We start from the raw sequence: 63,427 nt of genomic DNA, 5'->3' as shown, positions 1-63,427 counted from the left end.
GACATATGGGAAATGTGATCTAGTAACTATTTTGGGTGGTATAACTGTCTGTTTTACAAGCAGATGCATTGAAATTCTGAAAAATGCTATTTTTTCAAAATGTTCTCTAAATTTTGCAATTTTTCACCAATAAACACTGAATATATTGACCAAATTTTACCACGAACATGAAGCCCAATGTGTCACGAGAAAACAATCTCAGAATTGCTTGGATAGGTTTAAGCATTCCGACGTTATTACCACATAAAGTGAAATATGTCAGATTTGAAAAATGGGTTCTGAGCCTTAAGGCCAAAACTAGGCTGCGTCCTTAAGGGGTTAAAAAAACAAGCTTTGCTTCAGCTATTTCACACATCATAATTATAAAGTATTTAGGACACGTACAAAAAGGGAGGACTTGTGGATTCCACACCGAGATTTTGCAACAAATTTTCCAAAACCTCATTCACTTGTGGCAGAATAAATTATCCGCAGCATGACCTGTATGCGATAGATCTGATGGATTTCCACAGTGGACATGCCGCCTGTAAAACTGCACCACAATTTGGTGCGGTTTTTCGGGCAGAATTCCCTGTGACTTCCAGGACAGATACGCTGTGTACTTTTACGCAGCGTTTCTGTCCTGTGTGTTCGTATCCTGTAGGGGTTTTCCTTTCGTAGATATTTATGATATATCCTTTCCCATAGAAATGGCTGACAGGTAGGTCTCCCACCTCTGGGCCCCCCTCGCCACATCCAGGTAGAATTTGAATCTGGAGGTGGATACGCATATGTTCGGTTCTCTTCATTCAAGTCTGTAGGAGCTATAGAACAGCTGAGCTGAGCTTCTAATATACTTGACTGGCCTAAGTTGAGTCATGTGCTATTTTACCTTTTATTCCCCTTTTCCACCCATCCACCAAATAAGGACACGTGACAACCGAGGTTGGATGTGAAATGGCCACAGCAGCCATTTATTAACTTACATTATTTTTGAAATGCAATTTAATCCGAAACATTCGGATAACTACTTTAGGAATTCGACCAGAGAATTCCTCCTATAATTCACATGACCCAACATGGGTCAGAATCATAAATAACAATCAACATTTTTAACACTAAACAGACCAGGGGAAGTCCTGGAAGCCATTTTTTACCGATTTTCCTTTTCCTTTCCTTTTCTTCAAACCACCACCAACTATTTACCTCCAGCCGTAAACCAGATCGGAGGCACCACTCCCCTCTGCAGATGGCTCCAACCACCAGGAGACCACTTCAAAGGGATAACACCCTATGAAGTCTTCAAATTATATACCTTTTTGTGGGACGCATACCCCCGATGCGACCACCCCACCATTTTGTACTGACCAACCTCAAGGACTCCCCCCGCCACAGCGAAACAGGTCTTGACCACCTTAAGCCTGTGAGTCCCGCCAAACCACCACCGCCCTCTCAATTCCTTCTGCTAAGGCCAGGCTCCACAGATAAATTCCAACCTTGGCCAAATGTACTCCATCACTCCGCCAATAATTTCCGACTCCAGACTCCAAATCCGTGTGTCGAACACAAATGCCCCCGTTCTTGGCAACGAAACGTGACACTGCCCGGTTTACTTTGATGCGGGCTTTATTAACCCTCTCCACTGATCTTGCCAAGCGCCAAAACTTCCTTGGAACTATGTCCGACCAAACGATAACTAAGCGTGGATAAGACGCCCATAAACATAACAAATCGTGTTTTATATCCCGCACTAACTCGCGAAAAGGGCGCACCCCCAGATCGTCCCCCCCCACATGTAACACCAAAACCTCCGGAACCCTATCTAACTGAGAGTATGTTTGAAACTCGGTTACTACCCAGCTCCATAACATACCTCGGAATCCCAGCCAATGTAAAACCGCATCTTGCCGCGGAATGCGAAGCTGACGGCCATCTGGGCAAACATGCGCCCGCAGTGCCCCCCAGTGCACGTAAGGGTGTCCTAAAAGCCAAACTAAGCAGGGGCGATGATCTGAAATGAAAGGACAAGCAAACGCACATGTAAGCCATCAAAGCACAAGTTACAAACTCACAACAAATGAGGGCGCACGTAAGTCCTAAACCTATTGGACTCCCAACGGCCAATGCGACGCACACCCTCGTCATCCAACCCCCAACGCCCAGCTTCAGTAGCAGCGCCGATCCTAAACGAGTGAGACGAGTAAGATCCATACCCAACTCCGACCTCAGCCAAGCATTTTTTAAATACAGCACCAAACTGATACCTGGACAAAAACAAGCCATTCTCATGACGGAGCAATGGCGACTCAGGTACCCTACCCCGTGGCTTGAAAGCAACCATACAAGCAACCGGACACATCGCCGACCCCGGGAAGGCAAACAACACTATCCGCTTACCCCGTCCCACTTGATCAGTCTTGGACAGCCGCAAAAACAACTCGAGTCTATCCCCACATAGACACACATCCGCCTGTCGCAATACCCCAGCCCTCACCGCACTAGGAGAAACCAACTCACCAATTCTGAGTGCTCCAAAAAACGCTAGGGAAAATTAGCCAAACGAAAAAACTCTACCTCATAAGGCGAATTACAAACAGCCCCCAGCGATGCGCCCAACGAACCAAGAAGGGTAAACGACACGGGTCGCCTCTGATCTGCTTCAGCCCAGCCGTGACGCAAACTCTTCAAAGCTTGCATTACCAAAAAATTCTTGGACACATCCTGAAAACCCCGTAATTTAAATCCAAACGCCAACCCAGCAACAAAACGATTCACCTTAGCCAGAGAAAACCCTGCTTCCCAAGCATCCCCCAACCAGTATAACAATGCCACCAACCTGTCTTGATCCGTGCTGACGTTAACACTCTTACCCACTCCTCCCACTGCTGCCAACAAGCCGAATAAGCGCTCCAAGTCGCACTAGCCAACGAACGTTCGATCAACTGTTCCACGGGACCGAAACCAGATCCCAGAGATGTTCCGGGCAAGCCAAACCGGACAGCTCTGCTCCCCGGAGCCAATTGACGAAAACGATCTCACTGCGAGCGAGAAAGAGCATCAGCGACACAATTGTAATCTTTTGGTACATGCACCGCAACCATAAGGACAAGCACACCAAGACTAAGTGACGCAACAACTGAACCACAGGCGGAGAAGATGCCGATACGTTATTAATCGCTAACACCACTCCCATGTTATCGCAGTGGAAACTAACTTTTATCCCTGAGCCTGTCCCCCCAAATGGTCACCGCAACCACGATGGGGAACAGCTCGAGCAGGGCCAGATTACCCGTAAGACCACTGCTCACCCATCTGTCCGGCCAGTCCCCCGCACACCATTGACCTCCTGCATACGCGCCAAAACCCCGCCGCGTCAGTAAACAGCTCCAACTCGCTCATATCCTGTACCGGCGACATCCACAACAATCTACCATTATATTGCCCGAGAAACCCATCCCAGACCTGCAGATCCGCCCTGTGTTCCACCCCAATCCTCACGAAATGATGGGATGCCCGGATACCCGCCGTCGCTGCCACCAATCGCCTACTAAAACTCTACCCATTGGCATAATCCGACAGGCAAAGTTCAACTTCCCCAGCAGAGACTGGAGATCGCGCAAAGTGATCTTCTTCAATCGACAGGCACGCCTCACCTCCTGACGCAATGGCAGTAATTTATCTACAGGAAGCATGCACTCCATTGCAACCGAATCAATTTAGATCCCTAAAAAACAGATGGTAGAGACAGGGCCCTCAGTTTTACCAGGCGCCAGAGAAATTCCAAAATCCGTCGCAACCTTCTGCAAGGAATACAATAAGTTTCCGCAAACAGGGGAACCGCTAGGGCCGACGCACAAAAAATCGTCAAGATAATGTATTAACGAATCCACCCCAGCTACGCCCTTCGTCACCCATTCCACAAAGCTACTAAATGCCTCGAAGTATGCGCAAGAAAGGGAACACCCCATTGGAAGACACCTATCGACATAAAACCCCCCCCCCCCGTTGGCTCTCCGGATGTACCGGCAGCAAGCAAAAAGCCGCCTCAATGTCAGTTTTTGCCAACAGCGCCCCAGGCCCCGCTTCACGCACTAACACCACCGCTTTGTCAAATGACGTGTAAACAACCGAGCATAAATCGTGATCTATCCCATCATTTACAGACGACCCCCTGGGAAAAGACAAATGCTGAATCAAATGGAATTTATGGGGCTCCCGCTTCGGCACAATTCCCAAGGGGGATACCACTAGATTCGCTATCGGCGGCTCGACAAAAGGTCCGGCCATGCGACCCAACAAAACTTCCTTCAAAAGTTTTTCCGACCTCCAAGTGCAAATAAGCCAACTTAAGATTGCGCCGTGTAACCGGAACCTCATACGGAGGAGGAGGAATAACAAAACCAAACAAAAACCGCTCATAAATTAACTTGGCTGCAACCCTATTCGGATATTCATTTAGATACGGGGCCATCCTCACCGGCGACAGCCCCTTGACCAACGGAGGAGGACTGAGTGCCTGACCGCTTCCTCTTTCGCATACATTTTGCAGCCCCATGCGAGGAGCCGTTGCACTCCGAACAGACAAGCTTAAATTTACAAGTGGCCCCGAACTTACACTGGCCATCATTGAATTGCCAGCAGAACCCGAGTTTTGACCCAGAGCCCTGTCCGGACTGACTAGTCTGACCTCCTTGGCCAATGCTCCTGGGAAAGGACTGCTTAACCGGGGCCGTCACCCGCAACCAAAGCGCAATAACCTTTCTGATCCCACCGGTTCCCACCTTCCGCTGGCGAAACTGCTCATCGTAACGCAACCACGCCTGACCCCAGTACGCCCAATGAGCCTCCCCGATGGCATCGAAATAACAAAACAATGCCGAGCAATTTTCAGGCGCCTTTTCCCCAATCACACTCGCCAAAATATCAAAAGCTTGTGACCAATTGACGAACGTCTGCGGAATAAACCTATACCGCCGACGCTCCTCTTCCTCCTTCTTACTCTCATCCCGCTTGCCCTTAACCAAGTTGAACTTCGCAAGCGGCAGAAGAGAAAAAATTTCCACGTATTCGTCCTTCCAAATCCGCTCACGAACCTCCTGTTTAAGCTGGGCCCCTAAAGTACCCTCAAAACAGACGTAAACTTCGCCCAGAGCACGATCATAAAGCCGAATTCTATCCCTGTCCTTCTGCGCCTCGGTTTGAACAGACACTGCCATAGCTTCCTTGGATGCCCCCGAAACCTCCCCAACCAGGGACCGCGACTGTACATCACGAGGACCTTCCCAGACCACCGCCGGGGACCCCGCCGGAACTACAGGCGCCGTAGCCCTATCTAAGCGCACGACTAACTCGCGCAAACAACCCACTAAATCCGATAAGCCATCGCGCCTGGCAACGCCACTACTGACAGCCGATACTTCTGCGTTCGCTGCCCCACCTCCAACACCCGACATGAAAATTGCTGTATACAGCAAAGTAGGAGTTACACACTCACCAGGCTGCCCAGGCGCTGTGTTCCCGCCAGCCGGAAAATTCTGACCGCGCTGCGACTCGTCCAGCTCTCCATCTTCCAGATCCTCTCTTGCTGACGACTGGCACTCGCACCGACATCTCCGACACGGGGACCCCGGCATGCTCACAGAGGGGCCCAGATTTCCAACCGGACCTGTTGCCTCGTCGTCGTCGCTGATCTTGGCGTCCTCACCGAAGATCTCGAGGAAGCCTGCCCCCTGGCCGGCACATCACCATGTGGGGCGGCCATGGACTGCACCCTGGACACTGCATCTGAAGGCAGTGGGTAACAGGGAGCCCGGCCTGCGACTCCCTGTGAACCGCAGAGCCCTGTCACGGCTGGGGATTCCTGCCAGGAAGCAGGCACTGGGAGGAGGCGGCCGTCCCAGCAGCCTGGCCTGCAGCGCCCTTAGAAGGGCTCCCCCTGCGATGCCGCATCCGGACTCAACCGTCCTGGCGGGGTGACCGAGCCTGAGCAACCGGCACTCCCGACGGCGCCCTCTGCTTTATTTCAGCAGGGGCAGCAACTAGCAACTCTCCCCCCACCGCCATGTCACCATCTCCAGAGAGAGGGGCGGGGAGGGGAGCGCATCCGGGCTAGCAGCCGACACAGAGCGCCGGGCTCGACGCAAAGACGGGCCCGCCTGAGGGATCCTGGCCAGCGTTGCCACCGTCTCCTCCAGCCACCCCGGACCGTGGAACTCAGCTGTCGCGCGCAGCTGATCAAGCATGATGACAGACGCCATACTCACAGGTAAGCAGGGCAGTGGGAGCTAACTTTTTTACCTGTTATTCCTCCCGCTGCTTCCGGCTCAATGCCGAAAACAGCGGGAGGAACAGATACCGCACCCCAATTCCTCCACTCTCCATCTCCTCCCACTCCCTGCCTCCACTAAACCTTTCCCTCCTGATTGGCTAAACTTCCCTCCTATGGCAGTCATGGATGCTTTCCCTTAAGCCCTCCGTGCTGCCGTCCAGCCTCATCTGGAGTGGAGAGACACATGTGCCCCCACCTCTCCACTCAAGCTATGTCTGAGTGTGTGGGCCAGCACCCGCTTAAACAGTGGGATGGGATTAGGGGACTTCCATTCTCACGATATGTGTGGGTCACAAGCCTATTAGACATCCACAGGATATGCCATAAACGTCTGTGGTTGGAGAACTCCTTTATTATAATAGAGTATATAACAATAACAACAATACAATAACTAAACTTCTAAAAAAGGGACCTAAAGTAATGACATTACGGCGGTGATGTTATAATATTTATTAGAGCTATAAATATAAGGTGGTAATGTACAGCTCCTTCTAGTCATGTAGACCAGTTAGAATTCGTGAGTCCAGCAGTCCTGTCCTGTTTTTATTTTCTGGACGGCTATTTGGAAAACAGTTTGACCACCCAGTCAGTGATCTACACAATGTTGGTGGGATGATAGTTTTCAGACCACGCAGGACATACAAAGCTGAAGTCTTCAAACAGCTTCTGAGACTTTATGCTGTACGGCTCTTCCTTGTAGCGCAGAGTGGAAGTAACATTTAGGTACTCAGGAACTGACACGAGTATCTGAGGGGGAACTGCTGTCCGGTTTTCCACATCATTCCAGTTCACAGCTGAGAAAAATTTATGTTTTCTGATGTTTTCTTTGACTCCCAGCCGTCTGTGGTTGTTTTTGTTTAGAAGCCCTTTTAAGATCTGCACTGTCTCAGGGGTTAAGAAGTCTGGGTAGCAAGGCGTTTTGGTTTTGACGGCATAATTAATCAATTCCTTTGTTGCGCCGTAGAAAGGGTGCCTACCCGAGGACATTTTGTACAAAGTCACTCCCAGAGCAAAGAAGTCAACCTCTCGTCCATGTTCCAGGCACTTGACCATTTCTGGGGCAGCGTATCCTGGTGTTCCTCTGAAACGCTCTGCAGTGCGCTCATACATATTCATGATAGAAATACCAAAATCGGCTAATTTGATGTGGCCCTCTCTGGTCAGTAGGATGTTTTTGGGCTTCAGGTCTCGGTGTATGATGCCTTTTTTATGCAGGAACTGCAGACCGCAAACCACTTCTGCTGTTATGAATCTTGACGTGGGAAAATCCAGACGAAGGTTCATCTCAATAAAATCATTTAGGTCCCCCCTGGTGGCCAGTTCCATCACATAATAGACGTAGCTTTTAGTCTGGAAGGCAGCAAGGCCATGAACTAGGTAGTGGTTCTCGTGTGATAGATGGAGAATCTCACGTTCTGCCAGGTTGTACCCATACTCTGTGTGTATCTTCTTGTTGACCACTTTAATGGCAACATGTTCTTTCCGGATGACATCTGTTGCCACCAAAACTTTTCCAAAACCTCCTTTTGCTAATAGAGTGTGGAAAGTAAAGGTTTCCAGAGTTAGGGTTACTGTGGCAGTCTTCTTCTTATAAGTAGATGTGGCCACCGGCTCTTCCAGACAGGCATTGTCAATTTTTTCTTCACGACAACTGCTGCAACTTTGTGATGTCTTTGGTGTCGCGCTGCCTTTCCTGTCCTCTGTCTCCTCTCCAGCATGTTTCTCACTATCCTGACCACTATAATACTGTATGTATAGGGTCTCATGGATGTGGATTTGGTCTTCGATCTCATAGTAATGCTGGAGAATTTTCTGTTCCACATATTTGGTTGTCAGCTTTTCTTTGGCCTGTTCACCAGTCTCCAGGCTCTTATCTCCAGCAAGTTTCTCACTATCCAGACCACTGTAATACTGTATGTATAGGGTCTCATGGATGTGGATTTGGTCTTCGATCTCATGGTAATGTTGGAGAATTTGCTGTTCCACATTGCTGGGTGTCAGCTTATCTTTGGCCTGTTCACCAGACTTCAGGCTCTTATCTCCAGCATGTTTCTCACTATCCAGACCACTATAATACTGTATGTATAGGGTCTCATGGATGTGGATTTGGTCTTCAATCTCATGGTAATGTTGGAGAATTTTCTGTTCCACATAGCTGGTTGTCAGCTTGTCTTTGCCCTGTCCATCGGTCTTCAGGCTCTTATCTCCAGCATGTTTCTCACCATCCTGACCACTATAGTACTGTATGTATAGGATCTCATGGATGTGGATTTGGTCTTCGATCTCACAGTAATGTTGGAAAATGAGCCGTTCCACATAATTGCTTGTCAGCTTGTCTTTCTCCTGTCTATCTGCCTTCAGGCTCTTATCTTCAGCATGTTTCTCACTATCCTGACCACTATAATATTGTATGTATAGGGTCTCATGGATGTGGATTTGATCTTGGATCTGATGGTAATGTTGGAGAATTTGTTGTTCTACATAGCTGGTTGTCAGCTTATCTTTCTCCTGTCCATCTGCCTTCAGGCTTTGATCATCTTTACAATCCTTAGGTTTTTCCTTAGGCTCAGATTTCACATTAACTTTGGAAAAATTAGAAAGAGATTTTAGTGTTGTTATTATCATGGAAGAATTAATAATTTGTTGTCACATTATGAACATAAAACTTCAGTAATAAACAATGACATGAAAAACTTAATGGATCTCATGTATAAACTGGGTCGGTGAAATGTTCTTATTCAGTCTTTCGTAACGGTGCAGATATTATATGGAGAAAGTGACGTTCAGAAGACATTTATTATAAGGCTATGTTCAGATCTGCGTTGGAGCCTCAGTTGATAGAGTTGATGGTAAGAGTAATGCTGGAAGCAGCTCTTTTTCTCCCATCAAAACAATGGACACCACATCAGACCCCAATGGATGCCATTGTAAGTCAATTGGGTACATGTGGTATTAGTCGCACGAAGAATCTGGCACTGCGTTGCGTTTTCGGTTATAAGCTGAAACTTTAACGCAGTTGCCAACAGGGCCTAATTGATTATTATTTCTTTTTTTTTTTTTTTCTATGATCGCATTTGTCACATTTTCTCCTCTTTGGTGTTTGGGAATATTATAGTGTTCTAACCAGCCATTCATTACTATTACTTTAATATCATAGGATAATACCATGCTTAGGAGGATTTAGTGGCAACGGTGACGCGTCCCTCTCTTCACATCCAGCCCGACCTCCCTGGATGACGCGGCAGTCCATGTGACCGCTGCAGCCTGGGATTGGCCTGTGATTGGCTGCAGCCTGTGATTGGCCTGTGATTGGCTGCAGCTGTCACTTGGACTGAATCGTCATCCCGGGAGGTCGGACTGGATGTCGAGAGAGACGCGTCACCAAGGCAACGGCCGGGAGGCCGGACTGTAAGGAAGAAGCAGGAAGTTCTCGGTAAGTACGAACGTCTTTTGTTTTTTACATGTTGCTCTATATTGTGATCGGAATTCACTGTCCAGGGTGCTGAAAGAGTTACTGCCGATCAGTTAACTCTTTCAGCACCCTGGACAGTGACATTTACTGACGTCGCCTAGCAACGCTGCCATAATGCCGGGTGCACACATGTAGCCACCCGTCATTACGGGAGCTCCAATTACAGGTTCGGTCAGAACTAGTTCGGTCCGAATCGATCTTTTCCATGAAATTCGGCGAACCAGCCGAACCGAACTTTTCATAAGTTCGCTCATCTCTAGTGATGACCATGGGTTCCAGACTTCAGGCAGACATTGCCTGCAAAGGATTCTCTACAAAGTATTTTTTTTAAAAAACATTTTAGTTATGGTAAGGTTAATTTGTCCAATTGCTTTTGAGACCCTGAAATGAGGGAAGTCTGTGTAGAAAAATGGTTGCAATTCCTAAACGTTTCACAGGATTTTTTTGTTCAATTCCTTGAATTAAATCTGAAAGTCTCCACTTCAATTGCTTCTCAGTTGTTTCAGTTCAAATCCAATGTGGTGGCAGCAGAGCAAAAATCATGAAGATTGTGTCACTGTCCAAATAATTCTGGACCTAACTGTATATTATATAGGAGCACTGTTTATGGATGTTGAGTTCCTTTACACTTAGAATCTAGATTATCCACCCTGATTTATCAAAACTGTCTAACAAAGAAAAATTCCCTTTTGCCCAAAGCAACAAATCACAATGCAGCTTTTATTTTCCCAGGGATGATTAACCCCTTAGTGACCACCAATACGCCTTTTCACGTGAGCCTAGTCTAAGTCCTTCACGGGTCTCTCGTGCAGGCTGGAGCCGGGGCTCAGCTGTCTGATGACGGCTGAGCTCCTGCTCCAATGCCCGCGATCAAAGTTTACTTCGATCGCGGCCGTTTAACCCGTTAAATGCCGCCGTCAATAGCGACCGCGACATTTAACTTTGTTTACAGATGGAGTGAGCTCCCTCTGTCACCCATCGGCGGCCCGCAAATGCAATCGCGGGTCTCCGATGGGGTGTCATGGCAGCCGGGGTCTTGATAAAAGCCCCCAGGTCTGCCCTGGACATATGCCTGTTAGGACGCGCCGGAGGCACGTCCTAATAGATTGCCTGTCAGATTTACACTGACAGGCAATAATGCTCTGGTATACGAAGTATACCAAAGCATTATAGCAGCGATCTGAAGATCGCACAGTAAAGTCCACTAGTGGGACTAATGAAATAAATAATAAATGTGAAATAAAGATTAATAATAAAAATGACAGTAAAAAAATAAATAAAACCATTTTTTTCCATAAAAAGTGGTTTTATTTAGTAAAAGTGTAAAAAATAAATAAAAGTACACATATATGGTATCGCCGCGACCGTAATGACTCCATTAATAAAGTTAATATGTAATTTAAACCGCAAGGTGAACACCGTAAAAAAAACCTGCAAAAAACAATGGCGAAATTGCAATTTTTTTCCTTTGCAACCCCAAAAAAATCATAATAAAAATGAATCAATAAGTGCCATGCACCCCAAAACAAAACCAATCAAAACTACGTCTCGTCCCGCAGAAAAGAAGCCCAAAAAATCACTACATTGATGGTAAAATAAAAAAGTTACGGCTCTTGAAAAGCAACGATGCAAAAACAAATAATTTTAGTTCGAAAGTGGTTTTATTGTGCAAAAGTCGTAAAACATAAAAAAACCTCTACATATGTGGTATCGTCGTAATCGTACCGACCCATAGAACAAAGGTAACATGTTATTTACATCGCACAGTGAACGGCGTCAATTTAAAAATGCATAGAACAATGGCGGAATTTCAGTTTTTTTTTATAATCCCCCCCAAAAAAGTTAACAAAAGTTAAATAAAAATTATATGTACCCAAAAATTGTGCTATTAAAAAGTACAACTAATCCCGCAAAAAACAAGTCCTCATACAGCTATGTAGACGAAAAAATAAAAAAGTTATAGCTCTTTGAATGCAACTATAGAAAAACAAATAAAATAGCTTGGTCATTAGGGCCTAAAATGGGCTGGTCACTAAGGGGTTAAGAAATAAAAGCTGGGCTCTTATTGGTTGCTATGGGTAATAAGTAGTTTTTCTGTTAGACAGTTTTGATTGATGAGGCCTATTCTGTGTATTTATAATTATTATATCATCTACATAATTTCCTACCTTTGTCGTCCACTAGAACGATGTTACTGGGTTCTGGGACTTCACCGGAACATTTATTTTCCTTCTTGGAGTTGTTCCTCCTCCGCATACATCCCGTAAGCCTTGCAAAGGCTTTCTGTAGGCGCGTTAAGAAGCGAGTTGTTCTGCTCCATTTAGTCTTACTCGCCTTCTCCTGTCTCTCTTCTCCTACATTCTTTTTGTCTCTCTCCTCTCCTCTACTCTCCTCTCCTCCTTCAATCTCTAGATGCTTCGTCTTCTTCTTCGCTTTCGGCATTTTTGAGCTCTCACGTGCGTCTCCTCTCGTCTGCAATGTGTGAGTGCAAAGTACCAAACCTGTGCACCAGTGTATAAAGCCACCTGGCATTGTGATGTCACCAACTATGTCATAAGGTTCTACAGCCTGGCATCTGGCATTGTGATGTCACCAACTATGTCATAAGGTTCTACAGCCTGGCATCTGGCATTGTGATGTCACCAGCTATGTCATAAGGTTCTACAGCCTGGCATCTGGCATTGTAATGTCACCAGCTATGTAATAAGGTTCTACAGCCTGTCATCTGGCATTGAGATGTCACCAGCTATGAAATATGAATAAAGTATTTTCAGCTTGCATCTCACATTGTGATGTCACAGCTTTTTCCATCTATCATGCTTTATTCAATATGGCGATTGTACCATGGCAGCATTAAGTCATGTGGCTGGGATAACCTGTCTGTAAGTCACAGATGATATTATCAAAAAGTACAGTCATGGTAAAAATTTATCTTGTGTACCTTTTTTGGGTAAATTTTAGTGAGATAAAAAATGCATAATAAATGTACAAAAGCAAGAATATATGTACCTAAATATACACAGCATTTTAGGTATATAAACATAAAACAAAAATGAACATGTAACACACAGCTTTCCATTGATCTATAGAAAAAAATGTGGTTTGCGAAATGCAATGGACAAGAGGAGGCCAGTTATCTGGTGTACCTTGGATATGTTTTTTCTCAAATACGTTAGTAATACTGGGGTCTTATTCACCCGACCAGGGGAAGTCTAATAGATTATAGTGGTTGTTTTTTGTGTATTTATATGTATGTGGGCATTTGCCAGGATAGTTATGGATTTTAACCCCTAGGCGCACCAGGACACAACTGTACGTCCATGTGGCCAGTTAATGCGTGGTTCCCGGTGCACACTGTCGGCGACAGTGTGCACCGGGAAACGGGAGGCCAGCTGTCCCTGACAGCTGACAATCCACTGTATGCTGATCAGCGGCTTATTTCCGCAGATTTTGGCAATTAACCCCTTGATTGCGGTGATTGATTGTTTCTAGCTCATCGGCAGACCTCACAATGAAATTGTGAGGTTTGCAGATGGCTAGCATGGCGATCGGAGGCCAAATAATGGCCTCCGTGTCTGCCATGTACGGAAGCCTATCAGGATCAGCCTCCTGATAGACTTCCTGTCAGAGTGACAGGACGTCACTGCCGTTCGTGATGCACACTGTCGATGACAGTGTCTGTGACAGTGTCGGCGACAGTGTGCATCGAGAACCAGGAGGTCAGCTGTCCCTGACAGCTGACACTCCACTAGTTGCCGATCAGCGGCTCATTGCCTCTGATTTTGGCAATTAACCCGTTACATGCGGGGCTCGATTGCGATCTCCGCATGTACAGGGTTTGTAGCACATCAGCAGCCCCCATGCAATTGTGGGGACTGCTGATGCTTGTGATGGCACCCGGGGGCCAGACAACGGCTCCCAGGTCTGCCATGTATGCAAGCCTATGTTTTTTTTTGTAATTTAAACCTTTAAGCTACTTTAGACCTGGCTTGGCTCTTCTCACTTGTGCCTTATAGTAAGCCATCAATATTTGTCCCGGAAAACCCCTTTAACTTAAGTCAGTGAACAAAATATTAAAAAAAAAATTACATAAATTAATGCTAGGAGTCCCTGCCTCGCTGCTGGACAACTGTCCCATACTGTAATCATGTTTTCAGTACGGGACAGTAGTTCCACAGAGAGGCAGGGACTCCTAGTACATAACTATGATACTAGGAGCCCGGCTCACTGCAGTGTGTTAGGTCCGGGACTTGCGGCCGAAATACATTCCGTCCATTACGGACGTAACATGGTCGTGTGAACCCAGCCTAAGTTTCCAGCTGTTGAAAAACTACAACTCCCAACATTCCCTGACAGCCTGCATCGCAGTGTAGAATGTCCCTTAAATAGATCTTTGCTTAACCCCTTCCTGCTCCTGGACGTACTATTAGGTCATGGCAGCTGTATCGTTCGCGCTCCATGACCTAATAGTACGTCTCAGGAGTAACGGCCATTTCGGCCGTCCTCCCGACACATGCAGGAGCTGTGACAGCTGCTGTCTCGTACAGCAGCTGTCACAGCTCCTACAGCGGGGACCGATCGCTGTGTCCCCGCTGATTAACCACTTAAAAGCCGCGTTCTATAGAGATCGCGGCTTCTTAGGGCTTAAGCTGCCATCGCCAGCCTGCTACACGATAGCGGCCGGCGATGGTGACTATGGCAACCGGACACCAAACAATGGTATCCGGCTATGCCATAGACGGAAGCCAAGTGGGTCCTGAAAACGTCAGGACCCACTATGCTTGCTGTCAGTGAGTAGCTGACAGTTCTAATACACTGCACTACGCATGTAGTGCAGTGTATTAGAATTGTGATCAGGGCCTCCTACCCTCAAGTCCCCTAGTGGGACAAAGTAATAAAGTTAAAAAAAAGTTAAAAAAAGATGTGTAAAAATAAGAAAATTAAAGTTTTAAAAGTAATAAAAGTAAAAATCCCCCTTTTTACCTTATCAGTCATTTATTATTAATAAAAATATATAAACAAACAAATAAACTATACATAATTGGTATCGCCGCGTCCGTAACGGCCTAAACTACAAAATGATTTCGTTATTTATCCCGCACGGTGAACGCCGTAAAAGAAAATAATAATAGACCGTACCACATTCACAATTGTTTGGTCACTTCACCTCCCAAAAAATGGAATAAAAAGAGATCAAAAAGTCGCATGTACCTAAAAATGGCACTGAACGAAACTACAGTTCGTTACGCAAAAAAAAAGTCCTCGCACGGCTTTATTGATTGAAAAATAAAAAAGTTATGGCGCTTAGAAAAAGTGAATGATTTTTTTACAAAACGTATTTTATTGTGCAAACGCCATAAGACATAAAAAAAAAAAACTATAAACATCTGGTATCGCCGTAATCGTATCGCCCCGCAGAATAAAGTGAATATGTCATTTATAGCACACGGTGAACGCTGTAAAAAAAATAGAATAAAAAAACAATAGTAGAATTGCTGTTTTTTAGTCACCACGCCACTTAAAAATAGAATAAAAACTGATCAAAAATCTGCATGCGCCCCAAGAAAACTACAATGGATTCCTCAAGGGGTCTAGTTTCCAAATTGGGGTCACTTTTGGGGGGTTTCCAATGTTTTGGCACCACAAGACCTCTTCAAACCGGACATGGTGCCTAATAAAAAAGAGGCCTCAAAATCCACTAGGTGCTCCTTTGCTTCGGAGGCCGGTGCTTCAGTCCATTATCACACTAGGGCCACATGTGGGATATTTCTCAAAACTGAAGAATCTGGGCAATAAGTATTAAGTTGCGTTTCTCTGATAAATCCTTTTGTGTTTTAAAAAAAACATGGTATAAAGAGGATTTTTTGACCATAAAAAAATGTAAATTTCACATCTACTTTGCTCTAAATTTCTGTGAAACACCTAAAGGCTTCATAAACTTTCTAAATGCTGTTGTGAATACGTTGAGGGGTCTAGTTTCTTAAATGGGGTGTTTGATAGGGGTTTTTAATATATGGGCCCCTCAAAGCAACTTCAGAACTGAACTGGAACCTAAAAAAATAAATAAATTAGGCAATACTTCGCTTCTTACATTATACTGATAATGAGCCGTGCCCAACCCGAGATGACCCCAGGTTTGACCATTTGTATAAACAGAGACACCTATTAGACCGTTTCAGTGCCCGATTTTCCCAAGCATACACCCCCGAGAAGTGTATTTCTATTGATGAGTCCCTGGTACATTTTAAAGGGAGGGTTCAATTCCACGAGTACCTGCCGGGTAAGAGGGCAAGGTATGGCGTGAAGATGTATAAGCTGTGCGAGAGTGCATCAGGGTATACCTACAGATTTAGGATATATGAAGGAAAGGCCACCCCCAAACCAGACTGCATCCTGGACTACAATAGGTACATGGGAGGGATGGACTTGTCAGATCAAGTACTGAAGCCCTACAGCGCCATGCGGTGTGGTATAAGAAGCTGGCCGTGCACATCATACAGATGGTATTGTACAATGTGTACATGCTACATCGATGTGCAGGCCTGAGGGGAACTTTCCTGGAATTTCAAGAGGTGATTATCAAGAACCTAATCTTTAGGGACCAAGAAGGGGGGGCACCCAGTACTTCTGGAAGCGAGGCCACACGCATCATACCAGGGCAACACTTTCCAGGAGAAGTTCCCCAAACTGGCAAGAAGGAAAAAAGTCAAAAGAGGTGCAAAGTCTGCTATAAGAGGGGGATAAGGGAGGACACAATATATCAATGTGACACGTGTACCGAATAACCAGAGCTCTGTATGAAAGAGTGTTTTAAAATTTATCATTTATCCCTTGGTTTATAATTTACCCCAATTTTACTTACCCTGATGTACACCGCACAGCTTATCCCCCCTCGTCTTTCCCCTCTGGGCCCTGCTGTGTGCCCAGGCAGCTGATAACAGCCACATGTAGGGTATTGCCATACCCAGGAGAACCCACATTACAGTTTATGGGGTGTATGTCTCCGGTCAAAATGCTCACTACACCTCTAGATGAATGCCTTAAGGGTGTAGTTTTTAAAACGGGGTCACTTCTTGCGGGTTTCAACTGTACTGGTACCTCAGGGGCTTCTGCATACATGCCTTTGCACCAGAAAATCCCCAGTAGGCCAAATGGTGGTCCTTTCCTTCTGAGCCCTCCCATGGGCCCAAACGGCAGTTTATCACCACAAATGGGGTATTGCGGCACTCAGAACAAATTGCGCAACAGAATGGGGTATTTTTTTTATTGTGAAAATAAGAAATTTTCAGCCAAAACTACATATTATTTGAAAAAAATAATTTTGTTTTAATTCCCAGCCCAATTCAAATAAGTTCTGTGAAAAAACTATGGGGTCAAAATGGTCACAACACCCATAAATGAATTCCTTGAGGGGTGTAGTTTCCAAAATGGGGTCATTTGTGGTTGGTTTCCATTGCTTTGATACCTCTGGGGCTCTGCAAATGCGACATGGCACCCGAAAACCAATCCAGCAAAATCTGGACTCCAAAGATCAAATAGCGCTCCTTTCCTTCTGAGCCCTCCCATGGGCCCAAACTGCAGTTTATCACCACAAATGGGGTATTGCCGCACTCAGGACAAATTGGGCAACAAAATAGAGTATTTTATTTCTTGTGAAAATAAGATTTTTTAAACTAAAACGACATATTATTGGAAAAAATATATATATTTTTTAATTCCCAGCCCAATTCAAATAGGTTCTGTAAAGAAACTATGGGGTCTAAATTGTCACATTACCCATAAATGAATTCCTTGAGGGGTGTAGTTTCCAAAATGGGGTCACTTCTGGTGGGTTTCCATTGCTTTGATACCTCTGGGGCTCTGCAAATGCGACACAGCACCCGAAAACCAAACCAGCAAAATCTGCACTCCAAAGAACACACAGCGCTCCTTCCCTTTTGAGGCCTCCCATGGGCCCAAAAGGCAGTTTATCGCCACAAATGGGGTATTGATGCACTCAGGAGAAATTGGGCAACAAAATGGGGTATTTTGTTCCTTGTGAAAATAAGAAATTTTGATAAAAAATGACATCTTATTGGAAAAAATTAAATTTTTTTCATTTCACAGCCCAATTCAAATAGGTGCTGTGAAAAAACTGTCCTGTCAAAATTGTAGCAACAACCATATTTGAATTCCTTGAGGGGTGTAGTTTCCAAAATGGGGTCACTTCTGGTGGGTTTCCATTGCTTTGTCACCTCTGGGGCACTGCAAATGCGACATGGCACCCGAAAACCAATCCATCAAAATCTGGACTCCAACAAACACATAGCGCTCCTTTCCTTCTGAGCCCTCCCATGGGCCCAAACGGCAGTTTATCACCACAAATGTGGTATTGCCGCACTAAGGACAAATTGGTCAACAAAATTGGGTATTTTGTTCCCTGTGAAAATAAGAAATTTTGATCACAAATGACATTTTATTGGAAAAAATGTCATTTTCTTCATTTCACAGCCCAATTCAAATACGTGCTGTGAAAAAACTGTGCAGTCAAAATGGTAACAACAACCATAAATGAATTCCTTGAGGGGTGTAGTTTCCAAAATGGTGTCACTATTGGGGGATTCCTACTGTTTTGGCACCTCAACACCTTTTCAAACCTGGCATGCTGCCTAAAATATATTCTAATAAAAAAGAGGCCTCAAAATGCACTAGGTGCTTCTTTGCTTCTAGGGCTTGTGTTTTATTCCACGAGCGCAGTAGAGCCACATGTGGGACATTTCTAAAAACTGCAGAATCTGGACAATACATATTAAGTAGTGTTTCTCTGGTAAAACCTTCTGTGTTACAGAAAAAAAAATTGAATAAAATTGAAATTCAGCAAGAAAAATTAAATTTGCAAATTTCACCTCCACTTTGCTTTAATACCTGTGAAATGCCTGAAGGGTTAAAAAACTTTCTAAATGCTGTTTTGAATACTTTGAGGGGTCTAGTTTTTAAAATGGCGTGTTTTATCAGGGTTTCTAATACATAGGCCCGTCAAAGTCGCTTCAGAATTGAACAGGTACCTTAAAAAAAAGGCTTTTGACATTTTCTTAAAAATATGAGAAATTGCTGTTTATGTTCTAAGCCTTGTAACGTCCAAGAAAAATAAAAGAATGTTCAAAAAACGATGCCAATCTAAAGTAGACATATGGGAAATGTGATCTAGTAACTATTTTGGGTGGTATAACTGTCTGTTTTACAAGCAGATGCATTGAAATTCTGAAAAATGCTATTTTTTCAAAATGTTCTCTAAATTTTGCAATTTTTCACCAATAAACACTGAATATATTGACCAAATTTTACCACGAACATGAAGCCCAATGTGTCACGAGAAAACAATCTCAGAATTGCTTGGATAGGTTTAAGCATTCCGACGTTATTACCACATAAAGTGAAATATGTCAGATTTGAAAAATGGGTTCTGAGCCTTAAGGCCAAAACTAGGCTGCGTCCTTAAGGGGTTAAAAAAACAAGCTTTGCTTCAGCTATTTCACACATCATAATTATAAAGTATTTAGGACACGTACAAAAAGGGAGGACTTGTGGATTCCACACCGAGATTTTGCAACAAATTTTCCAAAACCTCATTCACTTGTGGCAGAATAAATTATCCGCAGCATGACCTGTATGCGATAGATCTGATGGATTTCCACAGTGGACATGCCGCCTGTAAAACTGCACCACAATTTGGTGCGGTTTTTCGGGCAGAATTCCCTGTGACTTCCAGGACAGATACGCTGTGTACTTTTACGCAGCGTTTCTGTCCTGTGTGTTCGTATACTGTAGGGGTTTTCCCTTCGTAGATATTTATGATATATCCTTTCCCATAGAAATGGCTGACAGGTAGGTCTCCCACCTCTGGGCCCCCCTCGCCACATCCAGGTAGAATTTGAATCTGGAGGTGGATACGCATATGTTCGGTTCTCTTCATTCAAGTCTGTAGGAGCTATAGAACAGCTGAGCTGAGCTTCTAATATACTTGACTGGCCTAAGTTGAGTCATGTGCTATTTTACCTTTTATTCCCCTTTTCCACCCATCCACCAAATAAGGACACGTGACAACCGAGGTTGGATGTGAAATGGCCACAGCAGCCATTTATTAACTTACATTATTTTTGAAATGCAATTTAATCCGAAACATTCGGATAACTACTTTAGGAATTCGACCAGAGAATTCCTCCTATAATTCACATGACCCAACATGGGTCAGAATCATAAATAACAATCAACATTTTTAACACTAAACAGACCAGGGGAAGTCCTGGAAGCCATTTTTTACCGATTTTCCTTTTCCTTTCCTTTTCTTCAAACCACCACCAACTATTTACCTCCAGCCGTAAACCAGATCGGAGGCACCACTCCCCTCTGCAGATGGCTCCAACCACCAGGAGACCACTTCAAAGGGATAACACCCTATGAAGTCTTCAAATTATATACCTTTTTGTGGGACGCATACCCCCGATGCGACCACCCCATCATTTTGTACTGACCAACCTCAAGGACTCCCCCCGCCACAGCGAAACAGGTCTTGACCACCTTAAGCCTGTGAGTCCCGCCAAACCACCACCGCCCTCTCAATTCCTTCTGCTAAGGCCAGGCTCCACAGATAAATTCCAACCTTGGCCAAATGTACTCCATCACTCCGCCAATAATTTCCGACTCCAGACTCCAAATCCGTGTGTCGAACACAAATGCCCCCGTTCTTGGCAACGAAACGTGACACTGCCCGGTTTACTTTGATGCAGGCTTTATTAACCCTCTCCACTGATCTTGCCAAGCGCCAAAACTTCCTTGGAACTATGTCCGACCAAACAATAACTAAGCGTGGATAAGATAACAAATCGTGTTTTATATCCCGCACTAACTCGCGAAAAGGGCGCACCCCCAGACCGTCCCCCCCCCCACATGTAACACCAAAACCTCCGGAACCCTATCTAACTGAGAGTGTGTTTGAAACTCGGTTACTACCCAGCTCCATAACATACCTCGGAATCCCAGCCAATGTAAAACCGCATCTTGCCGCGGAATGCGAAGCTGACGGCCATCTGGGCAAACATGCGCCCGCAGTGCCCCCCAGTGCACATAAGGGTGTCCTAAAAGCCAAACTAAGCAGGGGCGATGATCTGAAATGAAAGGACAAGCAAACGCACATGTAAGCCATCAAAGCACAAGTTACAAACTCACAACAAATGAGGGCGCACGTAAGTCCTAAACCTATTGGACTCCCAACGGCCAATGCGACGCACACCCTCGTCATCCAACCCCCAACGCCCAGCTTCAGTAGCAGCGCCGATCCTAAACGAGTGAGACGAGTAAGATCCATACCCAACTCCGACCTCAGCCAAGCATTTTTTAAATACAGCACCAAACTGATACCTGGACAAAAACAAGCCATTCTCATGACGGAGCAATGGCGACTCAGGTACCCTACCCCGTGGCTTGAAAGCAACCATACAAGCAACCGGACACATCGCCGACCCCGGGAAGGCAAACAACACTATCCGCTTACCCCGTCCCACTTGATCAGTCTTGGACCGCCGCAAAAACAACTCGAGTCTATCCCCATATAGACACACATCCGCCTGTCGCAATACCCCAGCCCTCACCGCACTAGGAGAAACCAACTCACCAATTCTGAGTGCTCCAAAAAACGCTAGGGAAAAAGCCAAACGAAAAAACTCTACCTCATAAGGCGAATTACAAACAGCCCCCAGCGATGCGCCCAACGAACCAAGAAGGGTAAACGACACGGGTCGCCTCTGATCTGCTTCAGCCCAGCCGCGACGCAAACTCTTCAAAGCTTGCATTACCAAAAAATTCTTGGACACATCCTGAAAACCCCGTAATTTAAATCCAAACGCCAACCCAGCAACAAAACGATTCACCTTAGCCAAAGAAAACCCTGCTTCCCAAGCATCCCCCAACCAGTATAACAATGCCACCAACCTGTCTTGATCCGTGCTGACGTTAACACTCTTACCCACTCCTCCCACTGCTGCCAACAAGCCGAATAAGCACTCCAAGTCGCACTAGCCAACGAACGTTCGATCAACTGTTCCACGGGACCGAAACCAGATCCCAGTGATGTTCCGGGCAAGCCAAACCGGACAGCTCCGCTCCCGGAGCCAATTGACGAAAACGATCTCACTGCGAGCGAGAAAGAGCATCAGCGACACAATTGTAATCCCTTGGTACATGCACCGCAACCATAAGGACAAGCACACCAAGACTAAGTGACGCAACAACTGAACCACAGGCGGAGAAGATGCTGATACGTTATTAATCGCTAACACCACTCCCATGTTATCGCAGTGGAAACTAACTTTTATCCCTGAGCCTGTCCCCCCAAATGGTCACCGCAACCACGATGGGGAACAGCTCGAGCAGGGCCAGATTACCCGTAAGACCACTGCTCACCCATCTGTCCGGCCAGTCCCCCGCACACCATTGAACTCCTGCATACACGCCAAAAACACCGGACCCCGCCGCATCAGTAAACAGCTCCAACTCGCTCATATTCTGTACCGGCGACATCCACAACGATCTAACATTATATTGCCCGAGAAACCCGTCCCAGACCTGCAGATCCGCCCTGTGTTCCACCCCAATCCTCACGAAATGATGGGATGCCCGGATACCCGCCGTCGCTGCCGCCAATCGCCTACTAAAACTCTACCCATTGGCATAATCCGACAGGCAAAGTTCAACTTCCCCAGCAGAGACTGGAGATCGCGCAAAGTGATCTTCTTCAATCGACAGGCACGCCTCACCTCCTGATGCAATGGCAGTAATTTATCTTCAGGAAGCATGCACTCCATTGAAACCAAATCAATTTAAATCCCTAAAAAACAGATGGTAGAGACAGGGCCCTCAGTTTTACCAGGCGCCAGAGAAATTCCAAAATCCGTCGCAACCTTCTGCAAGGAATACAATAAGTTACCGCAAACAGGGGAACCGCTAGGGCCGACGCACAAAAAATCGTCAAGATAATGTTTTAACGAATCCACCCCAGCTACGCCCTTCGTCACCCATTCCACAAAGCTACTAAATGCCTCGAAGTATGCGCAAGAAAGGGAACACCCCATTGGAAGACACCTATCGACATAAAACCCCCCCGTTGGCTCTCCGGATGTACCGGCAGCAAGCAAAAAGCCGCCTCAATGTCAGTTTTTGCCAACAGCGCCCCAGGCCCCGCCTCACGCACTAACACCACCGCTTTGTCAAATGACGTGTAAACAACCGAGCATAAATCGTGCTCTATCCCATCATTTACAGACGACCCCCTGGGAAAAGACAAATGCTGAATCAAATGGAATTTATGGGGCTCCCGCTTCGGCACAATTCCCAAGGGGGATACCACTAGATTCGCTATCGGCGGCTCGACAAAAGGTCCGGCCATGCGACCCAACAAAACTTCCTTCAAAAGTTTTTCCGACCTCCAAGTGCAAATAAGCCAACTTAAGATTGCGCCGTGTAACCGGAACCTCATACGGAGGAGGAGGAATAACAAAACCAAACAAAAACCGCTCATAAATTAACTTGGCTGCAACCCTATTCGGATATTCATTTAGATACGGGGCCATCCTCACCGGCGACAGCCCCTTGACCAACGGAGGAGGACTGAGTGCCTGACCGCTTCCTCTTTCGCATACATTTTGCAGCCCCATGCGAGGAGCCGTTGCACTCCGAACAGACAAGCTTAAATTTACAAGTGGCCCCGAACTTACACTGGCCATCATTGAATTGCCAGCAGAACCCGAGTTTTGACCCAGAGCCCTGTCCGGACTGACTAGACTGACCTCCTTGGCCAACGCTCCTGGGAAAGGACTGCTTAACCGGGGCCGTCACCCGCAACCAAAGCGCAATAACCTTTCTGATCCCACCGTTTCCCACCTTCCTCTGGCGAAACTGCTCATCGTAACGCAACCACGCCTGACCCCAGTACGCCCGATGAGCCTCCCCGATGGCATCGAAATAACAAAACAAGGCCGAGCAATTTTCAGGCGCCTTTTCCCCAATCACACTCGCCAAAATATCAAAAGCTTGTGACCAATTGACGAACGTCTGCGGAATAAACCTATACCGCCGACGCTCCTCTTCCTCCTTCTTACTCTCATCCCGCTTGCCCTTAACCAAGTTGAACTTCGCAAGCGGCAGAAGAGAAAAAATTTCCACGTATTCGTCCTTCCAAATCCGCTCACGAACCTCCTGTTTAAGCTGGGCCCCTAAAGTACCCTCAAAACAGACGTAAACTTCGCCCAGAGCACGATCATAAAGCCGAATTCTATCCCTGTCCTTCTGTGCCTCGGTTTGAACAGACACTGCCATAGCTTCCTTGGATGCCCCCGAAACCTCCCCAACCAGGGACCACGACTGTACATCACGAGGACCTTCCCAGACCACCGCCGGGGACCCCGCCGGAACTACAGGCGCCGTAGCCCTATCTAAGCGCACGACTAACTCGCGCAAACAACCCACTAAATCCGATAAGCCATCGCGCCTGGCAACGCCACTACTGACAGCCGATACTTCTGCGTTCGCTGCCCCACCTCCAACACCCGACATGAAAATTGCTGTATACAGCAAAGTAGGAGTTACACACTCACCAGGCTGCCCAGGCGCTGTGTTCCCGCCAGCCGGAAAATTCTGACCGCGCTGCGACTCGTCCAGCTCTCCATCTTCCAGATCCTCTCTTGCTGACGACTGGCACTCGCACCGACATCTCCGACACGGGGACCCCGGCATGCTGACAGAGGGGCCCAGATTTCCAACCGGACCTGTTGCCTCGTCGTCGTCGCTGATCTTGGCGTCCTCACTGAAGATCTCGAGGAAGCCTGCCCCCTGGCCGGCACATCACCATGCGGGGCGGCCATGGACTGCACCCTGGACACTGCATCTGAAGGCAGTGGCGTAACAGGGAGCCCGGCCTGCGACTCCCTGTGAACCGCAGAGCCCTGTCACGGCTGGGGATTCCTGCCAGGAAGCAGGCACTGGGAGGAGGCGGCCGTCCCAGCAGCCTGGCCTGCAGCGCCCTTAGAAGGGCTCCCCCTGCGATGCCGCATCCGGACTCAACCGTCCTGGCGGGGTGACCGAGCCTGAGCAACCGGCACTCCCGACGGCGCCCTCTGCTTTATTTCAGCAGGGGCAGCAACTAGCAACTCTCCCCCCACCGCCATGTCACCATCTCCAGAGAGAGGGGCGGGGAGGGGAGCGCATCCGGGCTAGCAGCCGACACAGAGCGCCGGGCTCGACGCAAAGACGGGCCCGCCTGAGGGATCCTGGCCAGCGCTGCCACCATCTCCTCCAGCCACCCCGGACCGTGGAACTCAGCTGTCGCGCGCAGCTGATCAAGCATGATGACAGACGCCATACTCACAGGTAAGCAGGGCAGTGGGAGCTAACTTTTTTACCTGTTATTCCTCCCGCTGCTTCCGGCTCAATGCCGAAAACAGCGGGAGGAACAGATACCGCACCCCAATTCCTCCACTCTCCATCTCCTCCCTCTCCCTGCCTCCACTAAACCTTTCCCTCCTGATTGGCTAACCTTCCCTCCTATGGCAGTCATGGATGCTTTCCCTTAAGCCCTCCGTGCTGCCGTCCAGCCTCATCTGGAGTGGAGAGACACATGTGCCCCCACCTCTCCACCCAAGCTATGTCTGAGTGTGTGGGCCAGCACCCGCTTAAACAGTGGGATGGGATTAGGGGACTTCCATTCTCACGATATGTGTGGGTCACAAGCCTATTAGACATCCACAGGATATGCCATAAACATCTGTGGTTGGAGAACTCCTTTATTATAATAGAGTATATAACAATAACAACAATACAATAACTAAACTTCTAAAAAAGGGACCTAAAGTAATGACATTACGGCGGTGATGTTATAATATTTATTAGAGCTATAAATATAAGGTGGCAATGTACAGCTCCTTCTAGTCATGTAGACCAGTTAGAAGTCGTGAGTCCAGCAGTCCTGTCCTGTTTTTATTTTCTGGACGGCCATTTGGAAAACAGTTTGATCACCCAGTCAGTGATCTACACGGTGTTGGTGGGATGATAGTTTTCAGACCACGCAGGACATACAAAGCTGAAGTCTTCAAACAGCTTCTGAGACTTTATGCTGTACGGCTCTTCCTTGTAGCGCAGAGTGGAAGTAACATTTAGGTACTCAGGAACTGACACGAGTATCTGAGGGGGAACTGCTGTCCGGTTTTCCACATCATTCCAGTTCACAGCTGAAAAATTTTTATGTTTTCTGATGTTTCCTTTGACTCCCAGCCGTCTGTGGTTGTTTTTGTTTAGAAGCCCTTTTAAGATCTGCACTGTCTCAGGGGTTAAGAAGTCTGGGTAGCAAGGCGTTTTGGTTTTGACGGCATAATTAATCAATTCCTTTGTTGCGCCGTAGAAAGGGTGCCTACCCGAGGACATTTTGTACAAAGTCACTCCCAGAGCAAAGAAGTCAACCTCTCGTCCATGTTCCAGGCACTTGACCATTTCTGGGGCAGCGTATCCTGGTGTTCCTCTGAAACGCTCTGCAGTGCGCTCATACACATTCATGATAGAAATACCAAAATCGGCTAATTTGATGTGGCCCTCTCTGGTCAGTAGGATGTTTTTGGGCTTCAGGTCTCGGTGTATGATGCCTTTTTTATGCAGGAACTGCAGACCGCAAACCACTTCTGCTGTTATGAATCTTGACGTGGGAAAATCCAGACGAAGGTTCATCTCAATAAAATCATTTAGGTCCCCCCTGGTGGCCAGTTCCATCACATAATAGACGTAGCTTTTAGTCTGGAAGGCAGCAAGGCCATGAACTAGGTAGTGGTTCTCATGTGATAGATGGAGAATCTCACGTTCTGCCAGGTTGTACCCATACTCTGTGTGTATCTTCTTGTTGACCACTTTAATGGCAACATGTTCTTTCCGGATGACATCTGTTGCCACCAAAACTTTTCCAAAACCTCCTTTTGCTAATAGAGTGTGGAAAGTAAAGGTTTCCAGAGATAGGGTTACTGTGGCAGTCTTCTTCTTATAAGTAGATGTGGCCACCGGCTCTTCCAGACAGGCATTGTCAATTTTTTCTTCACGACAACTGCTGCAACTTTGTGATGTCTTTGGTGTCGCGCTGCCTTTCCTGTCCTCTGTCTCCTCTCCAGCATGTTTCTCACTATCCTGACCACTATAATACTGTATGTATAGGGTCTCATGGATGTGGATTTGGTCTTCGATCTCATAGTAATGCTGGAGAATTTTCTGTTCCACATATTTGGTTGTCAGCTTTTCTTTGGCCTGTTCACCAGGCTCCAGGCTCTTATCTCCAGCAAGTTTCTCACTGTCCAGACCACTATAATACTGTATGTATAGGGTCTCATGGATGTGGATTTGGTCTTCGATCTCATGGTAATGCTGGAGAATTTTCTGTTCCACATATTTGGTTGTCAGCTTGTCTTTGGCCTGTTCACCAGTCTTCAGGCTCTTATCTCCAGCATGTTTCTCACTATCCAGACCACTATAATACTGTATGTATAGGGTTTCATGGATGTGGATTTGGTCTTCGATCTCATGGTAATGTTGGAGAATTTTCTGTTCCACATAGCTGGTTGTCAGCTTGTCTTTGCCCTGTCCATCGGTCTTCAGGCTCTTATCTCCAGCATGTTTCTCACCATCCTGACCACTATAATACTGTATGTATAGGGTCTCATGGATGTAAAGTTGGTCTTCGATCTCACAGTAATGTTGGAGAATGAGCCGTTCCACATAATTGCTTGTCAGCTTGTCTTTCTCCTGTCTATCTGCCTTCAGGCTCTTATCTCCAGCATGTTTCTCACTATCCTGACCACTATAATATTGTATGTATAGGGTCTCATGGATGTGGATTTGATCTTGGATCTGATGGTAATGTTGGAGAATTTGTTGTTCCACATAGCTGGTTGTCAGCTTATCTTTCTCCTGTCCATCTGCCTTCAGGCTTTGATCATCTTTACAATCCTTAGGTTTTTCCTTAGGCTCAGATTTCACATTAACTTTGGAAAAATTAGAAAGAGATTTTAGTGTTGTTATTATCATGGAATAATTAATAATTTGTTGTCACATTATGAACAAAAAACTTCAGTAATAAACAATGAAGTGAAAAACTTAATGGATCTCATGTATAAACTGGGTCGGTGAAATGTTCTTATTCAGTCTTTCGTAACGGTATAGATATTATATGGAGAAAGTGATGTTCAGAAGACATTTATTATAAGGCTATGTTCAGATCTGCGTTGGAGCCTCAGTTGATAGAGTTGATGGTAAGAGTAGTGCTGGAAGCAGCGCTTTTTCTCCCGTCAAAACAATGGACACCACATCAGACCCCAATGGATGCCATTGTAAGTCAATTTGGTACTTGTGGTATTAGTCGCACGAAGAATCTGGCACTTCACCCCCCGGAGGGTTTATCTATGTCTAATAGTTAGTTATAATTCATATGACAATAGTTAATATTACTGGAAAGTTGCAGCAATGTATAATATTATGTAACACCATAAATATTAATTTTTACCTCATATAGCAGATAGCTAAAGAGATATTCCCATCTTAGGCTTTTATGGCACATCCCCAGGATATGCTATAAGTGCCTGATAGGTACAGTTTACACCTCTAGGTCCCTCACCTATTGAGAGAATACGGTCAAGTTACCCTCGTACACCATTTCCGATTAAAATTTGCCAACAAGGAAATACCAGACCCCTGTTATCCCCAAAGGCGAGGGTTCCCGTAGATATGCCATAAATGCCTAAGATGGGAATACCTCTTTACATTTTATTAGACAAGAATGGTGTCGGGAAAACTGTACCTATGGGAGCATGTGGTGTTAATCTGTGAAGTAGAAGGCACTGTTGTATTTGTTACCTATAATATATACATTATTATGTCTGTAGTTATGTAGTGTGAGGTACAGTTAGGTCCAGAATTATTTGGACATTGACACAAGTTTTGCCATTTTGTACCAAAACATATTAAATATATTCAGTTATATTATCAATATAGGCTTAAAGCACAGACACTCAGCTTTAGTTTGAGGGTATCAGCTCCTTAATATGTAACTGCCTCTTTTTCAAGGGACCAAAGTTAATTGGACAATTATCTCAAGAGCTATTTAATGAGCTGCATGGGCTATTCCCTCATTAATCCATCATCAATTAAGCAGGTAAAACATCTGGAGTTGATTCCAGGTGTTGCATTTGGAAGCTGTTGCTGTGAACCCACAACATGAGGTCAAAGGAGCTCTCAATGCAAGTGAAACAGACTATCGCTAGGCTGAAAAAATGTAATAAATCCACCAGAGAGATAGCACAAATGTTAGGAGTGGCTAAATCAACAGTTTGCTACATTCTTGAAAAAAAAAGTGCGTACTGGTGATCTCATGAGCTCCAAAAGGCCTGGACGTCCATGGAAGACAACAGTGGTGGATGATCGCAGAATCCTTTCCATGGGGAAGAAAAAGCCCTTCACAACATCTACCCAAGTGAAGAACAATCTCCTGGAAGTAGGTGTATCATTATCTAAGTCTACCATAAAGAGAAGACTTCATGAGAGGAAATATAGCAGGTCCACCACAAGGTGCAAACTATTAATCAGCCTCAAAAATAGAAAGGCCACATTAGACTTTGCCAAACAACATCTAAAGAAGCCGCTCAGTTCTGGAACAGCATCAAACTAAGATCAATCTTTACCAGAATAATGGGAGGAAGAAAGTATGGAGAAGGCTTGTAACGGCCCATGATCTAAAGCACAGCACATCCTATGTAAAACATGGTGGAGGCAGTGTGAAGGCATGTGCATGCATGGCTGCTAAAGACACTCTAGATGGGACATCGCTCCACAGTACAGATGGACAATGACCCAAAACATACTGCGAAAGCAACCCAGGAGTTTTTTAAGACAAAGAAGTGGAATATTCTGCAGTGGCCAAGACAATCACCAGATCTCAACCCGATCGAGCTGCATTTCACTTGCTTAAGACTAAGACAAAACTTGGGCAGAAAGACCCACAAACAAGCAACAACTGAAGACCGCTGAAGTAAAGGCCTGGGAAACATAGGAGAAAACCGAGCGTTTGGTGATGATCATGGGTTCCAGACTTCAGGCAGACATTGCCTGCAAAGGATTCTCTACAAAGTATTTTTTTTAAAAACATTTTAGTTATGGTAATGTTAATTTGTCCAATTACTTTTGAGACCCTGAAATGAGGAGTCTGTGTAGAAAAATGGTTGCAATTCCTAAACGTTTCACAGGATTTTTTTGTTCAACTCCTTGAATTTAATTTGAAAGTCTCCACTTCAATCGCATCTCAGTTGTTTCATTTCAAATCCAATGTGGTGGCAGCAGAGCCCAAATCATGAAGATTGTGTCACTGTCCAAATAATTCTGGACCTAACTGTATATTATATAGGAGCACTGTTTCTGGATGTTGAGTTCCTTTACACTTAGAATCTAGATTATCCATCCTGATTTATCAAAACTGTCTAACAAAGAAAAATTCCCTTTTGCCCAAAGCAACAAATCACAATGCAGCTTTTATTTTCCATGGGAAGTACAGTTTTTCTTTTAGACAGTTTTGATTGATGAGGCCTATTCTGTGTATTTAGAATTATTATATAATCTACATAATTTCCTACCTTTATCGTCCACTAGAACGATGTTACTGGGTTCTGGGACTTCACCGGAATATTTATTTTCCTTCTTGGAGTTGTTCCTCCTCCGCATACATCCGGTAAGCCTTGCAAAGGCTTTCTGTAGGCGCGCTAAGAAGCGAGTTGTTCTGCTCCACTTAGTCTTACTCGCCTTCTCCTGTCTCTCTTCTCCTACATTCTTTTTGTCTCTCTCCTCTCCTCTACTCTCCTCTCCTCCTTCAATCTCTAGATGCTTCGTCTTCTTCTTCGCTTTCGACATTTTTGAGCTCTCACGTGCGTCTCCTCTCGTCTGCAGTGTGTGAGTGCAAAGTACCAAACCTGTGCACCAGTGTATAAAGCCACCTGGCATTGTGATGTCACCAACTATGTCATAAGGTTCTACAGCCTGGCATCTGGCATTGTGATGTCACCAGCTATGTAATAAGGTTCTAGAGCCTGTTATCTGGCATTGGGATGTCACCAGCTATGAAATATGAATAAGTCTTTTCAGCTTGCATCTCACATTGTGATGTCACAGCTTTTTCCATCTATCATGCTTTATTCAATATGGCGATTGTACCATGGCAGCATTAAGTCATGTGGCTAGGATAACCTGTCTGTAAGTCACAGATGATATTATCAAAAAGTACAGTCATGGTAAAAATGTTTCTTGTGTACGTTTTTTAGGTAAGTTTTAGTGAGATGAATAATGCATAATAAATGTACAAAAGCAAGAATATATGTACCTAAGTATACACTGCATTTTAGGTATATAAACATAAAACAAAAATGAACATGTAACACACAGCTTTCCATTGATCAATAGAAAAATATGTGGTTTGCGAAATGCAATGGACAAGAGGAGGCCAGTTATCTGGTGTACCTTGGATATGTTTTTTTCTCAAATACGTTAGTAATACTGGGATCTTATGCACCCTGGCCAGGGGAAGTCTAATAGATTATAGTGGTTGTTTTTTGTGTATTTATATGTATGTGGGCATTTGCCAGGATAGTTATGGATTTTAACCCCTAGGTGAACCAGGATGCAACTGTACGTCCATGTGGCCAGTGTCTTAAGGCACAGGGACGTACAGTTACTGAGTGGTTCCCGAAGGACACTGTCGGCGACAGTGTGCACCGGGAACCGGGAGGCCAGCTGTCCTTGACAGCTGACACTCCACTGTATGCTGATCAGCGGCTTATTTTCGCTGATTTCGGCAATTAACCCCTTGATTGCGTTGATCGATTGCAATCACCGCATTCAGGGGTTTCTAGCTCATCGACAGACCTCACGATGAAATCGTGAGGTTTTCAGATAGCTAGCATGGCGATCAGAAGGCCAAGTAATGGCCTCCGTGTCTGTCATGTATGGAAGCCTATCAGGATCAGTGTCTGTGACAGTGTCGGCGACAGTGTGCATCGAAAACCGGGAGGTCAGCTGTCCCTGACAGCTGACACTCCACTAGTTGCCGATCAGCGGCTCATTGCCACTGATTTTGGCAATTAACCCATTACATGCGGGGCTCGATTGCGATCTCCGCATGTACAGGGTTTGTAGCACAACAGCAGCCCCCATGCAATTGGGGGGGGCTGCTGATGCTTGTAATGGCACCCGGGGGACAGACAACGGCCCCCGGGTCTGCCATGTATGCAAGCCTATGTTTTTATTTTGCAATTTAACCCTTTAAGCTACTTTAGACCTGGCTTGGCTCTTCTCACTTATGCCTTATAGTAAGCCATCAATATTTGTCCCGGAAAACCCCTTTAACTTGAGTCAGTGAACAAAATATTTTAAAAAAAATTACATAAATTAATGCTAGGAGTCCCTGCCTCACTGCTGGACAACTGTCCCTTACTGTAATCATGTTTTCAGTACGGGACAGTAGTTCCACGGAGAGGAAGGGACTCCTAGTACATAACTATGTTCCTAGGAGCCTGGCTCACTGCAGTGTGTTCGGTCCGGGACTTGCGGCCGAAATACGTTCCGTCCATTACGGACGTAACATGGTCGTGTGAACCCAGCCTAAGTTTCCAGCTGTTGAAAAACTACATCTCCCAACATTCCCTGACAGCCTGCATCGCAGTGTAGAATGTCCCTTAAATAGATCTTTGCTTAAAAAAACAAGCTTTTCTTCAGCTATTTCACAGATCATAATTATAAAGTATTTAGGACACGTACAGAAAGGGAGGACTTGTGGATTCCACACCGAGATTTTGCAACAAATTTTCCAAAACCTCATTCACTTGTGGCAGAAAAAATTATCTCAGCATGACCTGTAAGCCATAGATCTGATGGATTTCCGCAGTGGACATGCCGCCTGAAAAAACTGCACCACAATTTGGTGCGGTTTTTCGGGCAGAATTCCCTGCGACTTCCAGGACAGATACGCTGTGTACTTTTACGCAGCGTTTCTGTCCTGTGTGTTCGTATCCTGTAGGGATTTTCCCTTCGTAGATATTTCTGACATATCCTTTTCCATAGAAATGGCTGACAGGTAGGTCTCCCACCTCTGGGCCCCCCTCGCCACATCCAGGTAGAATTTGAATCTGGAGGTGGACACGCATATGTTCGGTTCTCTTCATTCAAGTCTGTAGAAGCTATAGAACAGCTGAGCTGAGCTTCTAATATACTTGACTGGCCTAAGTTGAGTCATGTGCTATTTTACCTTTTATTCCCCTTTTCCACCCATCCACCAAATAAGGACACATGACAACCGAGGTTGGATGTGAAATAGCCAAAGCAGCCGTTTATTAATTTACATTATTTTTGAAATGCAATTTAATCCGAAACATTCGGATAACTACTTTAGGAATTCGACCAGAGAATTCCTCCTATAATTCACATGACCCAACATGGGTCAGAATCATAAATAACAATCAACATTTTTAACACTAAACAGAGCAGGGGAAGTCCTGGAAGCCATTTTTTACCGATTTTCCTTTTAAGTTAGCCATCTGCAAACCACCACCGACTATTTACCTCCAGTCGTAAACCAGCTTGGAGGCACCGTTTACCTCTGCAGATGGCTCCAACCACCAGAAGACCACTTCAAAGGGATAACACCCTATGAAGTCTTCAAATGATATACCTTTTTGTGGGATGCATACCCCCGATGCGACCCCCCCACCATTTTGTACTGACCAACCTCAAGGACTCCCCCGCCAGCCGCCATGACACCTAGACCTGCTCCAAAGAAAAGAGAAACACAAGTTACGCAAGCATACATCATAAGCACAAGAAAATAGACAACGCACAAAAAACAAACCCAATCCCAAAAGACACAACCCAATTCAGGGTGGGAGGGTGGGAGCTAACTTTTTTACCTGTTATTCCTCCCGCTGCTTCTGGCTCAATGCCGAAAACTGTGGGAGAAACAGATACCGCACCCCAACTCCTCCCCTCTCCATCTCCTCCCTCTCCCTGCCTCCACTAACCCTTTCCCTCCTGATTGGCTAACCTTCCCTCCTATGGCAGTCATGGAGCCTTTCCCTTAAAGAGGCTCTGTCACCAGATTTTGCAACCCCTATCTGCTATTGCAGCAGATAGGCGCTGCAATGTAGATTACAGTAACGTTTTTATTTTTAAAAAACGAGCATTTTTGGCCAAGTTATTACCATTTTTGTAATTATGCAAATGAGGCTTGCAAAAGTCCAAGTGGGTGTGTTTAAAAGTAAAAGTCCAAGTGGGCGTGTATTAGGTGCGTACATCGGGGCGTTTTTAATACTTTTACTAGCTGGGCGCTGTGAAGAGAAGTAACATCCTCTTCTCTTCAGAACGCCCAGCTTCTGACAGTGCAGATCTGTGACGTCACTCACAGGTCCTGCATCGTGACGGCCACATCGGCACCAGAGGCTACAGTTGATTCTGCAGCAGCATCAGCGTTTGCAGGTAAGTCGATCTTACCTGCAAACGCTGATGCTGCTGCAGAATCAACTGTAGCCTCTGGTGCCGATGTGGCCGTCACGATGCAGGACCTGTGAGTGACGTCACAGATCTGCACTGTCAGAAGCTGGGCGTTCTGAAGAGAAGAGGATGTTACTTCTCTTCACAGCGCCCAGCTAGTAAAAGTATTAAAAACGCCCCGATGTACGCACCTAATACACGCCCACTTGGACTTTTACTTTTAAACACACCCACTTGGATTTTTGAAAGCCTCATTTGCATAACTACAAAAATGGTCATAACTTGGCCAAAAATGCTCGTTTTTTAAAAATAAAAACGTTACTGTAATCTACATTGCAGCGCCTATCTGCTGCAATAGCAGATAGGGGTTGCAAAATCTGGTGACAGAGCCTCTTTAAGCCTCATCTTGACTGGCCTAATTTGAGTCTTGTGCTATTTTACCTTTTAATCCCCTTTTCCACCCATCCACCAAATAAGGACGCGTGACAATCGAGGTTGGAGGTGAAATGGCCACAGCAGCCGTTTATTAATTTACATTATTTTTGAAATGCAATTTAATCCGAAACATTCGGATAACTACTTTAGGAATTCGACCACACGGTCAACACAACACTGCAAGTCCCAGTGCCACATTAACAGTGACAGCGATAGTGTGCCCATGACAGAGCCAGACAGATTGTCCATCATATAAGTACCAGTCACTTTGCCCCTATATCAGTGATAGCTGCATTTACCCCTTTATCAGTGCCAACCAAAGTACCATAGCCATATTAGTGCCAACTACAGTAGCAGTGCCCTAATTAAAGTGCAAACCACACGCCCTTTTTTGGACACATGCCAGTCCAGGAAAAAAGGAAGCGGATGGGTAGCTGTTTGGATACACAGGGCAGGCCGTTTATTGTCACTCTGACATTGGTAGGTCAGCATCGGCGGCGGGTATCGACGCTTATTCCTGCTACCTGCACATTAGCATATACTATATTGCGTAGGCACGTTCCTGCGTGTTATGTATGCACGCTCTACTGCGATGGAAGCCGGAACAAGTGCAGCTCCCTGCTGCTGCTATTGAGCCACCAATGTCAGAATGACAGCCGTCAGGGATCAGTCTGTTCCCCACTGCTATCATGATTATAGTTATCAACTATATAGGATCCAATCAGTCTGTTTCCCACTGCTATCATGATTATAGTTATCAACAAACTGGGATCCAATACATATTTCCTGGAAACTCAATGATGCAAAAGAAGGGTGGAATACTGGTTGGAGCTTTGGACCACCGGAGGATCCCCTGGCACCCTAGTTGTGGAAGTTGGCAGGCCGATGCTAGTATTATTAACCGAATGTACCCTAATTTGGGATTTAAATCTTATGGCTTTCGGAAAGCAGTGATGAAAAAATTATTGTTTCTTCAAATGCCGGACCAAGACTTTGTCCACTATACTACACACCTAGTATGGGCAGGAAGACAGAAAGTAAAAGATTGTGATCTATGAATTTTTATACTCATGCTTTAACGAGCACTGTGCTTGAAATTGAGCATGATACAATATGATTAAAGATTAGTAAGGTGCATTGCATTTACAGCATTTATCAAAGTGCATTATATTTTCAACAAATCTCAACTCTCATGGTTATAGAAAGTATCCTTCATATTAGAACCAATACAGGCTAAAAATAATGGTTTCCATTAGTCTTAGTTAATACCACAAAATAATAAAAAAATAATAAAGTGCAGTGCAAAACCTGCCAGAAGTGGTAGTTGCAACATGCAACCAAAAAGTGCTCAAAGCATGAATAAATAATATTCTGATAATAAAAAAATAGGTAATATAAATACATTACCAATGTTTAATCATAAAATCCTGTACATAGTTGATAATTGTGAAATAATTATTTTAGGATCATACATACAAACGTTTACACTATGTGAACCTATTGTAAGTTTAATATTTTGAATGAGGGGAAATCTATTCTAATCTTGTCTCAAAAACATTTGGATTCTTTGTTGGGACATGAACCGATTGCACAGTTGCCAACCTCCTCTTCAGAAATTTCTGGACAACTGAGCTAAAAATCATGGACAGACCAAAATTTTTATGTAAACATTACAAAATCATTGTCTGTGCACTGTGCAGTGTTCTAGGAGTAACTTACCAATCACAGCTCCGCTTGTAGCTTTCCCCGCTAAATTAGGCAATGTTTTCTCTGATTAGTCATTCACTTTCCCTTTTTTTCTCCATCCGGCCCAGACCACTGTGACGACTTATTCCAGCCACGACTCGTCTCTGCAGAATTTGACACACAGACATGTTGGTTTCTTGCTTTTCCAGCATACTCCCCACCTATACCCCATCCTTTAAACAAACTCGTAATCCAGTGATCCAGAAGATAATAATGATCCCTCAGTGCGCGACACAATAAAAGTGCCCCATCAGTAACCGTGCCCTCTTTGTGCTCCCTGTAGATAGCACCACACACAGCACCCCTTGTAGAGAGGAACACAGCCCCCCTTGTATATAGCACCACACAGCCCTCCTTGTAGATAGCGCTCCACAGCCCCCCTTGTAGATAGCGCTCCAAAGCCCCCCTGTAGATTGTGCCACACAGCTCCCCCTTGTAAATAGCGTCACACAGCCCCATGTAAATAGCAACACACAGCCCCCCTTGTAGATAGCACCACACAGGCCTCCTTGTAAATAGCGTCACACAGCCCGGCTTGTAGATAGTGCCATATAGCCCCCCCCTTGTAGATAGCGCCACATATCCACCCCCTTGTAGATAGTGCCGCACAGACCCACCTTGTAGATAGCGCCACACAGCCGCCCTTGTAAATAATACTGCACAGCTCCCCCTCCCCCTTGTAAATATTGCCGCTAGAGATGAGCGAACCGGGACAACCGAACCTGGTTTCGGTCCGAACATCTGGAAAAGTTTGGTTCGCAGCGAATCCGAACTTCACCGGGTTCGGCCGAACCCGTTTTGACCGAACCCGGTCAAAAATATTATACAAATCGGCAGCCACTTATCTCTATCAATCACTGATAGAGAAAAGAGGCTGCTGAGTAAAAATAAAATAAAAAGCATTTCATACGTACCCGGTCGTTGTCTTGGTGACGAGTCCCTCTTCTTCCTCCAGTCCGACCTTCTTTTCTGACGCGGCAGCCTGTGATTGGCTGCAGAGGCCTCTGCAGCCTGTGATTGGCTGCAGAGGCCTCTGCAGCCTGTGATTGCCTGCAGCGGTCACATGGGCTGTATCGTCATCCAGGAAGGTCGGGCCGGATGTCGAGAGGGACAGGTCACCAAGGCAACGGCCAGGAAACCGGACTGGAGGAAGCAGAAAGTTCTCGGTAAGTATGAACGTCTTTTTTTTTTTACAGGTTACACTATATTGTGATCGGTAGTCACTGTCCAGGGTGCTGAAACAGTTACTGCCGATCAGTTAACTCTTTCAGCACCCTGGACAGTGACTATTTACTGATGTCGCCTAGCAACGCTGCCGTAATGACGGGTGCACACATGTAGCCACCCGTCATTACGGCTAATATATTTTATAATGGGAGCACGGCTCGGAAAAACGACCGGCTGCCCGTGGCCGGCCGTGCCCGGCCGTGCTCATCTCTTTAAATACTCTGTGCTGCCTTAAACTCTGTGGACAGGTCAGGATCCTGTTTCTTTTAAATGCTGCTGGGGAACCCGCTCGATCCACTATATAAGGCTGCGCTACAGTGCAGCATTTAAAAGAAACAGGATCCTGACCTGTCCATAGAGTTTAAGGCAGCACAGAGTATTTCAGGAGATGAGCGTGCAGATTCAGTGCTGCTGTGAACTCTGCTCTTACCATTACGTAGCTCAGTTGTACCTCTCCTCCACTCCTGTCCTCAATAACACCTTCACATGATTGGCAAGTCACCACGTAATGGTAAGAGCAGAGTTCACAGCAGCACAGAGTATTTCAGGAGATGAGCGTGCGGATCTTGTGCGGGGTGGTGACTTGCCAATCATGTGAAGGTGTTATTGACGACAAGAGTGGAGGAGAGGTACAACTGAGCTACGTAATGGTAAGAGCAGAGTTCACAGCAGCACAAAATCTGCACGCTCCTCTCCTGAAATAATCTGTGCTGCTGTGAACTCTGCTCTTACCATTATGTAGCTCAGTCTGTTACCTCTCCTCCACTCCTGTCCTCAATAACACCTTCACATGATTGGCAAGTCACCACCCCGCACAAGATCCGCACGCTCATCTCCTGAAATACTCTGTGCTGCTGTGAACTCTGTGTGTGTGTGTAGATGTTTGTGTGTGTGTTTTTGTATATGTGTGTATATGTGTGTATATGGGTGTGTGTGTGTGTGTGTGTGTTTGTGTATATATGGGTGTGTTTGTGTATATGTGTTTATGTATATGTTTGTGTGTGTGTGTTTGTGTGTATATGTATGTGATTGTGTATATATTGGTTTGTTTGTGTACATGTGTTTGTGTACATGTGTGTGTTTGTGTATATGTGTGTGTTTGTGTATATGTGTGTGTTTGTGTATATGTGTGTGTTTGTGTATATGTGTGTGTTTGGGTATGTGTGTTTTTGTTTGTATATGTGTTTGTGTATATGTGTTAGTTCGTGTATATGTGTGTGTGTTTGTCTCTGTGTGTGAGTTTGTGTTTATCTTGTTGTGTTTGTGTATAACTGTGTATATGTGTTTGTGTATATGTGTGTGTGTGTGTTTGTGTATATGTGTGTGTTCGTGTATATGTGTGTGTTTGGATATGTGTGTTTTTGTTTGTATATGTGTGAGTTCGTGTATATGTGTATGTGTGTGTGTGTTTGTCTGTTTATATGTGTGTGTGTGTGTGTGTGTGTGTGTGTGTGTGTGTATATCTTGTTGTGTTTGTGTATATATGTGTGTGTTTGTGTATGGTTGTTTGTTTGTTTGTGTGTGCGTGTATATATGTGTGTAGGTGAGTAGAAGTATTGTTATTGTTCACATTGATAACTGTTTTTTTATGTTGTTGCAGATTTTGATGTACCGATTGGACTACATCTTCGATTCGTTGGACTACTGCGTAGATCTAAGTTTTTTCAAATTTTAATAAAATGGTTAACGAGGGTTTTGTTGGGGATTTCTTATTTCAATAAAAAAGAATTGTCTTTGTGTTTTTTTTTAAACTTTATTAGTGCCTAGATAATGGCAGTTGGCTGATTGACAGCGTCCATTATTAAGGCGGTACTTAGTGTTAGCCGGTGCAGAGGCTAGCACTAACCACCCATTATTACCCGGTACCCACCACCACCAGGGGTGCCGGGAAGAGCTTGGTACAATCCAGTACCCGACCATCTGTTGTGATGGTCGGGTACTGGGGCGGCCGTAGGCTGGTATTATGAGGCTGGGAAGGGCCAAAAGTGGACCTTCCCACCCTTGTAATGCTAAGCTGCTGCTGCTGTGTTGCATCGGGCTGGTTATAAAAATGGGGGAGGACCCCCTCGTCGTTTTTTTTTTTTAATTTAACTAATTTAACAATAGACGGGTCCCCCACATTTTTAATAAACAGCCATATACAAGGCTGCAGCAGTCTGGCATTACACGGGTGGGAAGGGCCACTGGTTTTGTCCATTCCCAGGCTAATAACACTGTGTTGTATGTGGCTGGTTATGATAAATTGGGTGGAACCCCATGTCTTTTTAAAAAAAATGAAAAAATTAATAAATAAATAATTTAAAAAAATGATGTGGGGTCCCCCCCACTTTTATAACCAGCCAGATACAACACAGCAGCAGCAGCAGCCTAGTATTACAAGGGTGGGAAGGTCCACTGTTTTTGGGCCTTCCCAGCCTCATAATACCAGCCTGCGGCCGCCCCAGAGCCCGACCATCACAACAGTTGGTCGGGTACTGGATCGTACCTGGCTCTTCCCGGCACCCCTGGTGGTGGTGGGTACCGGGGTAATAATGGTGGTTAGTGTTAGCCTCTGCATCGGCTAACACTAAGCCTCGCCATAGTAATGGATGTTGTCACTCAGACAGCGGCCATTACTAAAGTGGTAGTAATAAAATTTGAAAAGAAAAAGACAAAGATATAGATAAAATATTTTATTGAAGTAAAGCACCCCCAACACAACCCTCATTAACCATTTTATTGTAGAAAAAAAACGTCATCTAAGTAGTCCTCGAAACCGACGTAGTCCAAACACCAAACCTGTAAAAAAATAAATTAAAAAAAAATGAAATAAAACATGTCGTAGGCTTAGATTCAGTTTAATGTGTGATACTGACTGTTATACCATGTATGGAAGCCTGCCGCGAAGTTGACTTAGATACAGGGCGCCAGCAGACAGTATCATACATGGCCATACAGACATATATACAAACAAACATACATGCAAACATACATACATATATACAAACATACATACATACATATATACAAACATGCACATATATACATGCAAATATACATACATGCAAACATCCACACATATATACATACATACATGCAAACTATCATACATATATACATGCATACACACACACATGAAAACATACATACATACAAACAAACATGCAAAGATACATACATACATACATATATACAAGCATGCACAAATATACATGCAAACATAAATACATGCAAACATAATTACATACATGCACATATATATAAACATACATTCAAACATACATGCGAAAATAAACACATGCAAACATACATACATGCACATATATACATACATACATACATGCCAACATACATACATGCCAACATACATGCATGCAAACATACATACATGCAAACATACATACAAACATACATACATGCAAACATACATACATGCAAACATACATACATGCAAACATACATACATACATACATGCAAATATATGCATGCAAATATATATACAAACATGCACATATATACATACATGCCAACATACATGCAAACATGCATGCACATATATACATACATACATACATACATGACAACATACATACATACATACATACATACATGACAACATACATACATGCCAACATACATACATGCCAACATACATACATGCCCAAAAATAATAATAATACGTACATACTTACTTTCCTCCTGTCCGGCCTCCAGCGATGACGTTTCATCCATGTCGCCGCTGCAGCCTGTGATTGACTGCAGAGGCGGTCACGTGGGATGAAGCGTCATCCCTGGAGGCCGGCCTTCTGATGTCATCCTGAGATGCGTGACCGCCAATACAGCCTGTGATTGGCTGCAGCGGCGAAAGGGATGAAACGTCATTGCTGGAGGCCGGACAGGAGGAAAGTAAGTACAAACGTATTATTATTATTTTTTTATTACATTAAAAAAATTTATTTTCCGCGCGCCGAGCATGTACTGTCAAGGTTGCCGAAAGAGTTAGTGCAGCCCATTAACTCTATCAGCACCCTGGACTACTAGTAGCATGCTCGGCGCACGGAAATTACAGGTTCGGTCCGAACTAGTTCTGTGAAATTCGGCTAACTAGCCGAACCGAACTTTTGATACGTTCGCTCATCTCTACTGATGACCTATCCACAGGATAGGTCATCAGTATATGATCGGTGGGGGTCAGACACCAGGACCCTGCATCGATCAGCTGCTCTGTCTGCCTCCAGGTGCCGGGAACTATGCGGGTTGGGTACCCGAAGTAGATGGCTCTAAACACTGTATAGCGGCTGTGCTGCAGTACTGCAGCTCTTCTCCTATGCAAGTGTCAAACTCCCACCGATCATATACTGATGACCTATCCTGTGGATAGGTCACAAGTATAAAAAACAGCCCTCAGTTGTATGTACCAAAAAATTGTACCCATAAATATGCTTGTCACATTAAAAATAGGCCCTCAGACCGTTCAATCGACGAAAAAAATCAAGAAGTTATGGCTCTTGGAATGTGGTGAAACAAAACAAATTTGTTTAACAGTTTTTCTTTGTAAAAGAAGTAAAATGTAAAAAAAATCTATATCAATTTGATATCACAGTAATCATATTGAGCCACAGAATTAAGTTGTTATTGTTTTTACCGCACAGTGAAAGCCGTGAAAACAAAACCCAAAACAATAATGGAGGAATCACAGTTTTATTCCAATTCCTGCAAATATATATTTTTTAATTTCTTAGTACATTATATGGTACTTTAAATGATGCCAATAGAAACTACAACTCCTCCCACAAAAAAATAAGCTCTCACACCAATCTGTTGATGGAAAAATAAAAAAGTTATGGCTCTTGCAAAGCGGGGAATGGAAAAGAAAAATGAAAAAGCAGAAAAATGGCTCAGTCCTGAAAGGGCTAAAAACTCCAGCTCGTCTCGCAAAAAAATATGCCCCCACACCACTTAATCGTCGGAAAAATAAAAAAGTTATGGCTCTCAAAATTTGGATACACAAAATAAATTTCATTTTTTACAGTTATTTTTTTCCTTATAAAAGTAGTAAAATATAAAAAAAACTATATATGTTTGGTATCGCCGTAATCATTTTGACCCGCAGAATAACAGTAAGATGTTTTAATTGCACTGTGAATGCAGTAAAGAAGAAGCTCAAAAACAATGGAGGATTCACTTTTTTTTTCATTTTCCATCACAAAAAATATTTATTTCCCCTTTCCTAGTACATTATATGGTACAATAAATGATGCCATGAAAAAGTACAACTCGTCTTGCAAAAATCAAGCTCTAATCGACAATCAACAAGAAAAATAAACAAGTTATGGCTTTTGGAAGGTGGGGAGGAAAAATTTTAATGAAAATCTGAAAAATGGCTGCGACGGGAAGGGATTAATATTTGTAAACATTTGTTTAACATTTTCTTCAGTCCAACTAGTGCTCAATAAATATGGCGCTTAGTCTGCACATCATATTTTTTTATGTATTTACACCAGACTGCAAAAATATATAGATAATTCTCCCCCATACAGCTCTAAATCTCTTGCTTCACTTTACACAGTACATGATAAAACTGTCCGCCGGCAGTCACTACTAGGGGGAGCTCGGTGTATATGAATTCAAATAGCAATCAGTGAAAACAATAGTGTCTTTCCACCACCCTAAAAATAAATTAACATTAGCAAGTAGGTGCACAAACCGTGCCCATACCAGTCGTCATGGTGGTCTGGGTCACATGGAGTAGAAAAGGAAAAGTAACAAGTCCAATCAAAGAAGACGTATGTGGACTGTATGGGCAGGGTATGGTGATACTATTAGTTGTATTGGTCTTTGTGATAGATATATGTGGCCATGGTGTGCAGTTCTTATTTGGTCATTGTATACTGGAATTATTTGTTAACTGCATGACTGTATTTTTTGGGGGCAGGGCTGATGAATTTATAGATATAGGTTTCTATTAAAGTAATATCCAGGGACAGTGTACTGATGAGGTGGAGCATCTAAGCAAATCATGTTCTAACATCTGTTTTATAGCTATGATATCTTTAATATATTTTTAGTGTCATGAGGCAAAAAATATGCCTTGGGGCTCTTGCCCGTGATCTTTTTAGATCCTAGCAATGCCACTGCTCTAGTAAATATATATAAAGATACATAAGCCTTCTTTTGTATAAGCATACACTATATAATCTTGGAAAACATATTTAGAATGCTTCAGCACCATCCTTTTTCTTTTTCATAAAAGATTGTACTTAGATGACCAGCAAAACTGAAAACAAGAGACACAGATAATACGCAATACCACAGAATAACATAGAAACACCCGCTGACTTGATTGTTATCCTTAAATTCTTGAATACTAAAGTATAGATTTCAGCAATTCATATTGCTGAGATGTGTGACTTGGGAAGTTGAGAGACTTTGTTTACAGCATGTTAATGAGAAAAAGGAACACTTGTAAGTCATTATTATAGAGAAAAAAAAACAAATACATTTCATATATCACTTGACTATCAAAGTAAACTCTTTAATCTAGGAAGAAGGCAGATACATTTTCTGCAGGACTTTAAACACTGTTTTTCTTTTCTATTTATTCTGTAACCTTTTTACCCCTTAACACTCCATGACGTATATATATATATATATATATATATATATATATATCTATTGAAAGCGGGGGTTGGTCCCCACTCTGTGATAGATATATATACTGCATGTCAGAATGATCTATGGGTACTGCAACTATACCCATGAGATCAGTGGCAAGAGCAGGTCTGTTATACACAGTCGGACTCCTGTCGCAACTGAAGGTTCGGAGACAACTCTGATCCCAGCAGTTTAAACCTTTAGATGGGGCGGTCACTGGCGTAGCTATAGGGGTCGCAGCGGTCGCAATTGCGACCGGGCCCCGAAGCCAGGGGGGCCCACGGCCCCCCGCACCACATCAATAAAAAGTTACTATAGTAACTCGGGCCGCGGGCCCCTGTTACTATAGTAACATACTTTACTTACCTTCCTGGTTCCGGATCGCAGCGGAGGTCCTGACGTCAAGCGCTGTGCGCAGCTCATGACGCCACAGCGCTATGCGCCGCGCACAGCATCGACACAACAGAACTCCCGCCGCGGCCGAAGAGGAAGGTAAGGTTAGCCCTGACTGGCGGGGTCCGACTCCCGGGACCCGCCAATCAGCTGTTTTGAAGGGGCCGCAGCACTCGTACGAGAGCTGCTCCCCTTCATTCCTGTCACTTCATTCCGGTCACACTGTGAATCCGTGTCGGCGATTCACAGTGTGAGCGAGTAGTGAAATGAAGGGGAAGCAGCTGTCGTACGAGTGCTGCGGCCCCTTCAAAACAGATGATTTGCGGGTCCCGAGAGACACATCAGCTATTGATGGCCTATCCTGAGGATAGGCCATCAATGTTTAGGGACTGTACAACCTCTAAGCCTACGATGTAGCAGGCTTAGGGTATGTTCACACGGCCTATTTACGGACGTAAATCGGGCGTTTTTGCCCCGAATTACGCCCGAAAATAGCGCCTCAATAGCGCTGACAAACATCTGCCCATTGAAAGCAATGGGCAGACGTTTGTCTGTTCACACGAGGCGTATATTTACGCGCCGCTGTCAAATGACGGCGCGTAAATAGACGCCCGCGTAGAAGAAGTGACCTGTCACTTCTTTGGCCGTAATTGGAGCCGCTATTCATTGACTCCAATGAATAGCAGCGCTAATTACGGCCGTAATTGACGCGGCGTTCAAGCGCCTGCACATGCCGGTACGGCTGAAATTACGGGGATGTTTTCAGGCTGAAACATCCCCGTAATTTCAGCCGTTACGGACCCCCGCCGTGTGAACATACCCTTAGGGGGCCCATGAGACAGGATCACAGATTGTGTGATCCTGTCTGCTGGGCCCTGTATCTAAGCCAATCACATGGTAGGCTTAGATACATGGCCCATGCGTGATCCTGCCTGCTGGTCCCTGTATCTAAGCCAATCACATGGTAGGTTTAGATACATGGCCCATGCGTGATCCTGTCTGCTGGACCCTGTATCTAAGCCAATCACATGGTAGGCTTAGATACATGGCCCATGTGTGATCCTGTCTGATGGGCCCTGTATATAAGCCTACCACACTGTAGGTTTAGATACAGGGCCCCAGCACACAGTAATCTTATACTGTATAAGATTACTGTCTGCTGGACCCTGTATCTAAGCCTACGTTGTGGTAGGCTTAGATACAGGGTCCCACAGACAGTATCACACATGGGCCCTGTATCTAAGCCTAACACACGTGTTACTAATCATTTTTTGTGTGTTTTCCCACAGGTTCAGTCGTTGGACTACTTCGATGACAGCTTTTTTTTTATTAATAAAATGGTTAATGAGGGCTGTGTGGGTTTTTTTTTTATTTCAATAAAATATTTTTTCTATGTCTTTGTGTTTTTTTTTCAACTGTATTACTACCACCTTAGTAATGGCCGCCGGCTGATTGACAGCATCCATTGCTAAGGCGGGGCTTAGTGTTAGCCGATGCAGAGGCTAACACTAACCCCCTTTATTACCCCGGTACCCACCGCCACCAGGGGTGCTGGGAAGAGCCGAGTACGATCCAGTACCTGACCATCTGTAGTGATGGTCGGCCACTGGGGTGGCCGCAGGCTGGTATTATCAGGAGGGGAAAGGCCAAAAACAGTGGCCCTTCCTACCCTGGTGATGCTAGGCTGCTGCTGCTTTATTGTAGCTGGCTGGTTATGAAAAATGGGGGGGACCCCACGTCATTTAAAAAAAATAAAAAAAAAAATTGGAAAGAACGATGTGGGGTCCCCCCCAATTTTCATAACCAGCCAGATACAACACAGCAGCAGCAGGCAGCATTACCAGGGTGGTAGGGGCCACTGTTTTTGGCCTTCCCCAGCCTAATACTACCAGCTTGCGGCCACCACGGTGCCTGCCCGTCACTACAGATGGTCGGGTACTGGTTCGTACCCGGCTCTTCCCAGTACTCCTGGTGGCGGTGGGTACCGGGGTAATAATGGGGGTTAGTGTAGCGTCTGCACCGGCTAACATTAAGCCTCGCCTTAGTAATGGAGGTTGTCAATCAGCCAGCGGCCATTACTAAGGCGGTGATAATAAAGTTTAAAAAGATACAAGCACATAGAAAAAATATTTTATTGAAATAAAAAAACACAACCCTCATTAACCATTTTATTGAGAATAAAAAAAACGCCATCATTGAAGTCCTCGAATCCGAAGTCCAACAACCGAACCTGTAAAAAAAAACACAAACACACAAAAATAATCAGTAACACATAAAGAAGCAAAATTATTACTCTTACCTATCCTGGGTCCAGCGCTGGAGACGCAATGTCAGCGAGCTGGGCCCTGTATCTAATACAATCATGTGTGATACTGTCTGCTGAGCTGTGTATCTAATCCAATCATGTGTGATACTGTCTGCTGGGCCCTGTATCTAATCGGATCTTGTGTGATACTGTCTGCTGGGCCCTATATCTAATCCGATCATGTGTGATACTGTCCGCTGAGCCACTGTATCTAATCCTATCATGTGTGATACTGCCTTCTGAGCCACTGTATCTAATCCTATCATGTGTGGTACTGTCTGCTGAGCCACTGTATCTAATCCTATCATGTGTGGTACTGTCTGCTGAGCCACTGTATCTAATCCTATCATGTGTGATACTGTCTGCTGGGCCACTGTATCTAATCCTATCATGTGTGATACTGCCTTCTGAGCCACTGTATCTAATCCTATCATGTGTGATACTGTCTGCTGAGCCACTGTATCTAATCCTATCCATAGTTTATAGGGTCGTAGTGCTATAGATATGCTATGCTGTCTCATATACACACTTTTTTTTGGGCGGACACATATGTATTGGGGCTATTTCCCTGACATTTTAAGCCCTGAGGGTATGTTCACATGGCAGCATCTGTTACGGCTGAAATTACGGTGCTGTTTTCAGGAGAAAACAGCACCGTAATTTCAGCCGTAATGGCATGTACAGGCGTCTTTCGCTGCGTCCATTACGGACGTAATTGGAGCTGTTTTTCTATGGAGTCCATGGAAAACCTCTCCATTTACGTCTGAAGAAGTGACAGGCACTTCTTTGACGCGGGAGTCTTTTTTACAGCGGCGCGTAAAAAAAATGACCGTCGGCACAGAACATCGTAAGACCCATTCAAATGAATGGGCAGATGTTTGCCAACGCTTTTGAGCCGCATTTTCGGACGTAATTCAATGCTAAAACGCCCGAATTACGAATTACGTCCCCGGCTGCTAGTGCTGCATTGTTGGGTCACTTAGGAGACCCAGCGATGCAGCTGAAAGCTGCGGACCGTCGGTCATGAGAAATTTGCGGGGTGGGGCCCAGTAAGAATTTTTGCATCGGGGCCCATGAGCCTTTAGCTACGCCCCTGGCGGCGGTCAATGATGAGTCCTGCATTTAAGTTGTTTGACAGAGGTTGGGGGTGCCCATTAGTCAATTGGTACCCCACAAAACAATCAGTAATACTGTGCAGTGTTAAGGGGTTAATGTCAGTGTAAAAGGGAATCTCTCCAAAATTATCTAAATTAATGACGGTAATGAAACACAGTACACTTTTCAGTCATTACATTAAAACCCCCTGCCAAATTTTTGTGTGGATCCCCCTCATGCCGCCAAAACAGTCCTGACCTGTAAAGTCATTGACTTCACAAGACCTTTGAATGTGTCCGCTGGTATCTGGCACCAAGACGTTAGCAGCAGATCCTTTAAGTCCTGTAAGTTGCAAGGTGGGGCCTCCATGAATCAGACTTTTTTCCAGCACATTCCACAGAAGCTAGATCAGAGTGAAATCTGTGGGATTTGGAGGCCAAGTCAATACCTTGAACTCCTTGTCATGTTCCTTAAACCATTCCTAAACAATGTTTGCAGTGTGACATTATCCTGCTGAAAGAGGCCACTGCCATTATTGTATACCATGAAAAGGGATGTATTTGGACTGCAAAAATGTTCAGGTAGGTGGTACCTGTCAAAGAAACATCGGCATGAATGCCAGGACCCAAGGTTTTCCAGCAGAACATTGCCTAGAGCATCACACTGGCCCCACCGGCTTGCCTTCTTCCCATAGTGCATTCTGGTGCCATATCCTAGGTAAGCGACGCACAAACACAGGCTGTCCACATGATGTAAAAAAATCACGTGCCCATTGTAGGTGCGTTTGGCAGTGGACAGGAGTCAGCATAATTGCATCTATATCTGGATGATTCAATTCACACCATGACGACAAAACACTACTCAAAGCAAACTCAAATCGATGAAGGTTAATAAAAGGTACCAGTCAGGGATAATTATAACTGCATTTGCCAGTCACCAGTTATGCTTTTATGCGCAATTTTATGAATATATTTTTAAAAAAATTTAAAGAATATACCACAAATCAGCTTAGAGCAAGTCACCCTAGAGAAGTTGCAACTATTGTCTAGGTATTTTAGCAGTAATATTTTTATTGGAATGAGGAAAGGCGATAGCCACTTTTGAAGAAAAATGTTTATGCCTTTTTAGTTACATGTATAAACAGAATGGTATAAGGAAGACTCTGGAATCAAAGTACCAAGAGTTCTATAGTCTGATGAGACCAAAATGAAGCTTTACAAAAAACAAACAAAACCAACAAAAGAAAACCCACCACTATCTTTGCCTGCAGCAGGCCCTAGTGGGCTTGAATATTGTAAAATAAATGCAGTATAATATAAGGAATCCTGGAAGCAAATCTTCTTGAGTTTGTAATTAGTATAACAATTTTGGAGGAGATTTTCCAGGAATACAACTCCTAACATAAAGCAAATGCTCCAAAGAGTGGTGTACAATCAACAATGTTAATGACCTACAGCAGCCAAGTCAGAATTTAAAGATATTTAAATTGATATTTGCAGTTTTGCATCAATTTTTCTAATTGTCTAATGCATTTAAAAAAAATAAGCAAAAAAAAAAAGTCTGGAGTAAATGAAAAAAATACCTTTTGGTGTCTATAGGTCCTATGCAGACCTACGTGTATTTATGGTTACAACCTGTGTGTAGTCTGAACTTTTGGTCATTTGTTACTCTTTTTGCTCCCTCCACCCTTTGTAGTGTTAATAATGTGACAGCATGATTACTGTCTGCCATAAGAAAAAATACAAGGAAAGCAATTACAGTGCTGTGAAAAGGTATTTCCCAATTCCTTCTATTTTTACATATTTGTCACACTTAAATGTTTCAGATTTCAAACTACGTTTAATATTAGAGAAAGATAACCCAGGTAAACACAAAATACTGTTTTTAAATGATGATTTAATTTATTTAAGGAAAAATACTGTTTAAGGCCTCATTTACACGAGCGTGTGCGTTTTGCGCGCGCAAAAAACGCAGCGTTTTGCGTGCACAAAAGGCACTTGACACCTCCGTGTGTCATCCGTGTATGATGCGCGGCTGCGTGATTTTCGCGCAGCCGCCATCATAGAGATGAGGCTAGTCGACGTCAGTCACTGTCCATGGTGCTGAAAGAGTTAACTGATCGGCAGTAACTCTTTCAGCACCCTCGACAGTGCATTCCGATCACCATATCGAGTAACCTGTTTAAAAAAAAAGGGGTTCGTACTTACCGAGAACTTCCCGGCCGTTGCCTTGGTGACGCGTCCTTGGTGACGCGTCCTTGGTGACGCGCCTCTCTTGACATCTGGCCACACCTCCCTGGATGACGCGGCAGTCCATGTGACCGCTGCAGCGTGTGCTTGGCTTGTGACTGGCTGCAGCTGTCACTTGGACTGAATTGTCATCCCGGGAGGTCAGACTGGAGGAAGAAGCCGGGAGTTATCGGTAAGTCAGAACTTTATTTTTTTTTTACACGTTCACGTATATTGGGATCGGAAGTCACTGTCCAGGGTGCTGAACCAGTTTAACTCTTTCAGCACCCTGCACAGTGACTGTTTCCTGCCGGGTTCGGTCAAAACGAGTTCGGCCGAACCCGGTAAAGGTCGGTTCGCTCATGTGTAAGACACACCGTTCGGATGTTTGTAAACAGAAAAGCACGTGGTGCTTTTCTGTTTACATTCAGTTTGACAGCTCTTGCGCGAATCACGCAGTTCGCACGGAAGTGCTTCCGTGCGACCTTCGTGGTTTTCACGCACCCATTGACTTCAATGGGTGCGTGATGCGCGAAAAACTCAGAATTTTAGAACATGTCGTGAGTTTTAGAACATGTCGTGAGAATTTTAGAACATGTCGCTGCGCAAAATTCATGCATCGTCTGCACTGCCCCATAGAGTAATATAGGTGCGTATGACACGCGTGAAAAGCACGCGCACCGCACGCGCGCATATTACGCTCCTGTAAATGAGGCCTAAACCTATCTTGCTCTATGTGAATAAGTAATTGCTCCTTTAGCTACTAAATCAACCAGTTAACCAAGTTTAATTTAAAATTGTATGGAATTCCAGTAGCCACACCCAGGCATTATTACTGCCAGACATGTTGAATCTTAACATCACTTAAATAGAACCTATCTAGCAAGGTGAAGCCGGCAAAAATGTCTTAATATGTAGCACATAATCCACATTCTGAAGAGATTCAAATACAGATACAAAACAACGTTACAAAACTATTGCCAAGGGCCTGGGGCTACAGCAAACCACAGTGAGAGCCATTATCCACAAATGGAGAAAATCTGGAACAGTGGTGAACCAACCCAGGAAAAGCCAGCCTACCAAGATTAAACCAAGAGCACATTAACACTGGGCAAAAATTGCAAAGTGCAAACCACTACTGACAAAAATCCACAAAGTCTCGTATTGCATTTTCAAAAAAAAACATCTACATGACCCCAAGACTTTTGAGATAATAATCTGTGGACTGATGAGTCACAGGTGGAATTTTGGAAGACATGAGTCTAATTAGATTTAACAAAAAGCTAACATCGGATTCCACTCTAAGAACATCAAACCAACAGTCAAACATGGGGGTGGCGATAGTGTAGTGGTTTGGGACTGCTTTGCTTCTGCAGGACCTGGATGACTTGTCATAATGACTGGAGGACTTGTCATAATTGATGGAATTATGAATACTGCTCTCAATTACAAAATCGTGAAGGAGAACGTGTGCCCGTCAGGAACAAAATTAAGCTTTTGGAGTGGCCGAGTCAAAGTCCTGGCTTGAATCCCATTGAGATACTGAGGCAAAAGCTTAAACTGGAAATTTGTTACAATTGTGATAAGCCTGGACATATTTCCAGAAATTATAATGCCCCAAGGAGACCTAGAGACCCCAATTGGCAGCCACGAGCTCAGTCACAGGAAGGAGCTCAAGAACAACCTCCTCTGCAGCCAGGGCCGCCATCAGGGGGGTATTAGGGGTACTACTGTAGGGGGCCCGGCCAAACTTAATTGAAAGGGGGGCCCGGCAACTGCCGCGACTTGCCTTTGGTAGAAAAAAACAGGCCCCTGCAATGGGGCCTGTTCTTTTCACCAAAGCAATGTCGTGAGCTGCGGGCCCCCCTCTCGTCAAACACCGGCGTGAGCTGCGGGCCCCCCTCTCTAACGCCGCCGCGAAACATCGCGCTCGTTACCGCAAATGCGCGCTCACGCGCGAACGACCGGACACGCCGGAAAGCAACCCGCTCGTGCCCGCCGCCGAGAGGGATGCGGTGCGCACGCACCAAAAGTACAGCGACCAATCAACTGGGAAGAACAGCCAGGACAGCGGCGCACAGTCTAATTACCTGCTGGCACGCCTCCGACTCCGCCTCGGCCTCCTCGTCCAGCGCCTCCTCGTCCGACTCCGCCTCCTCGTCCGACTCCGCCTCCTCCTCCTTCTCCAGAGCGTAGCTGCGTAAGGAGAGGGGGAGGAGTCCAGTTCTTGCGCGGCGGCAGGAGTTCTTCGATCCCCGCCATTGCCTGGAGGTGAAGGACGACATCTGGACCGAAGACATCGCCTGACGAACACTGGAGTGGGAGCATCTCTTCTGACACAGTGAGTAAAATGTCTCAAAGTGCTGTTTATGTATGGCCCTGTTCACACAGAGTATTTTGCAGGCCGAAAAAATCTGCCTCAAAATTCCTTAAAGAATTTTGAGGCAGATTTTGACCTGCCCACACTATCTTGCCGCGTTTTTTGCTGCGTTTTTTGCCTGCGGCGATTGAGGACAGCAGACAAAAAACGCAGGGAAAAATGCATTTTCTGCCTCCCATTGATTTCGATGGGAGGTCAGAGGCGGAACCGCGGCAAGAAAGGACGTGCTGCTTTTTCTTTTTTCCGCGACTGGCTCCCATTGATTTCAGATTAAATCAATGGGAGGCGGTTTTGGAAGTTGTTTGGTGCTGATTCTGACGCAGTGTCCGAGTCAATATCAAGGCCCAAAAACTCTGTGAACTGGGCCTTATTGTTAGGGCTTATTCAGACGAACGTGTAATACATCCGTGCAACGTGTGTGATTTTCACGCGCCTTGCACGGACCTGTGTTACTCTATGGGGCCGTTCAGACTGTCAGTGATTTTCACGCAGCGTGTGTCCGTGTGTCCGCTGCGTAAAACTCACGACATGTCCGATATTTGTGCATTGTTCGCGCATCACGCACCCATTGAAGTCAATGGGTGCGTGAAAATCACGGCCAGCACTTCCGCAGCCGTATAAACTATGAATGAAAACAGAAAAGCACCACGTGCTACAAACATACAAACAGAGTGTCATAATGATGGCGGCTGCGCGAAAATCACGCAGCCACGCATGATACGCAGCTTACACACGGAGCTGTTATGGACCTTTTGCATGCGCAAAACGCCACGTTTTTGCGCACGCAAAAAGCACACGCTCGTGTGAATCCGGCCTTAGGGTAGGAACACACTAGGCATGAACACTGCGGATTTTATGCAACACATTTTATTGTGGATAATCCGCAGCGTATCACAGTCGCAGCGGAGTGGATGAGGTTTAAACAAATCTCATCCGCACGCTGCAAAAATAATGGACCTGCAGTGTGGCTTTTTAAGCCGCAGCGTGTCAATGTATTCTGTGGAATCGCTGCTCCTCTGTTGCGGAAATGCTGCGGTTCTGCCGCAAAAATCACAAAAGAGAAAAAAAAAAGGTACTTTTTTACATTTATAAAAAAGTTTAGACTTGCCCCGGCCGTAGTCCTGGTGACGCGATCCTCTATTCTTAGCGCAGCCCGGCCTCCTGTCATGACGTTTCATCCCATGTGACTGCTGCAGCGGTCACATGGTTTACAGCGTCATCCCAGGAGGCGGGGCTACGTTCAGAAGAGAGAGATGCGTCGCCAGGACTACGGCCGGGGCAAGTCTAAACTTTTGTTTCCCTGCAGGATTCCCGCAGCGGACACGCCTCACGAAACCTGCGCCACTATTTGGTGCGGTTTTGCTGGCAGAATTCCCTGCGGCTACCGGGGTGGATAAGCTGTGTAGTTTTACTCAGCATATCCGCCTAGTGTGTTCCTACCCTTATGATGTCGCTCCTGGAGCTGCTGACGGTCTCTAAATAGGCAGTTGGTCCAGTAGAATTTGAAATTATTTTTTTTTGTGAACCAGCTTAAAAAAAATACAAAACTTTTGTGTTAGGGCCTGTTCACATCACCGTTCGCTTCCGCTCCGGGGTTCCGTCTGAGGTTTCTGTCGGGTGAACCCCGCAACGGAAAGTGAAAGTGACAGCACAGCTTCCGTTTCAGTCACCATTGATCTCAATGGTGACGGAAACATCGCTAATGGTTTCCGTTCGTCACCATTCCGGCAGGTTTTCGGACGGAATCAATAGCGGAGTCGACTGCGCTAATGCTGACGGAAACGGAAGCTGTGCTATCACTTTCATTTTCCGTTGCGGGGTTCACCCGACGGAAACCTCAGACGGAACCCCGGAGCGGAAGCGAACGGTCATGTGAACAGGCCCTAACACAAAAGTTTTGTATTTTTTTAAGCTGGTTCACAAAAAGAAATAATTCTAAATTCTACTGGACCAATTTCCTATTTAGAGACCGGCAGCAGCTCCAGGAGCGACATCATAAGGGTAGGAACACACTAGGCGGATATGCTGAGTAAAACTACACAGCTTATCCTCCCCGGTAGCCGCAGGGAATTCCGACAGCAAAACCGCACCAAATAGTGGCTCAGGTTTCGTGAGGCGTGTCCGCTGCGGGAATCCTGCAGGGAAAAAAAAGTTTAGACTTACCCCGGCCGTAGTCCTGGTGACGCATCTCTCTCTTCTGAACGTAGCCCCGCCTCCTGGGATGATGCTGTAGACCATGTGACCGCTGCAGCAGTCACATGGTATGAAACGTCATGACAGGAGGCCGGGCTGCACTAAGAATAGAGGATCGCGTCACCAGGACTACGGCCGGGGCAAGTCTAAACTTTTTTATAAATTTAAAAAAGTACCTTTTTTTTTTTTTTTTCTCATGTGTGATTTTTGCGGCAGAACCGCAGCATTTCCGCAACAGAGGAGCAGCGATTCCACAGAATAAATTGACACGCTGCGGCTTAAAAAGCCAAAAGCCACACTGCAGGTCCATTTTTTTTGCAGCGTGTGAATGAGATTTGTTTAAATCTCATCCACTCTGCTGCGACTGTAATACGCTGCGGATTATCCACAATAAAATGTGTTGCATAAAATCCGCAGTGTTCATGCCTAGTGTGTTCCTACCCTAAGGCCGGATTTACACGAGCGTGTGAATTTTGCGTGCGCAAAAATGTGGCGTTTTGCGCATGCAAAAGGTCCATAACAGCTCCGTGTGTCAGCAGCGTATGATGCGTGGCTGCGTGATTTTCGCGCAGCCGCCATCATTATGACACTCTGTTTGTATGTTTGTAGCACGTGGTGCTTTTCTGTTTTCATTCATAGTTTATACGGCTGCGGAAGTGCTGGGCGTGATTTTCACGCACCCATTGACTTCAATGGGTGCGTGATGCGCGAACAATGCACAAATATCGGACATGTCGTGAGTTTTATGCAGCGGACACACGGACATACGCTACGTGAAAATCACTGACAGTCTGAACGGCCCCATAGAGTAACATAGGTCCGTGCGAGGCGCGTGAAAATCACACACGTTGCACGGACGTATTACACGTTCGTCTGAATAAGCCCTAACAATAAGGCCCAGTTCACAAAGTTTTTGGGCCTTGATATTGACTCGGACACTGCGTCAGAATCAGCACCAAACAACTTCCAAAACCGCCTCCCATTGATGTAATCTGAAATCAATGGGAGCCAGTCGCGGAAAAAAGAAAAAGCAGCACGTCCTTTCTTGCCGCGGTTCCGCCTCTGACCTGCCATCGAAATCAATGGGAGGCAGAAAATGCATTTTTCCCTGCGTTTTTTGTCTGCTGTCCTCAATCGCCGCGGGCAAAAAACGCGGCAAGATAGTGTGGGCAGGTCAAAATCTGCCTCAAAATTCGGTGCGCGGTTCCAGGCGGTCGCGGGTGCGCATGCGCGGGAGTTTGCGGGTGCGCGCGATCGGTCGCACTGGCGGCAGGGTTTGACGGCCCCCATGACGACCCCCATGCCACCCAGGGCCGCCATCAGGGGGGGTATTATGGGTACTGATGTGAAAGGCCCGGCCAAACCTAATTGAAAAGGGGGCCCGCAGCTCACGACATTCTTTTGGTGAAAAAAACAAGCCCCATTGCAGGGGCCTGTTTTTTTTTCTACCAAAGGCAAGTCGCGGCAGTTGCCGGGCCCCCCTTTCAATTAGGTTTGGCCGGGCCTCTCACATCAGTACCCATAATACCCCCCCTGATGGCGGCCCTGGGTACCATGATATAGTGCTGGACGGAGTACCGTTAACAGGCGGTGCCACGGTAGGGGGGCCCAGAAAATTTAGCTGTAGGGGGCCCTGAAATTCCTGATGGCGGCCCTGTCTGCAGCACTCGGGCAGGCATCACCCAAATGAGGAGGATTATGGGTATCAATCATGAGAAATTGGCAATCCAGAAGCTGGCACATTAGCTTCAATCCTGCCCATTAAATTAGGACCCGCCTCGTTAGTATCTCTATCCATAGAAGGGCAGAGGCCAATTCCTTTTCTCATTGATATTGGAGCGGCCACAACACTAGTAAGTGCCAGTCAAATACCCACTCATATTATCTCTGGTAAAACACAACCATGTGTGGGAGTAGAGGGGAAAGTAGTCCAGAACCACCTCACAAAGCCAGTTGTCCTCTCGTTTGGTCCCCACAAATCTGTAGTCACTCGCATCGTTACTAGCGAAACCACCCCTGTAAGTTTACTAGAAGCAGATTTGTTACAGGGGCTCATGGCCAGTATAGAATATCTAGAAGATGGGACAGTGCAGCTGACAGAACACTGGGGAGAGGAAGAATTATGTCTTATTGCCTCGTGTGATCTTAACCCTTGGGATGAACGTCCGTCGTCTCAAGTGTTATGTCTGTCCCCATCAGAAGTGGAGATACTCCTTAGCGTGATACCAGTCAGCTTGTAGGCAGCTGGTCCTACGGATGTAGGAGTTCTTCCAGTCCCACTAGTGACTAAGTCTCAAACTTGGCCACCCACTCCCACAAAAGAAACAATACCCTTTGAGCATGGCTCAGTCATTTCTGCTAGTGTTCAGGATTTTCTGCGGGCAGGAATCCTCACTGAAATAGTGTCCCCATGTAATACCCCATTGTACCCAGTCAAAAAGAAGACGGACAAAGGGGAACCAGCCAAATATCGCATTGGTACATGATCTTAGAGCTGTCAATACTGCTACTGTGTTTAATAGCCCAACTGTGCCAAATCCCCATACCTTGTTGGCCCAAATTCCTCACAATGCCACACATTTTACTGTAATTGATTTGGCAAATGCTTTTCTTTTCTGTGCCATTACATCCTGACTGTTGGTACTTGTTTGCCTTCATTCATTTCAGCAAACAATACACATTAATTCCTCTAGCATGTATACGGATGCAATGGGCCTAGATCTTGAAGATTAGAATCCCGACCCGATGAGATCCTTATTCAATATGTAGATGATCTTTTATTATGTTGCCCCAGTCAGGATCAGTGTATCCAAACATCCCTGTCATTACTGCAATTACTTTTTGGTGACAAAAGGCTGTACGGTTTCATGAGCGAAACTTCAGTTTTGTTGTACCACGGTGATATTTTTGGGCCACTGTGTGTCGCAAGGAATTAGACACCTAAGCTGAAAGGGTGCAAGTAGTTTCAAGAATACCTCCACCACAAACTTTTAGTGCCCTACGTACCTTTTTAGGGCTAGTATCATATTGTCGACCCTGGGTCCGCAATGCTTCGGCTCTTATGCAACCACTATATGATTTTCTCAAAACTGAACCTTTTTCTCTCAACGGAGAGGCACTGGACAATTTTTTTCCTCTTAAAATAGCCATACAAACAGCCCCCGCTTTAAGAACTCCAGATTATGCCAGAGGGGCCCCATCTTGTGTCAGGGCAATAGTAGCAGTGCAGGCAGTCCTGGACAAGGCAGCAGATCTTGTACTCAACCACTGTAATGTCCGTGGCTGCGAGCTGTCAGCTCCAGCCTCCCGCTGACAGCCGCAGCCACGAGTCGGCAAGCGCTGGCCCCAGCCTCTTCCTCAGGAGACGCCAGCGCTTGCATCCACTCACCTCCGCCGGAGCCCGCAGGGTGCGCGCGCACACTCGTACCCGCTCTTAAAGGGGCAGCGCGCGCACCGGACATCTTGAACGACCTTTGACCCGTGAGTACCCTGGGCTATAAGAGGGGTCCAGCCCCCTAGTTCGATGCCTGAGCGTTGTTAGTTTTCCCAGTCTGTCTTGCAAATGATCCCTTAGTGTTTCCCATTCCTGTTGTTACCCGTACCTTGTTCCCCGTTCCTGTTTCCCGTGCTTTGCCCTAGTATCAAGTCGTGCCACGTCCTGTGTCATCTACCACGTCCAGAGGAATCTGCCACGTCCTGTGTCATCTGCCACGTCCAGAGGAATCCACCACGTCCTGTGTCATCTGCCATGTCTGGAGGAATCCGCCACGTCCTGTGTCGTCTGCCACGTCTGGAGGAATCCGCCACGTCCTGTGTCATCTGCCACGTCCGGAGGAATCCGCCACGTCCTGTGGTATCTGCCACGTCCGGAGTAATTCGCCACATCTGGCGCAACTTGCGGCTCCTGTGTCATCCGCCACCTTTGGCGCCATCTGCTGCACCCATCTCATCTGTGCCAGAGCTGTGGCCACCATCTGGACTATTCAGGTACCCTTGTGCGGGACATTGTATTTCTGGGGTGTCCTGTTGTTTGGCCAGCTGCCTCCCCGCTGCGGCGGTACGGCCTAGTGGGTCCACTAACCCGCTCCGTGACAACCACCCTGTGACTCTTTATGCCCCCCATGATATTTCAGCAGTACTCACACAGGTTCAGCCGAAACACCTGTCTGCTGCTCGACATCTGAGATTACAATGTGCTTTGCTTCTTCCTGAGCAGGTGACCATCCAGAGATGTACCACCCTGAATCCAGCTGCCTTACTGCCTTTGGAGCAAGGGGGAGAAGGTATTTGGTCTAAATTTCTTCCTTCTATAGAATATCATGATTGTATGGCCCTTATGGCTCAGGAGACTGTGGGCTTTTCACATGTCAAGGATTCACCATTACATAACCCTGACTTTATTCTCTTTGTGGATGGTTCAAGATATATCGAGGATGGTAATTTCCATACAGGATATGCAGTAGTAGATACCCAAGTAGTACGTAAAGCCAAGGCACTACCATCACACATGTCAGCACAGGAAGCTGAGTTGAAAGCTCTCGCAGAAGCCTGTAGGTTACCAAAAGATAAGACAGCTAACATATATAAGGACTCAAGGTATGCTTTTGGGATTGCCCATGATTATGGCCCTATATGAAAAGCTAGAGCATTCCTCACGTCAGCAGGCACACCTATCAAAAACTCAGACCTGGTAAAAGTCTTAATGGAAGCCTAATGGAACCTACTCAGGTAACCATAATAAAAATAAAATCACACACTAAGGTAAAAAGCATGGAAACCAAGGGTAATGATTTAGCAGATAGAGCAGCAAAAAAAGCAGCCAAAACATCTGCCCCCCTTTCTACCACAATGACTGTACCACACCCAGAGGATGTGCGTGACTTTGTTAACCCTAAAATGTTACAAGTTCTACGGAAACAAGCCAGGCCAGAGAAACAGCGGACATTACAGGAAAAAGGTGCCATCCAAAGAGGAGATGGGTTATGGACTTTGAAAGACAGACTCTGCCTACCCAGAACGTTACATCCTATGATGACCCAGGTAACTCACAGTAAGACAAATCAGTCAAAAACAGCCATGAGTGACTTAAATAGACATTGGTTCACCCCTGGTTTCAGCTTGATGGCCTCAAAATACACCCAGGGATGTATGATATGTGGTCACAATAATGTGGGAACAACTGTAAAAGTACCCCAGAAACATACCCCAAGACCTTTGTATCCTTTTCAGAGACTACAGATCGATTACATCCAATTATGGTGGGAATTTATGAATACGTGCTTGTGTGCATTGATTTGTTTTCAGGTTGGTCAGAAGCTTTCCCAGTGGCCAAAGCGACTGCAATATCCACTGCCAAGAAAATAATGGCTGAAGTGGTATGCCAGTATGGAGTACCCGAGGTAATTGAGAGTGACATAGGCTCTCACTTCACAGGAGAATTAATGACTCTGATCATTACAGCTTTAGGAATAGACCAAGCATTCCATACACCATACCATCCACAAAGTAGTGGGAAGGTCGAGAGGTTAAATGGGACAATAAAATAAAAAATCCAAAAGGCAATGGTGGAAACCGGGAAACCATGGACCGAGTGTTTACCATTAGCCCTCTTTTTGGTTAGATATACACCCAACAAAAGGACAGGGTTGAGTCCCTATGAAGTTTTATTTGGCTCGGTCCCTAGGCTAGGATGTTATTTTCCAAAGTTGCTTAAAATGCGGTATGGTAGGTTAACCGTTTATGTACAAGCTTTACATGGGCACCTTACTAAAATACATTCCCAAGTTTTCTCTTCCATTCCAGATCCACACAATTGTGAAGGCTCTTATAAGCTTCAGCCTGGAGAGTGGGTTGTGATAAAGAGACACGTGAGGAAAAATCTTGACCCCACATACGATGGTCCTTTCCAGGTGTTGCTAACCACAAGTACCTCGGTGAAACTTGAAGGAAAACCCATTGTATTTCTTTCTAATCTAGAAGAAACTGTTAGTACAGTATGGGTACCAGAACCTTTACCCTACGAAAATCCTATTTTGCCCTTGAATAAACTTAGGGAAATATTACCAGGGACTGACCAGGTGAGGAAAATGATGACAGCACACAATGTGACTTTAAAAATGGTAAAAATGGCAACCACTATTACTGCAGGCCATTTAAGACATTTGGCATTGCAACTTCAGGATGTCACTACACATCATTGGTATGACATCTTTACAGGGTTCTCACCCACAGCTTCAAAAATATAAAGTTACCTGTTTCAACCACTTATATGTTTAATGATTTTGTTTGTGATACTAACACGTTTAATTGTTATGCTTTTTGTAAACTAATGACTGCTTTTGGTAGAAGACATCTACCCTATGATGAAAGATTGTTGTGAGATATCAGGTCACTGATCTATGGTGAATCAGGTGAAGAAAACCACTTTCGTAAGCCCTGCCTTCGCTGAAGGAAGTCGAAAAAGTAATTTAACCTATTTTATCACAAAGGGTGGGATTTGTGAAGAAATAATTTCAAAATTCCATGTTTTGTTTTTTGTGTCAGTATACACTGCACAGTATGAGATTCATTTTTGACTTTTAGTTTGCCTTGTAATAATCTGCAGATGCCCTGCAGATTACTTAGTTATTTCTCTTGGCAGTAAAACAGTTTATGCAAGTAACATTCAAGGATGGCGCGCAAGGTCAGAGGGAGGGATTCTCCCTTTGCAGATTACACTCTATGAGTTATGTTCTTTGTTCTATGTGTCCTATAAATATACACTGTATATGATAATTAATGGGAATCTTTCTTTTTGAGAACTTGGTCTCAGCGTCATCGATTCTCCAGCTGGTATATACCTACTTCTAATTCGGAACCTACAAAAATCAAGGATTAGTGGTACCGTTGCAACCACACAAGTGCGCCGAAACGCGCATCGGGGTGGACGTTTATCAATCACTCCAGCACCTCATGGGTCAGTATGGTCACATTTTCTCTCGAATCATCTTCTAATGCAGACTATTATTGAACATGCATTCATATATTACTATGTACATTTTGGTCTGCATTTGTATGCTACACCTCATTTTCTGACCAATGCAGATTTTGTCTATAATTCTGTGTGCAGGACTTTTTGATGTGCGTCTCTTTCTTTTAGTGTGTCTGTGGACATTTTTGTATGCTCTATTTTAGTATTTTTTCAATAAAATTTATACATTTGATATTTGATACTTTATTGCGTTTTGCATCTTTTTTTCGCTTTTGGTTTTGTTATTCAGTTTGGATGCAGGCAAACATATACTGAATTGATTTCTTTTGATCAACCCTCCTAACAAAACTATCTTATGATACATAAATTACTCGTATTTGGTGGGTGATCACTACTATACTTTTCGTTTTGGTTATATAAATATATTACAAAGTTTATTATTTTTGCAAAAGCAGGTCAATAAGCTGAGAGTAAGGCTGGGTTCACACGTGGCGGAATTTCACTTAAATTCCGCTGCGGACACTCCGCAGCGTTAATCCGCAGCGGAGCCGTTTGTCCATTGACTTTCACTTTAATTTAGCAGTGTTCGTTTAGACGATGCGTAAAATTCCGCTGCGGAGCATAGGCTGCGGAGCGGAATTTGGTGTCCGCAGCATGCTCTGTCTGTTGCGGAGCAGTGGCGGACTCATGGCGGAATTTCTCCATTGACTTCAATGGAGATTCTAAATTCTGCAATGAAGTCCGCAGCTGTCATGCACATGTTATGTGTGCTGCGGATGCGTCTTGCTTTTTTAACTTGACATTTCTTCATTCTGGCTGGACCTATGTATTTCTAGGTCTACAGCCAGACTGAGGAAGTCAATGGGGCTCCTGTAATTACGGGAGCGTTGCTAGGAGACGTCAGTAAATAGTCACTGTCCAGGGTGCTGAAAGAGTTAAGCGATCGGCAGTAACTGTTTCTGCACCCGGGACAGTGACTACCGATCCCAATATACAGCAACCTGTAAAAAAAATAGAAGTTCATACTTACCGAGAACTCCCTGCTTCTGTCTCCAGTCCGGCTTCCCAGGATGACGTTTCAGTCTAAGTGACGGCTGCAGCCAATCACAGGCCAATAACAGGCTGCAGCCAATCACAGGCTGCATCGGTCACATGGACTGCCGCGTCATCCAGGGAGGTCGGGCTGGATGCCGAAGGAGGGACGCGTCACCAAGACAACGGCCGGTAAGTATGAATTTCTTTGACTTTCACAAGGGAAAGTGCTGTCCCTTCTCTCTATCCTGCACTGATAGGGAGAAGGGAAGTACTTTTACCGCAGTCCGCAGCAGCTAATCCGCATCAATTTACTGCACATTTTGGGAAGATCCGCAGCAGAATCTGCAACGCAGATTCTGTGCGGCATTGATGCGGACAGTTGCGGAGGAAATCCGCCACGTGTGGTCATGCCCTAAAGGTGGAGCTTC

At 45.2% G+C, this 63,427-nt stretch overlaps 2 protein-coding genes across 2 annotated transcripts; both read right to left on the bottom strand.

The window, feature by feature from the left end:
* Positions 1-6,901: 6,901 nt before the first annotated feature.
* On the bottom strand, positions 6,902-12,245 carry LOC142652524 (uncharacterized). The gene is made up of 2 exons (XM_075828173.1): positions 11,948-12,245; positions 6,902-8,889 (listed from the first exon to the last, which is right to left on the bottom strand). The coding sequence occupies exons 1-2, from the start codon at positions 12,219-12,221 to the stop codon at positions 6,902-6,904; spliced, it is 2,262 nt and encodes a 753-aa protein (XP_075684288.1). The 5' UTR covers positions 12,222-12,245.
* Positions 12,246-25,835: 13,590 nt separating this feature from the next.
* On the bottom strand, positions 25,836-30,757 carry LOC142652523 (uncharacterized). Its single transcript, XM_075828172.1, has 2 exons — positions 30,461-30,757; positions 25,836-27,823 (listed from the first exon to the last, which is right to left on the bottom strand). Exons 1-2 carry the CDS (start codon positions 30,732-30,734, stop codon positions 25,836-25,838), a joined length of 2,262 nt encoding a protein of 753 aa, XP_075684287.1. The 5' UTR covers positions 30,735-30,757.
* Positions 30,758-63,427: the final 32,670 nt, after the last annotated feature.

The sequence above is a fragment of the Rhinoderma darwinii genome, chromosome 5 (assembly GCF_050947455.1).
Source record: "Rhinoderma darwinii isolate aRhiDar2 chromosome 5, aRhiDar2.hap1, whole genome shotgun sequence".
In the NCBI taxonomy this organism is placed as follows: Eukaryota; Metazoa; Chordata; class Amphibia; order Anura; family Rhinodermatidae; genus Rhinoderma; species Rhinoderma darwinii.
The sequence above is the reverse complement of the archived record's forward strand: the minus strand, read 5'-3'. Positions and strand labels throughout refer to the sequence as shown.

Bases quoted from the DNA above. Each gene is read 5' to 3' on its own strand.
- LOC142652524 (XM_075828173.1), bottom strand. From the start codon at position 12,221: ATGCCGAAAGCGAAGAAGAAGACGAAGCATCTAGAGATTGAAGGAGGA. The intron at 8,890-11,947 runs GTAGGAAATTAT...ATTTTTCCAAAG, and splicing joins CGTTCTAGTGGACGACAAAG to TTAATGTGAAATCTGAGCCT.
- LOC142652523 (XM_075828172.1), bottom strand. From the start codon at position 30,734: ATGTCGAAAGCGAAGAAGAAGACGAAGCATCTAGAGATTGAAGGAGGA. The intron at 27,824-30,460 runs GTAGGAAATTAT...ATTTTTCCAAAG, and splicing joins CGTTCTAGTGGACGATAAAG to TTAATGTGAAATCTGAGCCT.